We start from the raw sequence: 72089 nt of genomic DNA, 5'->3' as shown, positions 1-72089 counted from the left end.
CTTTCTTTTTCTTTTAATAGAATACTTCTTATTAGCGATGATCTTGATAACCGCTTTTTGTTTTTTGAGTTTAGAATGTTGAGAAGGGGTTAGGGGTATATTACCACGTAAGATGTTTAAAGCTATTTCACACAGGGTCTCGATCAAATCCGAGGGGGCCGCTGCCAGCACAGCTTTCCTATAGGCTCCCCTCAAATAACATTTGCAAAAGCGGCGGATTTCTTTTAATCCGAACAGACATTCTTATTTATTTCCTTTTCTTTAGCACATACACTGCCAGCCAATCGGGCGGGCACAAACCTGTTCTGAGGCGAAAGTCTTTTGGGGTTTGTGCTTTTAAGTCCGCAATCAAGTACCCGTAGGGTTTTTTAGTGGCGTCCTCAAATGCCTCCAAAAACAACTTGGTCTGGTTAGGGTACATTTGACGAGCCAAGACGGTGAACTGTAGTTTATCTCTGTTTTTTTTTTTAATAATTATATAATTGGCGTTTAAATTAATAGTGCGGCTTTTTTTACCTTTTGAACTAATTAAATTTTGAACTAAATAAATAATACTTAAATTACTATGATGAGTGTACTTTGTGAAGGCTTTTTCCACTTCACTGTTGTCACCGGCCTGCTCCATCATGTCATCAAGGATCACTAGATTAGTTTGACCGGGTGGGAACAAGTCATCGTCACACAACGAGGCGGAGAGACCTTGCACAAATTTCAGATTATTTTTTTTCGAAGCCAAATCATCGTAGAGCGGTTGCCAGCAAGAGTAACACCACACTATGTTGTCGAGAGCTTGGGACACGGTTGCTTCCACATCTTCTATGATGTTCTTTATAAGATAGCTCTTACCCGAATTGGAGGGACCGGCTATAATACAGGAGAAATGGTGTTGAAGTCTATTATCAAAACCACCACTAATATCCATAAGGCAGAGTGTTATAATCAGTCTTCAACACTCTTTTATTGTACACCACCCTGAACCGTTTGTTTAGTGATCTATTTTCCAATGTGTACCCCTTTTTATTGCGATAGATCTGATTTCCAGCAGTAATAATCTCACAAGGAGGCGTGTCTTTCTCGGTTACAAAACTTTGTACCAGGGTCGTCAGAGACTTGATGTTAATGAGCTTGTTGTTACAATGGTTCAGAGTGAAACCCTTAACTTTCATACATGTCTTACCCGCCGCCGTTCTGTATGCGTAAGTCTTAGGACCCCCTGAAACAAACTCCACTATGTGGTCCTGAGGATCTAGTTCGCTCGTTAACTCCCCAAGGTAGTCCCTGAGGGGAGGGACCCAATCCCCTGGTCTGGTGACAAAGATTACAGAGTCAGTATCATGATAGAGCGTGCGTTCCTGCAGCTGATCCATTAAGTTGTACAGTTCTAGCCGGGCGTAAGCCGTGGTAAAAACCGCTATGAAAACATTAACGTTACCCTGTTTGGTGGGGAAATCTTTAGGGGCCCTCCACTGGACCTGTGCCACGCGGTCATTTAAGAATTGAAAGTGTGATACAGCATGTTGTTTGGAAAACATAAATTCTATAAACTGTTCAGGGGTTTTAATCAAGGTTGTGTTTAGACGGTTATTTCTTTCCCCAAACTTACCCCACAGACTGTTTAAAATCAGTTTGGACATTTGTCTCTTGGTGGGGTTTACAGTTATGTTCCCCGGTTCAAGACGGATCCCTTCCTTTTCAAAATATTGCTGAACATAATGCTCTTTGTCCGCGGCGTCAACACACCAAGAGGGATAGCCCGATGCCTCCTGTTTCCCTTTCAGGTGGGTCATAATGTAATCAGCAAAAAGAGTATCAGATTTTTCAGAAAAATGCCAAACCTCATACACCTTACTGACTCTGTAACCTTTCTCCACCGCCTTGTCAAGCTCAATGCTACACCAGACACCTGTCAGCGCTCTCTCTTCATCACTGTGCAGACAAGAGGTAGTCTGATTTTCAGTTTCCACACACGTTGTACACAGAGGGAACATTAATTTTCCCGAACACCTGTAAGGCAACACGGGTAAGAATAGCTCGCGAGGAGGGTACATGGTGACCTTGATCAAACCAAAGTAATGACCTAGTTCGAGAAAATCACGATAAATTATGGTTGGATGACCCACCGGGTAAATTTAGGTCTTGTTGACATAAGGGTACAGACTGGTGAAATCATAGTAATCTACTCTCTCCCCCTCCTTTACCTCATACTGTAAACAGATGGCATTAGTATGACCCCCAAATAATGCATCCCAGGGCTCTAGACGTTCAGGAAAGTCCAAGGTTTCCATAAACCGTTGTACCCCCGCATACTGCTGCTTCAGGGCCGTCCACTCGTGTTCCCAAATCACCAGTATGTTCAAATCATAGGTGTTTTCTAAAGTTTCAATTCATTCCTGGAAATCATAGTACATATCACCGCAGAGTATTTGTGTTACTGGGTTAAAGGTGTTTGGGTCGAAGCACTGCGGACAGCCATGGTAAATACAGCCAGCAAACTCATAAGCGGTATGTATCCCGGACACGTCGCTAAAACCATCTAAGTAGTAAGGCCCCATTTTGACTTCCCCTTGATTTAAAGCATGTCTGATGAAGATGTTATCCCTGACACTCAGGTATTCCAGCCACTGTATGGAGACAGTCGAAAAGTTATTTTGTCTAGCACGATAGTTGTCAGAAGTGGTGACTGCTGTAGTGTTTTTCTGCAAGAAATTGGCCCGATACATTTTCATGCAGAGGGTTGAGACCTGAGGTGTTGATAACCTCAGCGTGGAAACGCACACAGGCTTCCTTAAGGATCACCACATAATTTTTACAATAACCGGCCATCTCTTCTCTGAAATCAAAAACACCTCCCTTAAACGTATTGAACAATTTTTAAGAATTCTGCCCTCTCATGAGACATCATAGTATCAACCCCGTAATAAGAGGCGGGCGGGTAGGACCCTCGATAATTTTGAGTGTCCTTGGTATTAAAAAAATGGCAGAACCAACCTTTCTTCTGAGCCTCAAAACCCAGAGCTTTAGGCAAAGCGCTCAATTTCATGGGGAGGAAATGTAACGAGTCTATGTAACGTTGGTTGAAAGCTTCGTCAGTGAAACACATGATCTTGCTACCCTGAGCTATTATTTTTGGGGTCACCCCATTTTCCACCAGATACTTCATCACAATGTAAGAATCATAACCCTTAGTATTGTGTGCAATAAATGTGTAATTGAGGTATTTTGGACCGCGATACCGTGTAAAGAAATCCCTGACACAACTCTCACCGCTGGCTGCCCACTCACGATCCAACATATCAATAGAGTGGATATAATTAGCAACGTGGACCCCGTTTTCTTGCCGACATTCAAAATCAAAATAGACATACTGGTTGTGCAGCGGGTCCTTTTTAACCGGCTGAATAAAGCACTGGTGCTCGGACCCCAGGGTTAAATCAGCATTACAGATCCCGGCTCCAGACATTTGTGTGGTTTAACCTCATGAAAACGGTACTGGAGGCAACACTGTGGGCAATATTTAGTTTGATCACAATAACTCAGTTTTTTAACCCCCTCAACATCTGCCCTCTGTACCTTATGCTCGGAAAAACAGAACGCAGAGAGACAAATCCTTAAGCAATCTTTACATCGGATGGTGGGTGCCAAACCCTTACGACATTGCGGATTGAAACAGACGTTACAGTAACCGTCACAGTGGTGCTTAAGCTTATCATTGAAGGCCTTATAACACCAAGGACAAACATACGAACAACCCAAAAAAGCCGTCAAACTCTTTATTCCAAAGTAATGACTATCACTTAGGAAGAGAAACAGAGTCTGTGTATGGGTTTCAGGATGTGTCTGAAATTTCACAAATACTTCCTTTACCTCACAACGGTACCACACTACAATTTTTAAAGACAACAACTCCTCAAACTTGGTAATGTCTGAAAAGGCCACCATCTGTTGAGAGTTTAAGCCAGCACTCTGATGAAGCATTAAAGCCTCTTGCAGAGCTTGGGGTTCAGGCATGTCGGGGTTGAGTAGTTTTATTAAACTGTACCCAAAACAGAGCTTATTGTCCCCACTGGAACTCACCACTAATTGCCTGAGCTTGGTCCTAATTATGTCGTTTTTCAAGCATTTCGACAGTCTTCTAAGCACCCCACCCTCAGGGTTACGAACTTTGCAACAACGCTTCGATTTTAGCCAGAAATTATCTCCACTCAGCATTACAGATAGGTTGCTAAACAAATCATCCCCTCTGAGTTCTAACTGTACAACATCTCGAGGTCTGACCCTTTCAGCAACCCGTTCAAGCATGTTTTGCAAGGCCTTGTGTATGTTGACAAATATTTCCGCGTAATTGTCACAATTTAAAAGTTCTGCAAAATTAAAACGCTGAATCATTTCAAAATTGTTATAGGCAGGTCTATCTGTAATCACGGGATCACTGGAACTCTTGGACACATCATCATTTTGAACAAAACCGTCTCCCCCCACATTCTCACAGAGCATGTCCTCCACAGCCTTATCAGTCTCAGAACCCTCCACATCCCGAACACCACCACCGCCGCCATCTACAAAACCCCCCTTTTGAGGAGTCTCATTTAAAGCCTGTAAAAGCCCTTCAAAGATATCCAACCGGTTAATGTCAAGATCCTCCTCTATAGAGATGGCGGCTTCTGCCGACATCCTGTGTTCTAATTGACTCAAATCATTTATAATAGGGGCAGAATTTGGTCGGGGTAGCTCCTCCAAAGCCTCCACCATTTCAAACAAATCGGGTGCTACCAGTGGGAGGTGGTTATTTAGATCATTGACCATCTGTAACAGGTCGGGGATCAATGGTAAGTCTGTTAATTCACGTTGGCTCGGAGGGTTTAATTCTATCGGGGGTAGTTGGGGGTTATTTAAATCATTTACAATTTGTAATAGTTCCAGGTTCATTGGAACATCAGAGGAGTTCACAACAGGGCCGGGGACGTTCTCTTGGGAAGGTCTTTTTGGGGGCCTAGCTTGTTCATAATCCTTTAGTTCGTGAGTTCTTTTACCAAGTCCAGACATTTTTTAATTTATTTTTTATTTTTCCAACAACCCACAATAGTAAGGCGTTTTGTGGCTATTAAAACATAAAAATGTGGTACAATTCGTTAGTAAGGGTATTAATAAGGGTGTTTTGGCTCTCTATCACCAGGTTTTGCCCCACTAACACAAGTCTTTGATTTTGTAACAAAGTATGTAACAACTCATTCCGACCTTCAGGAAGTAGCTCCAGAGGTGGGTGTCCTGGCTCGGCTTCAAAGGATGGTCGCTCTGGTAAATCTCGGTCGACGGAGGCTGGGAGCGAGCGTATACTCATGGCCGGAGACCAAGCAGGTCTTTGCAGTGATACCCCGACCAAGCGCGGGGTACTGTTCCGCGTTTCTGTAGCCAAGAAACGGGTCGGGGTGAACAATGTTGAAACCAGACCGGCTTTGGGGGGCGTGTCAGCCCCGACTAACAGCGACCCCTGAGGTTGTTGGTTGGCGGTATTTGTTCCGCCCGACAATGCGGTGGGCTGAATCTGGGGTGTTGAGTTACCCCCAGAAGGCTGTGGCCCTAGTAGATGTTGGGGGGTCTCCAAGACCACCGTGGGGTAACACTCTCCCACTTAGGCAGAGTAATTGTCCTCAAAAGCTCATCCACCGAATGACTATCCCAAGAGTCTTGGGAAGAGTAAAAAATGCATTACATTTATATCTTTAAACGGTGACAGAAATCAAACTTAAAACAACCTGAGTAGGACATTCAAAACCTTTTGCTTTTTTAGACCTTTGAAAATAGCCTTAGACATTCACTACACCACCTTATTATTTACAGACACTATATTTATTAGGACTTAATAAAATCTAAAACCTTATAATAAATGTAAAACAGAGAAGCCGATGTAAATACGTTGTTTCTTAAATGTTTCTTTAAAAACTGTAATATTATTAATAAAACACATTTATATACACACACACACACACAGCAACATTTCATTTTTAAACGAACCTTCCAAGTGTAAACTCTTCCTGATCCCGGGACTTCCTGTTTCACAAGCGTTCTCACGATCTATTTAAATATTAAATACAATGAACACAATCAATCCTTTTCCAACAACCACTTTAAAACAGAAGTATAATAGCGGTAGATATGCCATACAACTTACTAAACCCTTTCGGTCAGCTTAACTTCCTAACCAGATGGTATGGCAATCGGCCATTTCTAAACACATTTCCCAGAAACAAGCCCAGACCTGTCCGGACTTCTACAGGTCTTTCCCAGAACCCCCCGCCCTACACGAAACAAGCTCACATCCCTTAAATATTAACCCTCAAGCCTCAGCGGGCAAACAAATCCCTTTTAAAAACATTAAAGTTTGAAAGATCTTACTTACCTCCACAGAATAATTGTTTTTCGGCTGGTTTAGCTTTTTGCACCGCTGTGAAGGTAAGAGACATGTTTAACCTTTAGCCACGCCGCTTTATAAAAAGCTTTCACCTCTAATTTACAGGCTGCAGATATATACTCACAGCTATCAGATACCGAGGCTGACGGCCTTTCAGATTCTTGAAAGGTTACGGTTCTCGAAGGTAAAACGAAACAAGCCCTCGATGTGGAAGGCCTTTTTCGTTGTCTCGAACCACGTTTCTTAATACTGTTAGAAAGGATAAGTTTTTTAAATTGACAAAACTGAACTCAAACATCTTACAGAAACGTGATACAAACAACCGGGGGTTTAGTTCTTACCCGGCCAGCAGACAGCCCGTCTAGGGGCAACCACTTCTCTCGGTCGATCCTCGGAGACATTAACCCCAGGCCTTTCGATAGTTTCTGTGTAATTAAAGAGACCAGCATTAATATATATTAAAACATTTTCAAAACTCTAATGATCCACTTCAAAACCACACACCCACACACACACACACACACACACACACACACACACCTATACATAAGAACCCATGAGCGCAAACACAAAAAGCTTACCGACGTTGTTCCAGATGATCTCCTCGGCGTTGGGAATTAACTCCTGTTGACTGGCTGAAAAATAATTTTACAGAACTTAAAACAGATGCTATAGCCTTATTTACAATACATGTACACAACACGCTCTGAGTCAATTAAATTAATCTGAAGACTTACCTAAAAACTCGTTTAAATCGAAGTCGCTGATGTTGTTTCCGGCCATTGTTGATCTTTAGTCTTAAATCGAAAGGTTGGTATGAGTCTGTTGAGCTGAAGACCTGACCTTCATACTTATACAGCTGTCCATATGCCGGAGCTGTTTGTAAGGCATTGTTCTGGTCTGGACTTTGTGCCGCCCCGTTACAAATTAACATATTAAAACCAACCAATAAAATGGCACTGCATCAAATTTCAAATAGAATCCAAGATGGAGCTGATCTCTCTCCTCTCAACTCTAACTTTTATTAGAACCTTTTTGGCTCTCAAAAAAACATTTTTAAATCATCTAGACCTATAGTCAACAACCACCAAGAATATTTCAGGCCTTTATAAGCGCTAAAAAACAACCTGAACCAAGAAAATAACTATAAAGATACATCAGAGAGAAACTCGAACAGCTGTTCAGCGAGTTGGATGAGGGGAGCAGAAAAAACGCTAGCAAGCTGAAGGAATTTTTATTCCGTAAAGAAAGCAAAGCTGAGTACAAGGAGAAGGAATTTGATCTGTACGAGACCGACTCAGAGGCAGAAAGCAACTGAAAGAACCTGAAGAATGTTCTGGATTGTTTCTGTAACCGTATTTTCCACCAACAATCCGAGGCAAATCTGAGGGCCCTATTGTACAAACTGTTGGAGAAGAAAGTGGCCGACAATTGCCTTTTCTGTACAGATTTGACTGTTGATGATGCTCAACTTTCAAACCTGCAGCATTTAATGGATGATTCATTGAGGGGTATGAAAACTGGGCTGCTTTGATCGTGGTTGCAAAGAACAATGTTAGACCATTTCATCAACATTTATATAATCTTTTACAAGTCATGTTTAATGAGTGGTTGTTTATTTTTAAAATAGATCATATTATTGTTTTATACTTGTATGTAACCGATGTGTGTGTTTATAAAATAAAAGCCAGTGTAGTAGTGGATATAGAGCAAGTAACCAATCAGTTGATTTATTTTTGTTTGAATAGTAGAAAAAAATGCTGTATGTGTATATTTTTCTCAATTGCTTTTGAACTTTTGAAATGGGTGTGTACTCTGAAAATGAATAAAAGACCCTTTTAAAAAATACTTTGGTAATTGTTTTTGTGTGATCTTACAGAATGTCTCAGCAAGCTCCTAGGATGAAGGAATTGTACTACAAACCCCGCCAAAGTAGGGAGTTTGGGGGGTCGGAAGGGATTCCGGAGAGGGCTGTCAGAGCAGGGTATTAACACAGATAAGATTAGTGTGGCCGAGTGGTTGTTTGCGCAAGATGCTTACACCCTACATAAACCAGCTAGAATTAACTTTAAAAGAAATCGTGTCTATGTTTCAGACATAGATTCACAATGGCAGGTGGATCTAGTGGATATGTCAAATTTATCAAAACATAATAACGGGCACACATTCATGTTGACGTGTATAGATGTATTATCAAAATATGCGTGGGTGCGAGTGTTGAGGAATAAATCCGGCAGTGTTGTTACACAGGCCTTTGAAGATATACTCTTGCAGGGGCAATAAAAAACTACAGTCTGATAAAGGTAAAGAGTTTCTCAACAGAGAATTCCAGAATCTTTTGAAAAGACACAAAATACATAATTTCACCACAGGAAATGAGCTTAAGGCCTTGATTGTGGAGAGATTTAACATAACTATAAAGACAAAAATGTGGAGATACAATACTCGAATGTATCTCGATAGAGTTCAAGAGTTTGTGAACGCTTACAACCACAGTTATCATAGAAGTATTAAAATGGGACCTGTAGATGTAGATAAGAGTAATTCTTTCAAGGTCTTTATCACTAGAATCGCCGACATTTCAAACTACCTACAAGTGCCAAAGGCGGTCATGTAACCGATAGCTCTTTAACAGCTGCGATATGACAATCAAAGGCAAACGATAATGTAAAACTAAGAAGTTTTATTCATGAACATCAAATCCAACATTTACATAGCACAAATGTAGTATTTAAATTGAAATATGATCATAAAACATTAATATTATTGCTATAAATAACAAAGCAGTTTTTCCTAAATGCACACACTGCAGTCAAATCATGAATAACTATATAGCCTACAATAAGCAAAAAACTCAAAAATGGCATACAATAAGAGAATAAAATAAGTGTAAATGTAAATATTGAAATAATGCTCAAAAGCAATATTTTATAGTTCAAAAATAACTTGCATTTATCAAAACATAACTGTACACTAAAGTAAAACGTCGTGTAAACTTTGTTTTCAACATACACTGCTTGTATTCACTGTAGCTTTGTATTTCAATAAACTATTTACTATATATTTAGCCTGCATACCTGACAGCTCGTACAGTGACACAGGACAGTTTCTGCACTTTCTCTGCATGAGCTCGTACCTCACACTGCATTGTGACAGCCTCTCCAGGTGAACACCTTTACTGCACGAATATACACTCACCTAAAGGATTATTAGGAACACCTGTTCAATTTCTCATTAATGCAATTATCTAACCAACCAATCACATGGCAGTTGCTTCAATGCATTTAGGGGTGTGGTCCTGGTCAAGACAATCTCCTAAACTCCAAACTGAATGTCTGAATGGGAAAGAAAGGTGATTTAAGCAATTTTGAGCATGGCATGGTTGTTGGTGCCAGACAGGCCGGTCTGAGTATTTCACAATCTGCTCAGTTACTGGGATTTTCACACACAACCATTTCTAGGGTTTACAAAGAATGGTGTGAAAAGGGAAAAACATCCAGTATGCGGCAGTCCTGTGGGCGAAAATGCCTTGTTGATGCTAGAGGTCAGAGGAGAATGGGCCGACTGATTCAAGCTGATAGAAGAGCAACTTTGACTGAAATAACCACTCGTTACAACCGAGGTATGCAGCAAAGCATTTGTGAAGCCACAACACGTACAACCTTGAGGCGGATGGGCTACAACAGCAGAAGACCCCACCGGGTACCACTCATCTCCACTACAAATAGGAAAAAGAGGCTCCAATTTGCACAAGCTCACTAAAATTGGACAGTTGAAGACTGGAAAAATGTTGCCTGGTCTGATGAGTCTCGATTTCTGTTGAGACATTCAGATGGTAGAGTCAGAATTTGGCGTAAACAGAATGAGAACATGGATCCATCATGCCTTGTTACCACTGTGCAGGCTGCTGGTGGTGGTGTAATGGTGTGGGGGATGTTTTCTTGGCACACTTTAGGCCCCTTAGTGCCAATTGGGCATCGTTTAAATGCCACGGCCTACCTGAGCATTGTTTCTGACCATGTCCATCCCTTTATGACCACCATGTACCCATCCTCTGATGGCTACTTCCAGCAGGATAATGCACCATGTCACAAAGGTCGAATCATTTCAAATTGGTTTCTTGAACATGACAATGAGTTCACTGTACTAAACTGGCCCCCACAGTCACCAGATCTCAACCCAATAGAGCATCTTTGGGATGTGGTGGAACGGGAGCTTCGTGCCCTGGATGTGCATCCCACAAATCTCCATCAACTGCAAGATGCTATCCTATCAATATGGGCCAACATTTCTAAAGAATGCTTTCAGCACCTTGTTGAATCAATGCCACGTAGAATTAAGGCAGTTCTGAAGGCGAAAGGGGGTCAAACACAGTATTAGTATGGTGTTCCTAATAATCCTTTAGGTGAGTGTATATATATATATATATATATATATATATATATATATATATATATATATATATATATATATATATACATACATATACATACATTCATACATACACACACAAACACGTTACAATTCTACAAATGCAGATCGATATTCAAAAGCTTATTTATTTCAGTGCAGAAGCATTCACAGCTTCACATCTGTGAACAATTGATTCAGAGCGAGCTACATTTCAAAGTGTCCGGCTTCTATGATGTAAGTTGACAATTTATTTTATTCATAATTCAAGTCCATCTCTTGTTTAATCATTTGCATACAATCCACTCATATTGAGTCTTTACTTCATTTTCAATACAGTCCTGCTCAGACACTCAGCACTCACAGACATAGAAAGAAAAGAAAAACAAACTTATTTTCAAAACTCCACAAAATTAGAAGTAAATTATATAACTCATCATATTAAACAAAACATAAATAGATCTTAGTTTAAGCTTAAAAAATAAAGATCCGCATTTATTCATCAAAAATGATTAACGTAATTGGTCTACATATATATATATATATATATATATATATATATATGCAATATCAATCGTTACTTTAAGGAATTAGCAATATTTAACATGAAAAACGAAATAAAGGTCAGGAGTCATTACCTGTAAACACAAAGTTTCTCATAGCAAAATCACTTTCCTCTGCACAATTTATTTGGACTATTAAATACAAACTATCAGAATGAATAGCAAGATGTACACTTGCCATCATCTGTTTTAATGTATGCAAGCTAACACAACAAAACTAACACAAGAAGCAAAACAATGAGGGGGATATTAAATAGCAGTCATTTACCCACAAACTTTTAAATTCACGTTACATGTATTATAAGTATATGCATATTCAAATCACAATTCTCTTAAACATAGTCAGTTAAAATTAAAAGTTCCACTTACATTTCTCAGGTTGTAATCATATCAGATACAGTCCTTTGCCTTTCTTTCATTTCTTATGGAGGTGTTTATTGTGTGAAAACCTGCTTTAAAGACAATTGTTTGCTAGATATGCTAAATATTATACAGGTTCAGAGGGAAGACATACACATATACATATATATATATATATATATATATATATATATATATATGTGTGTGTGTGTGTGTGTGTTTAAAATTGAAATTGCCTTTTCAGTCAGAATACCAGAATGAAATGTAAATGGACTTGTCCAGTTGGAAGTACTCTAAATCTTGTCACACATCTGACTAAAACACTCTGCTCAGCACGTCTTTTCTGTTTTTCAGGCAATTGACATAACAGTATATCACAATGATATACTATGTACAAAATATTGAAAATAAAGTAACCACCAACATGACCTTAAAATTAATTAGATGGCTACAAAATTGAGAATTGTGCAATGCTTCAGAATACCTGGCAATGTAATAAGAAACATACAAATAGAATTCACAATTCAGAGATACATCAGTAAAATTGATTTATAAATGGTACTTATAGTTAGAGCTATACATATAATGCAGTCTTCTTATAGTATATGTAATTAAATAGCATTATAAGATGTTTAATAACAGCTAATACATGGCATGGCAGATTATGAAAATAGATTGATGTCGGCGTGAAAATGTCATGTTATAATACCTTTTATTAAGTATGTTATAGCAAAAAAGTTTAAATTAAAATGTTCAATATATTTATAATTTGTAATAATAATCATATAACAATCAATAACATACATAATAACGTGTTAATAGATTGTTTATAATGGACACTTAAAGTGTTACCAAAATGTTTTAAAATAATAACTACATCTAGATATCTGTATTACATTAATTAACAACAACGTTAATAAATGTCTCAATAAAGTGGAAGTTAAAAAAGAAACTATTAAAAATAATGTAATAATAATGGTCTAAGTACAATGTAAAATTACACGGATAATATTATAGTTGTTTGGCTCCTTTTTAAATCATAATGATAACAGAAATCACCCAAATGGCCCTGATCAAAATTTTACATACCCTTGAATGTTTGGCCTTGTTACAGACACACAAGGTGACACACACACAGGTTATAATGGAAATTAAAGGTTAATTTTCCACACCTGTGGCTTTTTAAATTGCAATTAGTGTCTGTGTATAAATAGTCAATGAGTTGTTAGCTCTCACGTGGATGCACTGAGCAGACTTGATACTGAGCCATGGGGAGTAGAAAATAACTGTCAAAAGACCTGCGTAACAAGGTAATGGAACTTTATAAAGATGGAAAAGGATATACAAATATATCCAAACCCTTGAAAATGCCAGTCAGTACTGTTCAATCACGTATTAAGAAGTGGAAAATTTGGGGATCTCTTGATACCAAGCCAAGGTCAGGTAGACCAAGAAAGATTTTAGCCACAACTGCCAGAAGAATTGTTCGGGATACAAAGAAAAACCCACAGGTAACCTCAGGAGAAATACAGGCTGCTCTGGAAAAAGACGGTGTGGTTGTTTCAAGGAGCACAATACGACGATACTTTAACAAAAATGAGCTGCATGATCGAGTTGCCAGAAAGAAGCCTTTACTGCGCCAATGCCACAAGAAAGCCCGGTTACAATATGCCCGACAACACCTTGACACGCCTCACAGCTTCTGGCACACTGTAATTTGTAGTGACGAGACCAAAAGCTACTTAAAGCAGCTGTTGAGACCAGAGGTAAACAGAAGTATTTACAAGTTGCCACAGAGAGAAACAGGAGCATACAGGTGAGAGGTAGCCATCTTGTTGTTTGACTAGTTTCAGAATAGTCTTAGCATTGCTCATTTTATTTTAAGTTTGCCTTAAATTAACGTTAGCATTGTCTGTAGTTTGCCTAAATTGAAGAAAATTCAGTTCAGCTTCTGAGTTGGTGAAAGTAAATAGGTTGTAGAAGGGAGTTTCTGTCTAGGACTAGCAGGAATTCTGTTAGAGCAGGACAGTGTAATCCACTGGTCATGGTCCACATTGGAACCAATGACATAGAAAAAGGTAGGACAGAGGTTCTGCAAGACAAATTTAAAGAGTTAGGAACAAAACTAAAGAGCAGAACCTCCACAGTAGTTTTCTCTGAAATACTTCCGGTACCACGTGCCAGGCCAGGGAGACAGGCAGAGATTAGAAAGTTTAACACGTGGTTGAAAACTTGGTGTAGGGAAGAGGGGTTTAAGTTTAAGGAGCATTTGTCTTTCTTCTGGGATAGATGGGACCTGTACAAACTGGACGGTCTACATCTAAACAGAAGGGGGGCTAATGCATTGGGAGAGCATATGTGCAGTGAAATTGAGAATCATTTAAACTAGGAACCAGGGGGGCAGAGAGCTCTGACAATGGGAGATGTTCCTCTAAGGAAAGAAAACCAAGGGAAACTGCTAGTAGGAAAGTCCTGAAATGTTTGTACCTCAATGCCAGAAGTATAAGGAACAAGATGTTAGACTTGGAAGCCACAGTGCTGGCATGTGACTACGATGTTGTAGGAGTGACAGAAACATGGCTTACAGAAAACAATGGGGATGAATACAAGTTGGAAGGATACACACAGTTTAGGAGGGAAAGGCAAAATCGAAGAGGGGGTGGGGTAGCATTATATGTGAAAAATGACATTGAGGCAGAAGAACTTGTATTAGATCCCAGTAATGGAACAGAATCTTTGTGGGTGAAACTTTTGAACAAGAGATCTGGAGGATTAGTGGTAGGAGTGTGTTACAGGCCACCAAACTCAGATATTCAGAAAGATGCTGCATTGTGCAGTGTAATCAGGACTGTATGTAGCAAGGATGTGGCTGTTATAATGGGGGATTTCAATTTCCCAAACTTAGACTGGGAAAGCCCAGTGGGGACTACAGAAGCAGAAATAGAAATGGTTGAGATGGTAAATGATTGCTTTCTAACTCAATTTGTCAGGGAACCAACCAGAGAGAGTGCATGTATTGACTTGATCTTTTCAAATGACCAAGATAGAGTCAGGGAGACACTAGTTAGAGAACCAATGGCAAATTGTGATCACAATATGGTTAGCTTTGAGGCATTCTTTCAAAAAACAAGGTCCAAGTCTAAAACAATGGTCTACAAGTCTAGAAAAGCAAACTTTGAAGGCATGAGACGGCACTTAGAAGAGGTAGACTGGAGCACATTGGATACACAGTCAGTTGAAAATGGATGGGTATATTTTAAGAATATACTACTTGAGGCTCAGGAGCAATTTGTACCAAAACTTAGCAAATTGAGGAACAAAAAACACTGGCCAAAATGGTTTAATAGAGGTATGCAAATAAATATCAAGAGAAAGAAAATGTTGTATAGCGAATACAAAAGGGATGGTGACGAAACAAAATACATAGAATATGTTGAGCTGCAAAGAAATCTTAAGAAAGGGATCAGGAAAGCAAAAAGGGAAATAGAAAGAAACATAGCTCTTGGAGCTAAAACCAATGCAAAGAGCTTTTTTCAATATTACAACAGCAAGCGGTCAATAAAGGAGGAAGTGAAACAGATAAAGGGCAAAAATGGAGGTATCTTGGAAAATGAACAAGATGTGGAAAATGTTCTAAATGAGTATTTCACAGAGGTTTTTACAAAAGAAAAAACAGATTACATGCCACAGGTTGACAATCAGTCCAGTCAAACCCTAAGAGAGATCAGGATAAATGAGGAGGAGGTACTAAAGGGACTAGCATAATTAAAAACAAACAAATCACCTGGGCCAGATGGGATATTTCCAACAGCACTTAAAGAAATGAGGGAAATTATTTATAGGCTGCTAACTCAATTATTCCAAATGACACTTAGAACAGGTGATGTGCCCACTGACTGGAAGACAGCAAATGTCATACCAATCCACAAGAAAGGGGACAAAACTGAGCCAGGAAATTACAGATCAATCAGTCTCACCTGCATCACCTGTGAAATGTTGGAAAAAATGATTAGACAGAAAATAGAGGAGTATCTTAATGAAAACCATATTCTTGGAGATAGTCAACATGGGTTTAGATGAGGCATTTTTTTAACATGCAACTGCAGCTGTAGATCACGTGAAAACATATGATATGATATACTTAGATTTCCAAAAAGCTTTTGATAAGGTTCCACACCAAAGACTGATCCTCAAATTGGAAGCTGTAGGCATTCAGGGTAATGTAAGTAGATGGATTATGAACTGGTTGATATCTAGGAAACAGAGGGTGTCGATTAGAGGAGTTGCTTCTAACTGGAGTGAGGTTGTTAGTGGAGTTCCACAGGGATCAGTACTAGGGCCTGTGCTTTTTCTAATTTATATTAATGATCTGGACTCTGGGATAGTTAGCAAACTTGTCAAATTTGCAGATGATACTAAAGTAGGTGGCTCAGCAGATACAATCTTGGCAGCACAGGCTCCACTTAGATAATATTCAGTTGTGGGCTGACACCTGGAATTTAAAACAAGGGAAGTAATGTTAAGACTGTACAATGCACTATTTAGACCTCATCTGGAATACTGTGTACAGTTCTGGGCACCACACTTCAAGAAGGATATTGCTGCTCTAGAGGCAGTTCAGAGGAGAGCAACCAGGCTTATTCCAGGTCTGAAGGGAATGTCCTACTGAGAGACTGAGGGAACTGAACCTTTTCACCCTGGAACAGAGGAGACTATGTGGGGGCTTGATCCAAGTCTTCAAAATCATGAAAGGCATCGACCACATCAAACCAGAGGAGCTTTTCCAGATCAGCAGGGACACACACACACAAATGGAAATTGGGCTTCAAGGCATTCAAATGGAAAACAGGAGACACTTCTTCACACAGAGAGTAGTCACAATCTGGAATAAACTACCCAGTGATGTGGTAGAAGCTGAAAGTTTGGGAACATTTAAAAATAGACTGGATAGGATCCTTGGATCACTTAGATATTAATGGACACCAAACGAGCACGATGGGTCGAATGGCCTCCTCTCGTTTGTAAACTTTCTTATGTTCTTATGTTCTAAAATAGAGCTTTATGGTCACAACCATAAGCGCTATGTTTGGAGAGGGGTCAACAAGGCCTATACTGAAAAGAATACCATCCCCACTGTGAACTCTTGGACTCTCCAGCACAACAATGACCCTAAGCACAAGGCCAAGTTGACCCTCCAGTGGTTACAGCAGAAAAAGGTGAAGTTTCTGGAGTGGCCATCACAGTCTCCTGACCATAATATCATCGAGCCACTTTGGGGAGATCTCAAACGTGCGGTTCATGCAAGACGACCAAAGACTTTGCATGACCTGGAGGCATTTTGCCAAGACGAATGGGCAGCTTTACAACCTGCAGGAATCTGGGGCCTCATAGACAACTATTACAAAAGACTGCACGCTGTCATTGATGCTAAAGAGGGCAATATACAGTATTAAGAACTAAGGGTATGCAGACTTTTGAACAGGGGTCATTTCATTTTTTTATTTGTTGTAATGTTTTGTTTTATGATTGTGCCATTTTGTTATAACCTACACAGTTGAATATGAATCACATAAGGAATAAAAGAACTGTGTTTTGCCTGCTCACTCATGTTTTCTTTAAAAATGGTACATATATTACCAATTCTCCAAGGGTATGCAAACTTTTGAGAATAACTGTATGTATGAAATGAAAAGTATAAATTACTCGGTTCAGCGTTTGAAGTGCTGGGTCTTTCGTCATCTAATGTTGGGAACACATCTGAAAGAAAATATGATAATATGGAAAAATAAATAAATAAATATACATACATTCATAACACGTATAACTAATATGTTCGATAAATTATTGTCGATACCTGTATTAACTGTTTCATTTGGGTAGAAATCGAGCACATTGGCTGGAGCACTCTATAACCCTACAGATACACAGGGCTTGTTAGCAACATCGCAGTGTACCTAAAATAATTGTATAAAATATAAAATATATAAATAAATAATACCTAGTGTAAAAGGAAAATCATTGAATCCTGTAAGCAGAATTTAAATGTTTAAATTCTCAAAAAAAACATTTCTTTAACATGCAATTAAACATAACACATTGTATTATAGCATTTCCGAACGAGTGTGTGAGTATCTAAACACTTTGCAATTATATTTCTTGATTACTTTAAATGTAATTACCACCAAAGTTTGCAAAGGTTTGTCTCCCATCTGCGTGGCCAGGCATCTTCACAAGTGATTTTCTTATGTGGACCCAATTCGAAACTGTATGTATGACCAATTGTAAATCAGTCTTCATGTACGACGCATTTCATGGAACCTTTCCGTTCAAGCCCTTCAAACTTCTTTGACAATCCGCGTGGTGTCACTCGAGGATAAGCCATTCAAGGTTTGTTAATGAAGATATCATTCCTATTAATTTTTATTTATTCTTAATATTTGAAAATGAATGTTAATTTTGCTCATCTACTGTCTTTTGTAGATCATGTACAGCACTTGTTATCCTATGTTTAATAAAGTTTTCTATAGACCTTTCCATTTTATTTTGCTATATATTCATAATATCCACATTAAATACATATATATAAAATGTTGTAATGTATATAGTGATACATGAGTAATTGTTTTTTGTTTCCGGTGAAACATAATGGAGGATACTTCCCCTGAACTCTCCTCTTAAAGTGACAGCGCCACCACACATGCACACTAACACCACAGCTGCAATATGTACACAGAAGTGCATCTCTATAGAAATTAGGCAAACATCTAATGTGTTTAAAATTGAATATATTAAATATTCAATATTTTCCTATGTATTTTTGCGTATTCTGGGAACGCATAGCAAAATCACTTTCCACTACACAAATTATTCTAACAATTAAATACAAACTATACAAACTATCAGAATGAATAGCAAGATGTACACAAATCCATCAGCTGTTTTAATTTAAACAAGCTAACACAACAAAACTAACACAAGAAGCAAATATATGAGGGGAATATTAAATAGACGTCATTGATGTCGACCATAGAGTCAGCACCCTTGGTTGGGCACAAACCCTAACCCAGAGGTGAGCACTGACCTTGACTCTAAGCTAAACCTCAGACCTATATGTTGTAGAAATAAGTAAAACATAGAAGTCACAGTCTGGAGTCAAGAACGGACAAGCAGTTTGTGAAAAAGTTCATTGGGGAACAAGATACAACACAAAGTGCGCTCTTACAATATCTCAGACTAAAAGAAGCAGGCTTTTAAAGTACAAAGAATAATATATTTATTTGGCATGCCGGCATGGGAGCCCCCATCCTCAGTTGAGTCTCAAAGGTTTACATGTCATAGGTTTTATACATTTTTGGGCTGGGCATATGACCGTTGGTTCCTCATCATCAAACAGATGTTTTCATGAGATCGGACTTTCAGTGCGAGCTCGCAAAGAGTGCGGCCTGTATATCCATGGGGTTTCTCCCATCAGGGAAGCAGACGTTTCCATTGTCTTCAGTACACGTCCGGCCTTAAGTGGAAAAACAGGAAACCCACAAACAGACACTGAGACAGAATCAACAAAACCTTATCTGTAGCATATTTTGCTTTCTTGACAATTAATACAGCTGACTGATGAATACAGTATTAATAATCATAATCATCATAATATTAATATAAAACTTCATACAGGTTTCTTCACAGCCCATGAAGACAGACTCACAGGCTTTACATACACCAAAACTAAGACCAAGCAGGAAACATCTCCATATTGGGTTGTATGCAAAAAAGCAAGACACACGGAAGCTGGAGGGACAGGCAAGTTCATAATTGAATGTATGAACCTGTAAACATTTAGCACCATTGCGGTCTAATTGAATAAGTGAGTGAGATATTTCATGCTTGTTGTGATTTTGAATTAATTGTAAAGATATTATGATGACATGAGAACACAAGCCCCCCTTCTCAGTCTAGATGTGCAAGAGGCGAATAGTCTTTGAGATGTCTATATATAGCACTGTAACTGAATCGTTTAGAAGCCAATCAAATAACAAGCTAAGGTGATCAATCCTTTCATCTCTAGATTTGTTCCACTGTAATCTTCAGTTCAGACAGAACACTTCATTGAGAAGAACGAATAGAGAAGACGAACTCTAACAGAGTACAATGAACATAATCTTCATTCTAATTACATTTTGCTCTAAAGCAGGTAAGGTTTATTGTTGTTCACAAATCTGTATGACAGTCCTCAATGAAACAACACTTTTCAATTACAGTAAAGCATTTAATAGCAAGAAACTACATTTCATTAGTATACATTTAATATCCGTTGGAAAAACTAAAAATCTGATAATCTTACTGTAAAATAAATTAGATGTTATGGATATATATATATATATATATATTCTTACAATATGTTATTTCTGTTGCTTTGTTTATTGATACTCATTAAGATGCAGTATTTGAGAGCAGGAAGTCGTGTTCACATGGAGCTGTATGTCGTCCTCCCTGCCCGACTCCCTGTGTTTTCCAGGTCTGCTTCTCTGTCAGCTGTTTGCTCAGTCCCCTTCCTCGGTGACAGTGGAGCTCGGAGGTTCAGTTACCCTGAGCTGCAACGTCTCCAAGAGTTACTCAAGTGATACCTTGGTCTGGATCAAGCAACCATCTGGAGGACCCTCAGCAACCACAGTATCATTTAAAAATCATGAGACTTCATTTTATCTTGGATTTAACAATAAGAAGCGCTTTGCAATAGATAGAAGAGGTGATTCTTTTAATCTCAAGATTTCCAACATTGATGCGTCAGACGTTGCCAGATACTACTGTGGAGGAATCAGGGACACATCAGTGAGATTCGGATCTGGAACTTCAATACGACTGAAAGGTAAGTCCAGCAATTCACTACTACTGGTTTTACATTGAGTTACTATTTGGGCGGCATCATTTCTAAAAGGCCGTCCACTCACAATATCATTAAGAAAGGTATTACAGCATTGTCCAAATATTCTGCCTATAAATGCATTGTTTGTGTTTGGCTGTGTGTCACTAGATGCAGCGCTGGAGGCAGATTGAGTTGCCTGCTGCAGTACAGATCTCTCACCCGTGTGTTTCTGTCAAAAAGACTAGGATCTCATTTCACAATTCTTAAATACATTTAAAAAAATAAATACTGAAAGTTGCAGTGCTTCTCAAGATGCAAAAACAAATGTATTGAGTAATGTAATGATGGTAACACTTTATAATGTGTCTACTAACTAGCATTAACTAATATGTTAGTTAACATGAACATGTTAGTAACTAATGCATCAACAAGGCATGAAAAGTATTTGTTAATGTGAACTAATTAATTAACTACTGCATGAATTAATGTTTTGGTTTATTTTTCTTCATGTCTTAATATTCAGATGCAGGAACTAATGCAACAAGTTAACTAGAATAAACTACTCATTTCAACATATTTAGATGTTTGTTCACCATATTTTCAATGAAAATATTAATGATCTTATGAAATAACATGAAATGCCCTAGTTAACATTGAGAAAAAGATTATTGATATTTTGACAAAACATGAGCATTGCTTATTGATGTTAACTAACGCATACGGAGCAGTAGGAATGCTTTGGTAAGTCATGAACAGTCTGCACTAAATCAGGCACATCCAAAATGGTTAACCAATGCACTAATTAGCTTACCATAGTGTGTGATGAAAACTAAATATATACAGTTAGGTCCATAAATATTTGGACAATGACACAATTGTCATCATTTTGGCTCTGTATGCCAACACTGATATAAAGTGTGCTCATGAAGCCGGCAACTATCAACAGGACTTGGGGATAAATCGCTCTTGTCAGGCCAGGTGAAAAATTGTTGGTTTAAATAATGACGCGTGTATGTTAAGGATAAGTATGGCAAGGCGTTGTGACATTTAATCCATAATTACTGATATCAAAAATACAATTGCTGATATCAGCAATTCATGGCACTCAGTTGTGACATTTAATCCTTAACCATATGATAATTGGTATGTATTTATGATATCAAAACTTCAATTTCTAATATCAAAAATAAAATTGTTGATATCTACAGTACAATTAATACCATACAATACATTTGTTGATATCAACAACTGGCATTTAATTATTGATATCAGCAATTGTATTTTTGATATCAAAAATGCATACTAATTAACACACATTTTCAGGTACGTTTATATAGGAATTGTTTTTGTATGAAATTAGGGAAATTATTTCAAAATAAAACATCAAATAATAGAACTATTACACATTAAACATAAACAGTCAAAATGTAAAGATTCAGATTACTTTATGTAACACAATCTTAACTGTACCCCTTACATTACTGATCCAGGCTGCAATGTGTTACTGTAAACCATACTGTCACTCTCTCAGGCTCAGGGTCCGTCAGCAGGAGAGTGGAGCAGCAGCCGGCGTCTGTCCCCGTCCAGCCAGGAGACAGTGTGACTCTGCAGTGTACAATACACACTGAGACCTGTGCAGGAGAGCACAGTGTTCATTGGTTCAGGCATGGCTCAGGAGAAGCCCTTCCAGGACTCATTTACACCCATGGGAACAGGAGTGATCCGTGTGAGAGCAGCTCTGAGCCTGGGCTTCCTGCACAGGGCTGTGTCTATGAGCTCCCCAAGAGGAACCTCCGCTCCTCTGATGCTGGGACTTACTACTGTGCTGTGGCCACATGTGGGCAGATCCTGTTTGGCAATGGGACACGGCTGGACATTGCAGGTAGGATGCATATTTGATATGTTTTATATAAACCATACCTTATCAATGTTATTCCTTAATTCCTTATTATTATTATTATTATTATTATTATTATTATTATTATTATTATTATTATATTTATTATATTTATTATAATTATAATTATACATGGAGCTGTTGATTGCCCATCGCAGGTGAACGCAGTGAGGCAGGAGGCAGTGTGGAGGGCCCGTGTGGCTGCGGGGGCCACAGTGTGCTCTCTCTCAGTGTCCTGGCTCTGGCTGCAGTGCTCTGTGTGTTTGGGACGCTCGTCACAGCGCTGCTGTGCAGGAGACGCAGAGCAGGGACGGACCCCCAGGGTGCTGGTAGGCTGCTTTACACTGCACTGCGTATGACTGTGCTCAGACTGTGCTCTATTACTGTTGTTCAATCTCTCTACTGTGTTTTCAGAAGCAGCTTCTGGATGTCCTCCTCACAGTGACCTCCACTGCAGCCCAGCCCATGACACAGACACAGAGTCACAGGTACACAGTCCCCTGCTCACAGACACAGAGTCACAGAGTCACAGGTACACAGTCCTCTGCACACAGACACAGAGTCACAGGTACACAGTCCTCTGCCCACAGACACAGAATCACAGGTACACAGTCCTCTGCACACAGACACAGAGTCACAGGTACACAGTCCTCTGCACACAGCCTCTCACACACGGGTCACACTGAACAGTAACTCACATGATTTCTCAGTGAAGGATCAGTGTTTCACACATATTACTGTTACATGACTGTTTTCCAGCAGAGAGGAGAAAGAGACGTGCTGGCGTACGAAGCCCTGGATTTTGATCAGAATAAAAGGAAACCTGGAAAAAAGAGGAGAGAAGGGAGAAGTGGCTCAGAGCTGGCCTCGCAGTATGCTGCTGTCAGGACCGAGAGGAGATGATGTTCCTGTGAAATGTGCTGTGATCGTCAGTTAATGCTCTTATCACACGTTAAAGACACCTTATCAAATCTAACAAATACCTTGCTTTTAAATCAAATTATATTAAATATTCATATATTAATTACACTGTTATTACTACATTGTACCCACATTGTAACCATTTAAACATATTATAACTCATGTATTAGCATCTGTTACGAGCTCCCCCCCCCCCCCCTTCTTGGTCTAGGATCTAGAAAGTGGTAGAAAGTGTGGGGGGAGAAAACGCAACATAACGCGCCTGCACAAGCGACTGGGAAAAGTGTGGTGAGGAGCGAGCAGTGGGGAGACAGATGGGGCCACAGACAATGGTGTAAAATAATAAATATTTATTGTTGACACAACAATTACTGAAGACCGGGGCATGACAAATACCCCGGATAAAACACAATAATTAACAATTACACAGATCCAATGGGAGGATGAACACACAGGTGCCAAACAAATAAATAAACAAGACCCCAACCTATTTAAGCCCTTATGGCAACACCCTCCTAGTATATCCCAAAAATACACATTGCGGTACCCTGCGATAGCCTGGTGTGTTTCAACAAAACCCAATCCTACGTGATGAATATGTAAGCCCTGGGGCGTCTTACCTACCTACCTCACCCTCCCCAGGCTTACTACAGGGATGGGTGACAGTGGGATAAACACAGATAAGATACAGTGCATCCGGAAAGTATTCACAGTGCTTCACCTTTTCCACAGTTTGTTATGTTACAGCCTTATTCCAAAATGGATTAAATTCATAATTTTCCTCAAAATTCTACAAACAATACCCCATAATGACAACGTGAAAGAAAATCTGTGAATACCACGACTGGGAGAACACTAGAGCCAACATACACTTCGAAATGTTGTAAGGCTAGCTATAAGGCAAGAGCCTCCTGTTTAATAGTGGAGTACCGTGACTGACAGCTACTAAATTTTCAAGACAAATAACAAATAACAGACAGGGTGATCAAGACCATCCACATTTTCCTGCAACAATACAGCACCAGAAAAATCTGGGGCATAGAGAACTGGAGAACAACAAAGCAGCACCTTTACAGCTTCAAAAGCATTCTGACATTCAGGTGACCAGCAATAAGAGACAGACGGGCTGAGTAAATTAGTCAGAGGGGCAACCACGGTAGAAAAGTTTCTGCAGAAACAGCGGTAATATCCAGCCATCCCTAAAAACCTGCGCAGCTCACGCCAGGTGGTGTGTGGAGGAAAAGCTGTAATAAAGGTGACCTTAGTGGTAAGAGGACGAACTTGACCCCGCCCAACCTGCTTACGTAGATAAGTGACCGTCGCTTTACCAAACTCACACTTGGCTAGATTCAAGGTTAAGGAAGCCTTAGCAAAACAATCAAAAACTGTGTTCAATAAATTAAATAAATTAAATAAATTAAATTAAATAGTAAATCATCTAAATAGGCTGTACAATTCGAAACCTCTGCTATTACAATGTTTACCAATGTAGTGGGAGCATTACACATTCCAAACGCCATGAGTACTGCAGGAAGTGGTCAGGGGTGACAAAGGCAGATATCTCTGAAGCACGGGTTGTTAGGGGAACTTGCCAATAGCCTTTTATCAAGTCCAGCTTACTGACTAATTTAGCACTTGGCGTTGCTAAACCATTTTCAAGTAAATAGGAAACTTCTTATTTCATGGCCGACCTTTTTGTCATGTTGACGCGATACGGGAGCTGCATCTCCAACGTCCACATCATGCTCCAGGACAGTCGTGCATGTAGGAACATCACTAAAAAGGCAAGGGAAATCATTTACCAAGGACACAATGTCAGCGGCTTGTTCACCATCTAAATGTTCAAGATTGATGGGAGAGACAACAGCATCTCCGTGTTGCATAAACGAGTGCACTGCTGGGGCACATTACGCAGCACTGAGCCATCTTCGTCAACATCATTTGCACTGTTGGAGCCAAAAATTAAAACAGCAGAGGCAACAGAAGAGACAGCAGGCCCTGCAATCCTATCTGTATAGTCCATAAGGGGAAGTATCTCTAGCATGGTATTGCTTTAACATATTGATGTGACAGACACGAGACCGTCGTTTCCTATCTGGAGTTTGCACAACATAGTCAGTTTCACTTAGTTTTGTTTCAATTAAGTAGGGACCAGAGAATCATGCAGACAGAGAGGAACCTAAGATGGGCAACAAAACTAAGACTTTGTTACCTGGCTGGAAGGAGCGTGGAATAGCCTTTACATCAAAGTGACGTTTCATTGTCTTTTTAGTTATAGAGAGAGCTGCTTTTGCTAGAGCGCATGCGTCATGCAGTCGCTCTCTGAACTGACTCACATACTCCAACACACTTCTGGAGCCGGACTCGGTCGCTAGACTCTGATCCTTCAGAACTTTTAAGGGGACTTGAACTGTGCGTCCAAAAACTAGTTCAGCAGGGTTGAACCCAATGGACTCTTGTACTGTCTCACGTACAGCAAACACTACTAATGGAACTCCCTCATCCCATTCTTTCTCAGTTTCCATGCAGTATTTTCGTAGCATGGACTTCAAAGTCTGGTGCCACCGTTCCAAAGCACCCTGGCTTTCGGGGTGGTAAGCACTGGAAATCTTATGTATCACAGACAAAGACTTTAACACACTCTCAAACAACTTTGAGATAAAATTGGTCTGGACTACTTCTGGAAAGCCAAAAGTAGAGAAGTATTTAATTAACTGACTGGAAGACAGCAAATGTCATACCAATCCACAAGAAAAGGGACAAAACTGAGCCAGGAAATTACAGACCAATCAGTCTCACCTGCATCACCTGTAAAATGTTGGAAAAAATGATTACACATAAAATAGAGGAGCATCTTAATGAAAACCATATTCTCGGAGATAGTCAACATGGGTTTAGACGAGGCAGATCATGTCTTACTAATTTATTGTATTTTTTTGAACATGCAACTGCAGCTGTAGATCATGTGAAAGCATATGATATGATATACTTAGATTTCCAAAAAGCTTTTGATAAGGTTCCACACCAAAAACTGATCCTCAAATTGGAAGCTGTAGGCATTCGGGGTAATGTAAGTAGATGGATTATGAACTGGTTGATGTATAGGAAACAGAGGGTGTTGATTAGAGGAGTTGCTTCTAACTGGAGTGAGGTTATTAGTGGAGTTCCACAGGGATCAGTTCTAGGGCCTGTGCTTTTTCTAATCTAAATTAATGATCTGGACTCTGGGATAGTTGGCAAACTTATCAAATTTGCAGATGATACCAAAATAGGTGGCTCAGCAGATACAATCTCGACAGCACAGTACAGATGCACTTCTGTGTACATATTGCAGCTGTGTTGTTAGTGTGCATGTGTGGTAGCACTGTCACTTTAAGAGGAGAGTTACAATCTCGGCAGCTCAGGTTATTCAAAGGGACTTAGATAATATTCAGTTTTGGGCCGACACCTGACAGATTAAATTAAATGTGAACAAGTGCAAGGTATTACATGCAGGTAACATAAATGTCCACTATAATTACACTAAGGGAGGAATAGAATTAGATGAAGTAACGTATGAGAAAGACCTAGGAGTCTATGTGGACTCTTCACTTTCTCCATCCAAACAATGTGGGGAAGCAATAAAAAAGGCAAACAGGATGCTAGGGTATATTGTCAAAAGTGTAGAATTGAGAACAAGGGCAGTAATGTTCAGACTGTACAATGCACTAGTTAGAGCTCATCTGGATACTGTGGACAGTTCTGGGCTCCACACTTCAAGAAAGATATCGCTGCTCTAGAGGCAGTTCAGAGGAGAGCAACCAGACTCATTCCAGGTCTGAAGGGAATGTCCTACTGAGAGACTGAGGAACTGAACCTTTTCACCCTGGAACAGAGGAGACTACGTGGGGACTTAATTAAAGTCTTCAAAATCACCCTGTGCTAGCCTGAGCTCCTTCATTCACACTGCCTGACAATGGGCTGACAAAAGCAGCAGGATGAGTTCTGAAGTGTTTAGGCCTATATTACACCGTGTAACATTTTTTTTTTTTTGTTCCTGTGTAGTAAGTGTTATTTCCTAAATGCTAATGCCTCAAAAGTACAGAAAATGGCTGTTATTCCCCACAGCTTTGCTTTTGTGACCAGGACAGTGATAATTTGAAATTTTACTATTTCCAATGAGAAAACGAGCAAATTTGTGTCTTTTCGTTCACAGTCAGTAAAAAACAACATATTAATCCAAATTAACATGTATTTATACTAAAGTAATACAAAAATTAGCACAAAAGATTTAGAAGTGAATAGTTTATCGAGATTTACGATTATACAGTAAATCTTGAAAAACTACTCACTTCTAAATCTTTTGTAGTCAAAAGATCAACACTTCCCTCTTACATGTAATTACATAATGTATTACCAGTCCAGTAAATGTACATACGTGGAATAAGAACACCTGTTTCCCCATACAGCAATAACAACTCTGCATGCCATCATGATAACACATTCCATGTAAAAAAACTAGAGACCAAACTAATTGTTTCCCTTTTGAAAAATATTATGTACATGAAACAGCTCACAAAAGCCTTGAAATATGTTGATCTCTGTCTGGCAAAGGAAGAATTGTACAAACTACTGCTCATGGGCATACAACTAACCAACATTATACATTTCCCATTATCTATGAACATAAAGATGGTGAATTTTAAGTCCTTACAAAGGTTACTGATTTGGATTTGAATACGTCTTACCTTACACTGTTACAGATCAGTAGCTTGCTGCAGTGAAGTTAAAACTCAAGAGAGTTCTTGCTTATTTAGATTTGTGCTCTTCTCTCAGTGCAACATTCTGAATTTATACTTTAGACATGGCAAAAATTCAACCTGTTTTGTAATGTGAGCAAATAATTTTATATACACCTGATATGCTGCCATATAAAACATTAAACACTAAAACATGTTGTGAAGATTAATCTAATGTCACATTTTGGAATTGTAATATTACTTAAGGTGACAATAAGAATACACAATCCATGCAAGTAAACACAAACACACATAAACAAGTGATATATGTGAATGCATTATGAATCAGAGTACTGTATTATAACAGTAACAGGGTGAGGTGACAAGGTCCCTGACAGGTGTGGGGGATCAGCAGTTCACATTCCTGTCTTGCAATGTATTATCTTCCAATGCAATTGGCAATGTAGAGGTTAATGATTATTATTCATGAGTATTGATTATTATATTGATGAGATGGGAAGGCTTAGTTTTTAATGCCAATGAAACCACTGCTGGTTATTGGAAATGACCATTCAGACACTGTTTGTAAAATGTCAAACCCCTTGAGGGTATGTCCCAGAGGGGGTATAAAAGCTTTGCACTAACTGAAAACTTTTGGGGAACAGTGTCATGCTAGCCTAAAAGCTTAAAGTTCTGTGTTGCGCCGTTCCTCCCTTGCACGTAATAAATTCTGATTAGAACGCCCGACTCCAAAACTTTCTTCCACCACAGTGCTTTCCTGAAGCACTTCCATGAGGCCTTCCATCACCCAGCGCAGGGGAGAGATGCCGGGGAACAGCTCCTCGCGCTGCACCAGGGCTCCTTGCCTGCCACGGATTACGCCCTGAGGTTCTGGCTGCACTGGCTGCTAATAGTGGATGGGGAGATCGGGCTCTGCTCACTGTGTTCCATCGGGAGCACCTGCAAGCCGAGCTCGCGTGCTGAGATGATGCCCTCTCCCTGGAGCAGCTCATCCAGCTGGCGGTCAGGCTGGACAATCTGATGAAGATGAGGGGAACCCGGTCCACTCCTGCTGTGTCTCGTCCGCCTGCCAGCCTCAGCCCTTCACCCAGCCTCGTGTGTGAGACGCAATCCATGCCGCTGGGCAGAACACGCCTGTCCTCCAATGAGAGACAGAGGAGAGTACAGCAGCGCCTCTGCCTCTATTGCGGACAGTTGGGGCACTTCTGGGTCGAGTGTCCGACTCGTCCTGGCTCCTCCGTCACTCCTCCAGCCGACCCCGTTGAGTGCTACCCTGTGCCTGCTTGTCCCCAAGCTCAGTGCCATGTTTGTGCTCGGATCCAGCTTGGTGAAAAACATGTCTTTGTTTATGCACTGCTGGACTCCGGATCTGTGTGGAATTTAATTAACAGGTCGACAGTCACAAAACACCACATCCCCCTCTCACCATTTGTGCTGCGGCCGGGCTGTCAACAACCAGCCCATTGGTTCCGGCCCGGTGTCCCAAAAGACGACCCCCATCACTATGTCCATCGGTCTGCTCCATTTGGAACAGCTCCCCTTCCTTGTGATTGACTCTTCAGGAGCGGACATCATCCTCGGTCTGCTGTGACTCGCTCACCACAACCCTGTCTTCTTCTGCACCGGGACATAATCTCCTCGGGGCAGAGCTGTTTCTCCCAGTGCCTGTCTTACGCCTGCCGGGCGACACACATAGAGAACGCCCTTCATTCCGCTCTGACACAGATATCCCCTGAATACACATACCTGGCAATGGTGTTCAGCAAAACCCAGGCTTCCCATATGCCACTGGACTGTGCCATTGACCTCCTTTCAGGCACCTCTCCTCCCAGAGGGCGCATTTACCCTCTCTCTCCCAGAGTCACAGGCCATGGAGGAGTACATCAGGGAGGCTCTGGACCTGGGAATCATCCGTCTGTCCACGTCACCAGCCGCCGCCAGCTTCTTTTTCGTCTCAAAGAAGGATGGGGGTCTTCGGCCCGGCATCGACTACAAGGGGCTCAATGCAGTGACGGTGAAGTACCTGAGAGGAGCCCACTACTTCACCAAACTTGACCTGTTCAGTGCATGCAACCTCATGCGGATTCGAGAGGGGGATGAATGGAAGACTGCGTTCATTACACACACCAGCCATTATGAGTATCTGGTCATGCCGTTCAGTCTCGCCAATGCCCCTTCTGTCTTTCCCCAGGCTTTCATGAATGAGGCTCTGTGATCTTTTCTCCATCACTTTGTCATTTTCTACATTGACGACATCCTAATCTACTCCTCCTCCCTCTCCTCCCTCTGTCTCCCAGGTGTGCCAGGTGCTCCTGTGTCTGGACTGTACGTAAAGGCAGAGAAGTTCGAGTTCCACCGCCAGCGTGTGGGCTTCCTGGGATACATCATCGATGCCAGCAGCGTGCACATGCACGTGGGGAAGGTGTGTGCTGTCACCACCTGGCAGCAGCCCCGCAATGTGAAGGAGCTGAAGTGCTTCCTGGGCTTTGCCAACTTTTATACATGGTTTATCCAGCCGTGTCGCCTCTCCTCCGCCTCTCTATTAAAGGGCTCCCCCTGGACATTCACCTGGACTGACACTGCCAGTGCCGCCTTCACCCGCTTCAAGACCCTGTTCACGACAGCCTCCATCCTCAGGCACCCGGACCCCTCTCTGCCATTCATCGTGGAGGTGGACGCCTCTGAGTCCGGAGGGGGGGCTGTGCTCTCCCAGCAACACGGACAGCCGTCCAAGCTTCACCCCTGTGTCTTCTTCTCCCGCAAGCTGTCACCAGTGGAGCACAATGACGACATTCGCAACTGTGAGCTCCTCGCTGTCAAGCTGGCTTTCGAGGAGTGGAGACACTGGCTGCAGGGTACCGCGCATCCCATCCTGGTTCTGACTGACTGGAATACATCCAGTGCCTCAACACCCACCAGGCGTGGTTCCACTTCACACTGACCTACCGCTGAAGCTCCCCTCCAAAAAACTCAGCCCCCAGTACATAGGTGCCTTCCGGATTCTGTGCCAAGTTAATCTGGTCACCTACTGCCTGCCCCCTCATGGTCACAATGACATGGTCACAGACCAGCACTCTTCTCCCAGTCCAAGCACTTCCACTCTTCCCCACTACATGTCTCCAGCACACTTCCTTACCAGTCACTTCTCGCAGCTCCCTTCATTCAATCAAATCAATCAACATTCCTGAATACCATGTGCACTTGTTCAATCACCCTCATCCCCCATTCGCCCTACACCTCCCAAACCTTCACTCCTCATTCCTGGATTATTCCCAAAGACCACTGCAACGCAGTCAACCTTCATTCCAGTCAGCCTTCATTGCTGTTTTCCCTGGACTTCTGCTGGGTGAGCTCACTCCATTCTGTTGACATTGATTTGTTTCTCCAGGATCATTTTCACAACACTTGGACATTGCTAATTTATTTTGTTACTTTGCATCTCAGTTCATTTCACCTTTGTTACTTTTCTTCAGCTCAACACTTTATTCTTTCTTTTTTCTCCTCTTATATTTCCAGTAATTTTCTACTGTTTAACAAATCCTTTTCTATATATCAATTGAAATCTCTTCGCTATCTTTATCCTATAGTTGTTTTTCTTGTCCTACCTTCTATCCTTTACTTGTTTCATGGCTTCTTTCCTATCTATTCCATTGCTGTTTCCATCATACTGAATCCCCACAATAAACTGTAATGTTTGAGAATTGTCACAATCGATGTCCCTGAGTTTGCTGTTCGTCACCCTTGCTGACGTAGTTTATCTGTTTGTAAAGTGGGCCAGTAATCACTCCATTTGGAGGACAGTGCGACTGCCTAACAGTCGTGCAGGGTGATCGTTACAACCTGATCGCCCGACCCTTGCCTGTGCCCATGACCATGTCTTTGCCTAACCTTTGATTGCCCTGCCCTGCTGATATCTGACACATGCCTGTCTTGACCATCCCACTAGCACCACAACTGGGTTCCCCTCTTCCCGTACCCGCGGTACATTACAGGCTTCTTTTGAAAATAGTCAACATGTTATTTTTGCTTATTTATCATCCTTCTTTAACCATGCACTTTGGCAAGACGGTGATCAACACATTTATAAGCAACATATAAGATCGATTAAAAATAACACATTTGTATATTTAAAAATAAATAATTAAACTATGTTCTTGGGTCAACTCTGGCAGTGATGTCCCTGTTCCAGTCGGGTATCAATTCAAGTGAGACGTTTTAAAAGTAAAACCGTCGAATAGTATTCACAATTTAAACAATTAAACAACACAAGTCTCTAACAATGCACTCTGACTATTATTATTATCCAGTATTAAAAGTCATACATAAACATGGCTTAAATTAAACAATGTGTGTGGGAATGGGGGGAGTATATGAATAGGCTAACACACTATACAATCACTCATTATCGTGTATATTGTATGATGTGGTAAATAATAATTAATAATAAAGTAGGAATTATTTCAAAGAGAGAACTCGAAACTGGATGTTTACAGAAAAAAACATGGAAAGACAGGAAAAAGACATCTTACCTGCACAGATCATCACTGGGTCTAATTGAAATATTCTCCAGGGGGCTTACATTTGAAGATCTGTGAAGATCCCTCCAGTCCAGGCAGAACTGGACCGGCAAGGGGTGATGATGTCACAGCACAATCGAATTGTATTGTTTTCTGATTGGATGTTCGACTTAGTGATCCAGGACCAATATTTGTTGTTGTGTTTTATTCTCCAGGATCACACTTCACTTGACAAAATGTTTCTCTCTTTTTTTCCCCTTTTCTTATGCTCTCATCAGAATCTATGTCCTGGTATTGGTCAAGGACAATGACTATGAATCACAGGCATAGGTTGTTGAAAGAATATTAATATCCACCCCCCCAAAACAAAAATGTATGTCCAGGTCAAATAAAAAAGTCCATAGGCGACTTGTCCCCCCTCCTCCCAACACTCTCACATAGATTAAACACTCACACACACACTGTCCTGATTAGTTGGATATAACTGAATTATTGGAGTGTGTGTGAGGATTTCATTTGTTTGTCTTTTGGTGTTGTCAGGCAGTTATTTAATCCACCCCAAAAATAATCTGTCCTTGATACTGCATTTGTTATTTGTTGTTACATGTACTGGACTGGATTTTTATGTTGTTATACTGTAACAAAGGATGAGTTTAAAGTCATCAGTAACATCACAAAGGTTTGCACCATTTTACATGAATATGTGAAGTCAGTAACACACACTACATGTAACTAAGATATACTACTTGATGTTAAGTGTATCTAAGCTTGTGCTGTAATTATCATTAAGAAAGGCATATCATTAAGAATTAAGAGGCCAAAACATTTTTTGTTAATATTTATCCTGAAAAGCACTAATGGAAATGTTAGAACATAAGAACATAAGAAAGTTTACAAACGAGAGGAGGCCATTTGACCCATCGTGCTCGTTAGGTGTCCATTAATATCTAAGTGATCCAAGGATCCTATCCAGTCTATTTTAAAATCTTCCCAAACTTTTAGCTTCTACCACATCGCTGGGTAGTTTATGCCAGATTGTGACTACTCTCTGTGTAAAGAAGTGTCTCCTGTTTTCCATGCCTTGAAGCCCAATTTCCATATGTGTCCCCGGGTGCGTGTGTCCCTGCTGATCTAGAAAATCTCCTCTGGTTTGATGTGGTCAATGCCTTTCATGATTTTGAAGACTTGGATCAAGTCCCCATGTAGTCTCCTCTGTTTCAGGGTGAAAAGGTTCAGTTCCCTCAGTTACTCAGTAGGACTTTCCCTTCAGACCTGGAATGAGTCTGGTTGCTCTCCTCTGAACTGCCTCTAGAGCAGCAATATCCTTCTTAAAGTGTGGTACCCAGAACTGCACACAGTATCCAGATGAGGTCTAACTAGCGCATTGTACACTCTGAACATTACTTCCTGCGTTTTAAATTCTACATTTTTGACAATATACTCTAGCATTCTGTTTGCCTTTTTTATTGCTTCCCCACATTGCTTGTGCAATGCAATGCTCATGCAATACTTAATCTAGATCTGTACCTCCCATAGTGTAACTATACTGGACATTTTTGTTACCTGCAGGTATTACCTTGCAATTGTCCACATTGAATTTCATCTGCCAGGTGTCGGCCCACAACTGAGTATTATCTGAGTCCCTTTGAATAGCCTGTGCTGCCAAGATTGTATCTGCTGAGCCACCTACACTAACCTAAAGGATTATTAGGAACACCTGTTCAATTTCTCATTATTGCAATTATCTAAACAACCAATCACATGGCAGTTGCTTCCATGCATTTAGGGGTGTGGTCCTGGTCAAGACAATCTCCTGAACTCCAAACTGAATGTCTGAATGGGAAAGAAAGGTGATTTAAGCCATTTTGTGCGTGGCATGGTTGTTGGTGCCAGACGGGCCGGTCTGAGTATTTCACAATCTGCTCAGTTACTGGGATTTTCATGCACAACCATTTCTAGGGTTTACAAAGAATGGTGTGAAAAGGGAAAAACATCCAGTATGCAAACAAACAAAAATCTAAAGTTAAATACTTTTATTTGGAATATGCATTGGTGGCGTGTTTGACTAACCTCTGGAAATGAAATAGATAAACTAACAAAAAAATTGAATAATTATATTATTGCGATAATTGCATTAACTCTGGAAACAAAAAAAAAACAAATTAGCCCGTGAAGATGAACTAATGTTCAGACCATCGGCATGTCCTGGGGGGAAATATGCCAAATCTGCAGTTTTTTGTACTTTTTCAACAGAACTCGTTGTTTTTTCATATCAATTTTGAGATATTAAAATGTAATATATTGCCACCGCCTGCGGTTATTGATATTGATATTGATATTGTGATATTGAACTCTGACATGCACGCATGTGTTCGGAAAGCGTTGTTTTGTTTGTTCTATGCAATATGCATTCTAAAGTGCATTGTATAGCGCAAACACAATCGAGCAAGAAGTAGAATGCACCCGTCATCATAAAACTCGATATACTTTAAAATCATCAGTTCCAATGCATTATTGTATTTACACTAAGCTCAGTATTACCTGGATATTGTCCGGGTGTTCTCTGCAATGCATCTTGTACAGACGGCTGTCTCAGAGCAGATTTTTTATCTTGCGTGTCTTTTTTTGCGGGATGCTTCAGCTTTAGATGCTTAAATAAACTACTCGTGTTTCCACTGTGCTGGGTTTTGCTTTTGCAGATATTAGAAACCACTTTACCAAATTCGTCTTGGCTTGGCTTAAAGTAGCTCCACACCACACTTCGCTTTCATGCTTCAATGATGATGACGATATACACAATTTATAATTTATCTGACAGAACAGACTTATAAATAAGTGTTCTGATATTTAGTTTTTTCGTCCACGGGACCATTGACTTTACGGCATAGCTGTTTTCTGTCAACAGAAATACTGGCGTGTTTTACATCGATAGAAAGCTGTATTCTGGAACGTTCAAATGGAATTGAAAGCAGAGTGACTGACTATCAAAACACAGGCTTACTCAACATATAAATGTAAGACTTTGTTTAGTTTTCTAATAAATGGCATTTCCGAGTTTAATTATTAAGGCAGATTGTCTCAAAATATTTTATTTACATGATAATATAAATATCCAAATCCAGAAGCCCAACTCAAGATAAAGTAATCAAAGTAATTGATATTTTTGCCAAAATATTGATTCCAAAAAATAGAAAGTGGTATTGAAAGTATTGATTACTTTGGTATTGATCCCCCCACCCTTACTTATAATCAAAAATAAGTTTATTTTCACTTTACACTACTGGCAGTGTCTGCTGTGAGGAAGTCTACCAAGACCCCCAAGGCCTGGTCACTCTATGCTTTACAGACAGTGCAGACAGAGACATAAGAACATAAGAGTGTACAATCGAGAGGAGGCCATTCGCCCTGTCGTGCTCCTTTGGTGTCCATTAATAACTAAGTGATCCAAGGATCCTATCCAGTCTGTTTTTGAATGTTCCCAAATTGTTCCTTCAGCCACATCACTGGGGAGTTTGTTCAGATTTGTGACGCCTCTCTGTGTGAAGAAGTGTCTTCTGTTCTCTGTCTTGAATGCCTTGAAGCCCAATTTCCATTTGTGTCCCCAGGTGTAACGCTGGGACTCAGGTATGAGAAACCCGGGTGCAGAGACATAAAAGTCCAGGGACAGGCCAGGGTCAAATACCGGCAAAGGCAATGTCAAGGAGAATCCGAAGGCGAGGTAGATAAGGCAGGCAAGGGTCAACGAAGAAGCGAACAGGCTGGAAGGGAAAATCCGGGAATTGTAGGTGGAGGTACAAAAGAAGGTCAAAGAACAGGCAATCAATAGGCAATAGGAAACACTGAGAATAGCAACTGGAAAGAAGACTAGACTTAGCAATGATATATGTGACCAAGGGGTTTAAATACAGGCAAGAGAATGAATGTAATAGGTGCTGGGCAGTGCTGAGTGAATGGGAGCTGAGGGAGGTGAGAGAGAGTGCACTGGGTTTTGAGGAATGTGGAATAACAGGTAACAGGTAAATGGGATTTAGAACTCTGGTGATGATGACCTCAGGTGGCGAGTCAGAAAAGTGCGGGGGGAAACAGTGTCCAAGTGTCCGTGCATCTTGTGAGATAATTGGAACAGAACTTCAGAAGATGTGGAAGCAGTCCTCAATGGTCCTCCTGTGCCAGAAGACTAACTCATCTGTCCTCCAGAGCCGCTCCTTTTCCACCCTGGTGGAATGACCTTTCCACTGAGGTCAGGACAGCACAGTCCCTGAAACCTTCCTGTGATGACTCAAGACACATCTGATCAGACTGTACCTGTAATACAGCAGCTTAGTCTGTTCAGCTGTTCACATTTTATATAACTATACTTCCTTATGTTCCTGCTTACTGAAGTCTGGCCATAAATAAATAATAATAAAAATATAATAATGAAGAATTTGATTAATTATTTAATCATATATTTACCCCAAAAAGATTGAAGGAATGAGAAACATATATTATAAGTTGTAATAAAGCAGTTGGGTTTATTGAAGAAGCAACAGAGAGACAACACGATCTAAGGAATTATACATTTGTATTTTTAACTTACACCCTTGTACGCATGTACACACGTCTTTGTGTTGTATCACTTATTTGATCACTTCCAGGCTACACTATATCTGCCTTTGAATTACAGCTGGAAATTCATTTTTTTAATCTCTGATGTGCCTTGGACATGCTGTGTGCACTGTCCTCTGTTATTTCCTGCATCTCTCTAAAAGTAGCTCACAATCTCTCTTTGTGTCCTCCAACAATAGACCAGACACCTCCACCCCTCCCCAAGGGCTGACAAGGCACCCCCCCACAAGGGTTGGTGAGGGACCCCCACTAGATGGAAGAACACAGAGAGCAACATCAATCGAGAACTTTCTGATCTTTTGGCTGCTTGTCTGATACATTATGCTGCCTGGAGGAGAGGCAACCATTAGGCCTAGATCTTAATCCATGGACCCCAGGAATGTATTTTTGACCTTTTCCTTTTCTTTCCTTCATGGCTAATGGTTTATTTGTTTATTTGTTTACTCAATCTGTACAGCGCTCAGCTCAGTCTGAAACTCTGCATGTGAGTCTGGTTTAATGTTCTTGTCTGCGTGTTCAGGAGGAGCTGCTGTCGTTGTTGTCTGGGACGCTGTGTCAGCACTCCCCGAGTATTCAGTCCCATTGTTGACACCTGACATCAGCGTACACAGCCTGTGTGTCCATCTCCCTCCTCTTCCTCCCGGGCTTCGCTCTGCTGCCAGTGAAGCTCAAGGCAGCGTAATTCAACACGTCTGCGTCCCGACTCTGAGAAAGACCAGTGGGGGGTAATTTATAACTAATAAAAAATACATTAAACTGCATGGATGTATTTTATTGAAATCCCTACTAAATACCAAAAGTAAAAAAACTGGATGCAACAGTGGAGTGCTGTCTACTTATTGTTTTTGATGAAGAGGTTTGATACAGGTGGTTTTAATGTTAATCTTTCTGCATATTTCTCTCATTAAACAAACAATTCCAGGTTCATTGTTATATTGTAAATGTAACTATTACATTTCTTTTCAAACATATTAAACTCAGAGAGGCTTCTGTTATGTTCTAATTCCAGCATCATTCTACATACCTGATGACTCAAAGGGTCTGAGTTTGGGCTCTCCTGAACGGCTCCTGAGTTTCCTAAGTTCAAGGTGAAACAGAAAAATTAGGAAACACACTGCAATGCTTTAGTTATGAATTAGTCATTCCTTTTCAGTAGGCTGTTGTAAAACGTAACCACTTCAATACCACGCTGCACGTACGTTAAATAAAAACCCTCACATGCGTAAGTCAAGTTTCTTATTCTATTCTACAAGCAGCTTCTCAGTCTGGGGTTTCAGGGAGGGGGATCATGTGACTTTTTTTTTAGAGCTTCCAGTGTACCTGTGTGCATCTAGAAGTCTTCCATTCACCTTTTACAAGTATATAAATAGTTTTAAATTATTATTGCTTTTTTATTGTTAGGTATACTTTTAGCAAAAGCTATACGGTGCTGTGAGGAAATACATTCAGAAAACAGAGCTTAATACAAGGCAGGGAAGCAACATCTGCGGCAGACAGATCCATCACAATGCTGCGCAAAACCCTGTAGCGCATCTGTAGTGCATCCCTCCAAGTTCATTGTATTGAACATGTCAATGAATGGCACAGAGGAAGCCGGTGATGGCACAGGTTTTGATAGTGATTGAGTTTTGGTTGATAATTACTGTTCATTGTGTATTATTTTCATTTGTGTTTCAGTGTATTATTTTTTATTTGCATTGTAGATTTTTGTTGCCATATTTATTGTTCTTTATTATTACCCATAGTGAATTTTGCCTTATAACCTGTCCATTAATTATTTGAAAGAGGGACACTTTTTAGCCAACTGTTTGACTTTGTGGCCATTCCACAGTATGCTATGACTCAGTTTATAATGAAATATTCATGTTTAAAAAACGATATATTAATCATCTATTAAACATTTATAAATCATAAATAGCACATAAGCACAGCCTTATTATAAAGTGTTACCGATTTTTGAAACTCCAGTCTCTGTTACAGCTTTCATATCTTTACCCAAGATGAGTTTTCTAGTCAGACAAACATTTTCAGAAAATGCCGAGCTCAGCTTTAATAGTCATCTCTCTCCAATGGTATATCCCTATATACAGTCTTGATAAACTGTTATGTGATAATCCATAGTCCTAAAATGAATTAATAGCTAGAATTAATAGCTAAAATACTGAAAATGAACACCCTAAATAAACTTCCTGACACCACCCATGCATACATCTGAGGATGTAGCTATATACATTTCTGTCTCATCAATCCTAATTTTTAGCAAAGATACATCAAGAACATTACATTATTTGTCATTTAGCAGACACTCTTATCCAGGGTGACTTACATTTATACCCATTTATACAGCAGCAATCTAAGTAAAGTACCTTGCTCAAGGGTACGACAGCACTGTCCCACTTGGGATTTAACCCCACAACCTTCTGACTATGAATCCAGAGCCCTAATCACTACTCCACAGTGCTGCCACTAACATGTCATTAGTGTGTGCTGCCATGTGCAGCCAGCTCACCTGCGCAGCGTGTGTTCCTGGTGCAGACGAGGACAGCGATCACCAGCACACACACAGCGTTTGACAACCCCAAGGCCAGGACAAGGGGGAAAAGACCACTGGGATCTGCAGCTTTAGATACATCACAAATTAGACTTATCTCATTCTTAAAGTCAAAATAACTTATTAAGGACATAGGATTGCCTATCTTTTGTACACTAGATTAGCATTCAGTATAATACACAATGATTAATGTGCATTTACCTGCAATGTCCAGCCGTGTCCCGTTGCCAAACAGGATCTGCCCACATGTGGCCACAGCACAGTAGTAAGTCCCAGCGTCAGAGGAGCAGAGGTTCCTCTTGGGGAGCTCATAGACACAGCCCTGTGCAGGAAGCCCAGGCTCAGAGCTGCTCTCACACGGATCACTCCTGTTCCCATGGGTGTAAATGAGTCCTGGAAGGGCTTCTCCTGAGCCATGCCTGAACCAATGAACACTGTGCTCTCCTGCACAGGTCTCAGTGTGTATTGTACACTGCAGAGTCACACTGTCTCCTGGCTGGACGGGGACAGACGCCGGCTGCTGCTCCACTCTCCTGATCACTGACTTGGAGCCTAGAAGAGAGGAGGTGTAATATCCTGTATTATACAGACACACACACAAGGATATTTCCTTAAAACTCAATATATTATCAACTGTCTTGTGGTATACTTTAATAAATGTTGTACTGTACTTGAGGTGTAATATAATAATTATAATAATGGTCATATGTCTGAAATCAAAATACTGTACATTTACATTTATAAATATATTATTTTGAGAACTAATTTATATCCATACTATATATAATTTTTTATAGCATAAGGAGAACAATTATGTATTAATTATTTACAACCTCTGCTATGCTGTTTTATATTTTGTGGTTCAGCCAAAATATTAAAAAAAAAAAATGGTTATTAACATGCTTTTACCAAGCACTCCAATCAAAATATAAACAATAATAACTAAATAAAGCTATATTATTATTATTATTATTAGTATTATTATTATTAGTAGTAGTAGTAGTAGTAGTAGTAGTAGTAGTAGTAATTTAATTGCTAAAGAAAATGCATGCAGTTACAGCAATGTGATATTGACATACTTAGAGTAACACATATTCCTAATGTAGTCAAATTCACAGACAGATAATTATTTACTTTGCTCAGTTTTTCCTAATGGCATTTTCCTGTTCAAAGCTGTGAAATAAATTCAACATAGAAAGACAAAGCTTCTGATAGACCTCAACAGAGACATACATTTGGAATCTTAAATCATAATTTACCCTTCAGCATCACAAAGGTGCCGTTCCCATAATGATACAGACTATACAGTTGTATTCCGCAGTAATATGTTGCGACGTCCAAGGATTTTGTGTGTGAAAAAGTAACTGTAAAGTTCCCGTTGTCCTTTTTCGCAATCACACGTGTATTGTTAAAGTCTCCGTATAACTCAATTTTGTCATAATATGTTGTGATGACGGTTCTAGGTGCCTGTCCAATGGTGTGTTTCAGCCACATCCAGGTCTTCACCATCTCTACCCCTGTGTAGCACTGCAGAGTGACGGGGTCTCCAAGCCGCGCTGACACCGAGAGCCGGGGCTGAGAGACGACCACCTCTGGGAACACATCTGTAAAACACACATATCACAATGTTACGAACAATACAATACATCGAGACAGTCTGAGACGTGTTATCGTTTCTGTTTCTCATGTTGTGTTTCAAATTTTATATTAATAGAAATAATTTTTGATCAATTCATATCATTTTGTAACTTTTGTGACTTTATATAAAAATATTTGTAACTTTGTAAAATCTAGCATACTATATGTCTATATATACACTATGTTGTAGCTTTTTATTGTGATTGGCCAAACATGTACACATTATTTCCATCATGACCAAGACATACAATTCAGACATGCACTTACAGTTTGTCCAGAGGATGGCCAGAGTCAGCCGCAGTGTGATCATCGCAGCGGCTCCTCTGGGCTGAGGGCAGCTCTCCTGAGCTCCAGCTCACAGTCAGACAGTGAAGGAGCTCACTGTGACACCAGGATATCTGGACCAACAGCACAAGGGACACAGCCTGCCTGTGCTGATTGGAGGAGGAGCAGAAAGAACTGTGACCTGTGTGTGCGTGACACACCAATCACCGCTGTTCCCATCACATTAAAGTGTCTTCAGCATAAACAATCACCTCTAGGAAATTATTGCACAACTGTTATGGTAATAAATTAGAAACATAGCTCAGTTGTGAACTGAGTTTTTGAGGAGGTGATGAAATATGGTTTAGTATTGACAATTGACAAGTTCTGTTACACATATACTGACTCTAGGGGCTTGGTTCTCAGAGTGCACAGTGTGCCTCTACAGTGAGCTGCTCTCAGGGAAGTACAGATGTGGTCTATGGACATGTGTCCCCCATGCTCTAGTCTCTGTATGTATCTGTTTTCAGTGGTGCACAGTGCACAGTTTCCTTGTGTTTTATATCTACTCAAGTCCTGTACAAGCCTGTATATCCATGGGATTTATTTTACAGGGGAAGTCCAGATGTCCATCAATGAAGGGGGGAGTGTAGGGTTGTCCTGTCAATTAGCCAAGTGCAGAAGTGTTGCTTGTGATAAGTTAGAATGGATGTTATTTTCAATTAATACAATCATAGTGCACAACAGTATGTTTGAGGAACTTAAAAGTGAACTTGTAAAAGGTAACAACTCTGTATTGTGTTCAATAACCTTTTTCTTGTAAAAATGATCCTGTCAATAACAGCAAGATTTGAACAGCTCTCCTAATCATCATATATAACTGTTTGAAATTCCCCAGAAAAATAACAAACCCAAGAAAGTCCTGTGATAGTTTTACTGTGCACCTCAGTCTGGGAGAGCTGTCTGTGGTCCTGGAATCCAGAGCGTCTCACCCCAGCACTGCTGTGAAGACGCAATCCCACACAACGTTGACATAAGGAAACTCTAACATACACAGTCATAAGAGTAATGTGGGACTCATGGCTTATGAGGGTGAGGTATGAAAATACACTCAATACACACAAGCCACATTTAAAAAGTGCTTTGGTTGCTGCAGATTATCTGAAAAACAGCCTTCATATGCACAGTACGAGCAGAAGAGGGCAACCCAGCACTGTCTTTTACACCCCAATCTACACCTCCAGTGTGAAGCGTGTTTCTGTGGGAGGAGCTCTGGGGCAGACTTCCTGGAAGCAATAACAATGGCCACACCCCTTTATTCTGAGTCTGAAGTGTCACAGGAGTGGGAGGAGCATATACAGATTGTGTCTGAGAGTTTAATGACAGAAAGGACTTCATTTGTTTGTATATGAAGTAATTGTGTGATCCTGTTTTAGGTGTGGGTACAGGATCTGCTGTGTATGGTAGGTTGAGCTCTTTCAGATGTCATGGGTGGCTTGTAGATACATTTTCTGATTATTGATATCTTATTTTTACTGTGTTGTTGATGTGCATGTGTGACTCAGCTGAACTCAGTTCACTGAGGGAAAGTGCTCTGTGGACACTGACAGTACTGAAGAGACAGACAGCCTTCACACACTGTCTCCTCTGAAGAGCATGAGACATCAGCTGCAAATGCCTGACAGACTGTTGAGGATTAACCAGCAGACTAAAGACAAATGATTGTGTTCATGTGACACAACTCGACTTTATATTGTGTTTATAGGTTCAGAACACGGAAGACAAACACATTCCTCTTTTTTTTAAATACACATATATTGTCTCAACCTGTGTAAATGTCACATGTAACAATGTATAAAGAAATGTGACAATAGTCAGTCAAGTTTTAAAGAACATTAACAAATTATGTGCAATTGATATGCTTATAGGTATTTGACCCCATTTGCGTCCTGAGGCTGGAGCTGGTCTGGCCGGCCTGTCTCACAGTCACTGCAGGGTTTAACCCCCTAGGGCGCTCAGTCCCATTGCTGAGCTCTGACATCAGCATACAGCACATGTGGGTCCGTCTCTCGCCTCCTTCTCCCAGGATGCACTGCTCTGTTGGCAGTGAACTTCAGGGCAGCGTAATTCACCAGCTCTGTGTCCTGATTCTGTGGAAAAAATAACAATACAAATTTTCTGACATCAGTTAATAACATTTATACATAATTAAACATAAATTATACACAATTTAGCATTAACAATGCAGTAGCACAGCTGCGGGGTTTAACTGGTGACTGGTGTGGGTATCTACTCCATCAGGAGAGGACTGTGGATCTCCTGAGAGGAAGAGGAAAAAATTAATACAGGATTCACACTTTTTTACTGTTCCATCTCAGTCATTCTTTTCCAGGAGGCCCTTAATCAATTTTCTGAGGAGTTATCACTGTAATTAAGGGCAAGATTAAATCAAAACTTTTACACACCTGCTAATTGAAAACTACAGAACGGATGAAAAAATATATAAAATAAAAACTGAAGCCGGCATTGATGAAAGCTGTATAGTTATTATTATTATTATTATTATTATTATTATTATTATTATTATTATTATTATTATTATTATTATTAGCAGAACTATTATGCATCTATGCATTATCTATTATCGGGTGGATCAATGGTGTGTTGTGGGAATAACAGGTCAGTGTAAATATTTTATTCAGTGTCCACTTCCCAGCTAACAGACAACGTTGCTACAATGTGAATTACGTTTCTACAACGTTGTGGCAACATTGTGTGTTAGCTGGGTTATGTGTAGTGGTGCAGATTAAAAGCAAACTGACGCACCGGCTACAAAACTCATAGTGGTTACATTTATCACTGGAAGAAACTAGCAGCTAAAAATAGTCGCAACTGTACATTGGAAATCAGCTGTTTCCGCCGCTATGTTGGAGTTTCTGTGTGAATGCAAGTCTCCTGTTGTGACGTCAGATTAATCAATAACATCAACAGACATCATTGTGAGTCCTTATGTACAGGTGCGCTGCCCATAAACACTTTCCTCTGTCATAGTGGAGCACAGATGTGTTTTGAGTAGTTTTAGCTCACTGAAAATAACTTATATGAACACATTACAAGTGACACAATCATCCGAATAAATATGTACAGTGTTACGCCGCCTGTTCCAATATATCTACCCAACTGGTCTAGCAGGTGTGACACAGTATCGGAGCTCTGAGTGCCAGAGCAGGGAGCTCCGTACGCTTTATTTTTTCAAAATTGCCATGGCACCATGACATGATCATTCATATATTATCGTGTTACACAGATATATTTTCACTTGTACCATTGCCTAAATTGCATTTCCATACATAAATACTCTTTACAATACACCTCGTAATATGTCCGTCTGTGTGTGTGTGTGTGTGTGTGTCAATGTAACATGTATAGTTATCACTTCCACTTCGTATAATTTGCCTGGGATAAGGGCAAAAACGTTGACCACCCCCTAGAAGATTATATGTTCATATAGTTATTATTTTTCTAAGACTATATTTGTTTACAATCCTAAATGCAATGTTACGTTGTGCATTTTTGTCTTTACTGATTATGTATTTATGAATTTATGTATTTAATCCACCCAATATGCAGTGCACAAACCTCATGCACTGGATGTGTTGTCTTGCAAGTTACGCAACAATATATGCCTGTAATAATATTCCATAAATACCATCCAGACGTCTCCATGCTTTACCTATTCCTGTGACTATTAATAATTGCAATTATTGTATGTTTACGCTACAGTCGCTTTGACAGCAGTGTCACTCGATGCAGTGTTCGTCACTTAAAAGTTGTGTTCAGTCCATATAGAGAGAGATGCATCAATTATTGAAAACCTGATATGTCCAAACTTCGATTACAAAATGCATACATTAGATACACATTAGATACACATTCAATCTGCGGTGCGGTACTGCACGGGCTTCTAGGGTACAGACACACTGTAAGAAAGGAGACTTACACGGATTTCTAGGCTGTATCTGGATGTGGGTGACAGTGAATGCTCAGCTCGTGAGCTGGCTGATATATTTTAATAACAATATGTAGCTAACCTAATATAAACGGATCCTGGCCGGCATTACATTTGCCCTTCTGTTGGATATATCTGTCTGGAATAAGCGGTTTCTCACTGGTGAGGGCATTTTCTCATTTTAAAATTGAAAGGAACACAGCCCACCTTTCTGTTACGTGTAAAATGTTAAACTAATACCAAATGTGTCATGCATGGAAACACTCCCCTTACATATGATATACTAGGCTGAATATACATACCGCAGTGAGTACGAGTGAGGTTTAATGTTTATTCGATAGTAGGCACTACTCCCACGAAAGATGAAGAAGGAAACCATTTTTAAGACATCAAAGAGTTTTCAGAACAACGAACAAAGCAACAGCAGCATAAACGAACGAGTGAATTAAACAAATAATGAAAAAATACATTAAAAAAACATAAATCGAAACACTGACACATTGCTGAACAAAATATAATATTAAATGGCATTCAATAACAGCATATTTTCTCTCTGTACACGAATAACATTTCATTTGTGTGGATGTTGGGCGCAACATGTAATTTGTTGCCCGCACTGTACATCTGTATTGTAGTTACTGGAGCAATGAGCAGTTATTTCCATTGAACACACAGAGCCGTGGAGGCTGTGAATAAACCCGGAGCTGCGCCTGCGCAAACCTCTGCCAGACGGGCTTTCTCTCCACTTTGCCTCAACCGCGAGAGACTTCAGACAATCCGCAGTGTCTAAAACTAGAGGAGCTGCGAGAGCATTTTCAGGGGGTTTTCTCGCAGATATTTTCTTGATTTAATACAGCGAAAATGTAACCACTCCCACTGTATTGTTGGGCGGGATTAACTACCCTGATAGTTTAGCAGCAGGATTTCCATTCACAGTCATGCCGCTAATGCTTCTGCGAGCGACTCACAGCACGAACATTTTTAATTTAATCCTGCTCTAAGTTATAATTATTTTGCTAAATTAGCTATTCATAATTAATGCATGTACATTTACCTGCAATGTCCAGCCGTGTCCCGTTGCCAAACAGGATCTGCCCACATGTGGCCACAGCACAGTAGTAAGTCCCAGCGTCAGAGGAGCGGAGGTTCCTCTTGGGGAGCTCATAGACACAGCCCTGTGCAGGAAGCCCAGGCTCAGAGCTGCTCTCACACGGATCACTCCTGTTCCCATGGGTGTAAATGAGTCCTGGAAGGGCTTCTCCTGAGCCATGCCTGAACCAATGAACACTGTGCTCTCCTGCACAGGTCTCAGTGTGTATTGTACACTGCAGAGTCACACTGTCTCCTGGCTGGACGGGGACAGACGCCGGCTGCTGCACAATGGTCCTGTTGGATTCTAAGATAAGAGTCTATAATCAGCCATAGATTATAAAGAATTTAGAATGTTACCAGCTGGTGTTATAATACATAAGTAGTATAAATATTTGAATGTATAAAAATATAATACATGTTTTCAAATACATATTAATGACATGTAATGCAATTCATATAAAATATAGATTTCAACAATGTGGTTTGACTAAATATTACTATTAACATGCTATAAAGTCTATAAATGCTGCACCATCATACATGCGAGTGACTCACTTCTCATAAAATGTAAAGGCTATGAAACCATTACAAATACAGTAGAGCACACACTCACAGATATACTCCAAAATTTGTATTTGTAAAGTAGAGACAGATCAACTAAAGATCTTCATCGCATATTGAGCTTAAATATAAGTGTACGAGTTCTCCTGTATTTGTACTTTAGATTTCTTTAGCAAACACCAATTTTGGATATGAGATTGTTTTCTTTTTATTAAAAACAAGAGCTAAAAATCTTTCAAATCATAATCATATTAATACTTTAAAATGGCACATTGAGACAATAGAATTGTATTGTAGAATTGTAGAATTCAATTTTGGCACTTTTGACAGGATTAGTGTCATAGAATCATTTATTACATATGCAATCATAATATCAATATAATTTTAAGATTTCATTCTTCAATGATTTCAATTTAAATGGCTAATACACATTTATAAAAAGCCATTCTGTGCAAATCAAAACACCATCGGCATCTCATTGCTATAGTACAGTGGTTCCCAAACCGATCCTGGGGGACCCCCTACCCTGCTGGTTTTTGTTCCATGCCGAGCTCTCAATTACTTAATTGAACCTTAATTGAAGTAACAATCTGCTTAGATTCTACTTTTTAAATTATGCAAGAAAATAGTTGTTTCTTCAATATGTTTTTTAATATAATTCTATACTTAACTTAAAATCCCTACTGTTTAAAATAATTAAAAGTCTCTGATTTAGGAAATTATTAGTTCAATTAAGGTTTCAATTAAGTAATTGGAACAAAAACCAGCAGGGTAGGGGGTCCCCCAGGACCGGTTTAGGAACCACTGCTATAGTATCACTAACTCGGTCTTTATATTTCTATCATAAACAGTCAATCTAGCAGTGCTGCACTTTCTGAAGAGCACATTTATAAACACAGCACTGTCACAGATAAAGGTAGACTCAGATTTACCCTTCAGCATCAGAACGGTTCCATTTCCAAACTGCACACTGTTTTGGTAAATCGTTACACAGTAATACGTGACTGCGTCTGACTGCTCGGCTCTGGAAATATTGAGGTGAAAGAGTCCTTTGTCCTTTTGTACTGTGAAGCGGGGGTTATTGCGGAACTCATCGTAAAATGTGAAGCCTTCTAGATAGCTATAAGAAGTTACAAGTCCTCGAGGTCTCTGTCCAACGGTTTGCTTGAACCAAGACAGGTAGTTAATTCTCTCAGTCAATATGAAGCACTTTGTACTTACACACTTTGCAGAATAGCAGGAGCATCACACAGAGTCTGATCATCTCTGTGGCTCCGCTGTCCTCCTCTGACGGCAGCTGGTCTTGTGACTGGTGAGAGCTATGGACAGGACTGAGGGTCCTGTCTTCACAATCACTTTGTCAAGCACAGGGATTGGCAGGCAGATCTCACGATGAGATGTGATTGGATGAGCAGAATCTTGACTTAATTGTGTTAAAATGTGTATTATGTAGTATTTATTTTTTAGCAGACACCCTTATTGAGGGCGAACACCCACAAGGTTGTTCAGATTAAACACCCACTGACACCCACAATGTGTAGAGCTGTATTGGAACTGTGTCAGACAGCAGCTTCAGATTCCTTTCCAGACACCTGTCAGTGTTTGTCTGAGAATGGGGCTCTCCTGCTTATTTCTGTGTTTTAAGTATTTTTTAAGTGTCTCTATCTTTCACAAATGTTTGTGACGATGCAGAATTTTACTTTTGGCTGGAGGCTCTGGGACACTGGGTGTTGAGGAAGGTGCACTCCAACTTGGGAGAGGAGACTGAAATAAAGGCAGCCATGTTGGTAGATCCTCTTCAGGATATAATTGGTTGTTGTCTAATGGGTTTAATGAGATAATTGGATGCACTTGGTGGGAATTAATTTAAAGCACATGAGGAACAAAGGAGAATCTAAGAGAAAAGTTTTGTGAAGAAAACGTTTTTTCCCCACCTCAGGGTAAACCGATGTAGCTGTCCCTGGTCAGTTTATTTCCTGTTGTAAATATCTGAGACAGGTTGGGTCAATTTCAATGAACTGTAAGCTGCACTAACTGGAGATGATCCCGTGGTTAGTGCGCAGCTCCGGACTAAACTAGTCTGCAGGTTTAATACCCATTGCAACGAATTCAGGAGCTGAAGTTCGTCCCCAGTTGTGCACTAAACAAGGTCTCCATTGCAACGAACCCCAAAACCACTGCTGCTGCCTCTAGAGGAAACTAAATATGGGACTAACTAACTAACTAAGCTTCTCCAGATACAGACTAACTATGGATAGTACCGTACTAAGGGAACAAAATGTGCAAAATCACGATGTATTGACTAGTTTTGTAAATGAACGACTCATAACCACACTTTTATTTTATTTTTTACATATAAAATACATTTACATTTTTGTTTTTGACATTGACAATATACTTGTAATGTATGAATAGCGGCAAATGCTCTGGTGTACATGGATAAAATTGACACCACAGCTTAAAGAAAAAAAAAAGAAAAAAAACTGGACAAATAGTCCGCTGCAAGATTTCATTAAAATGCTATGAAATATCTGAGAATACAGACAATTTGAAAGCTCTGTAGGAATTATTGCCCGGTTGGAATTTATATTATGTATAATATGAAGCTCTATATATGGGCTGTATGTAGCCTATAGCCGGCAGTAACAGTAGTATACATGACAATAAAGTAACAGTATATCAGCATACCGTGCTGGGCAGGGCTGTGTGGTCAGCGCCGAGAGCCCTGGCTCAGGACTGCGTGTGGGAGTTGCCGGGTCCGAACCTCCACCTGTGCTTTACATCCGATAGTTTCTATAAAGTAATTCGGACAAACATCATATTAAATATTTATTCTGGATAATAGGTTTGGGTCTTGTTTGGGGAAAAAATGCAATGGGAAATGCATTTTAGCTTTTGATATGTATTTTGTACCATAAATATATGTTCGTACACAATATTGTCTTGAGTTTTAATTGTAATATATTCACAAACAAACGGGGTAAGTGAGGGTCAATGTCTTGAACTGAATGCGTGCCGGTATCAGGAGCCGGGAGGCTGCGGAGCAGTGGAGTAGCGTGTGCGAATCAGAGAGAATACCAGACGAGCCGCAGAGTTCTGGATGAGCTGGAGTAGACGGGTAGTAGTTGCAGGCAGGCCGGCCAGGAGGGAGTTGCAGTAGTCCAGGCGGGAGAGGACCAGTGACTGGACGAGCAGCTGAGTCGAGTAGTCGGTGAGGAAGGGACGGATCCGGCGTATGTTGCTCAGGTGCGTGTCAGCGTGGTGATGTGCTGGGTGTAGGAGAGCGCAGGATCGAGGGTCACTCCTAGGTTCTTAACAGAAGAAGAGGGAGAGAGTGTAATAGATTCCAAGGGGATTGAGTTGGGGAGGTCAGCAGAAGGTGAGGAAGAGTGGGGGAAAAAGAGGAGATCAGATTTGGAGAGGTTGAGCTTGAGGTGGTGCGAGTGCATCCAGGCGGAGATAGCAGACAAGCAGGAAGAGATGCGAGAGGAGATGAGAGGGTCAGAAGAGGGAAAAGAAACGAAGATCTGGACATCATCTGCGTAGAAATTTAGCCTTGGAGTATGCCTGTGAGGAGAGGGTGGGGGGTGGATGAGGAGCCTCGCCAGGTCACTTGGTAGGTCCGGTCGTTGAGGTAGGAGGAAAACCAGGTGAGAGCAGTCCCAGAGATTCCAAGGTCAGCGAGGCAGGAGAGGAGGATGGAGTGATCGACTGTATTCTGGGTTTGTAAGTTACTTATGGACAGTTCATGGTTAGTAATGATGTATTTCAGGTCAGTGGCAATGCAGTTTTATATTTTCTTTTGTTTCCTATTATGATTATGCTCTCTATATTGTTGTCTGTTGTGCAATGTTCAGTATTATTCACGGCTTGCAGCTCCATTAGTGACTTGAAAAACCACTCGGGTAAGATCAGTCAGACAAAGTACTAAACCACTAGACTGGAGGCACAAGCCACAGCTGTACATAAGAACATAAGAGGAACATAAGACAGTGTCCAGTTGAGAGGAGGCCATTTGCCCCATTGTGCTCGTTTGGTGTCTATTAATAACTGAGTGATCAAGGATCCTATCCAGTCTGCTTTTGAATGATCCCAAATGGTCTCTTCAGCCACATCGCTGGGGAGTTTGTTCAGATTGTGACGCCTCTCTGTGTGAAGAAGTGTCTCCTGTTTTCTGTCTTGAATGCCTTGAAGCCCAATTTCCATTTGTGTCCCCGGGTCCCTGCGTCCCCGGGTCCGTGTGTTGAATATTTATTATGAGTACATTATGATTACTATTCTATTGAGATCTCTTGTGAAGCAATTACTTTCAATAAATAATACGGTATTATTCTGTAAATACTTGCTCTGCAGGGTGCTGTGTGTAGATAAACTCTGACAGGAAATGGCCCTGAATGAAAGGCCAACACAATAGTGCTCTATTCAAAGTGATTCACTTCTCTGTGAGGAAGGAAGCAGCAACTGCAGGTATAGATATTTGAGGCTGTTTAATATTCACTTGAACTCAGATCCTCAGATCCACCACCGGCCACATCTAACACTTTACAGAAGTAATTTCTCTTGTGCTTTAATGCTAATAATGCACACAAATGTAATATATGACAAGCACACTGCAAGCTCTTTCACTTCACAAAGTAAAACTGCAGTTCTGTTCATTCAGCTCTTATTTATTTTACAGCGAGGTTACATTATCCACAAAATATTAATAAACAGTATAAAGAAAGCAATTTCCATGTGGACATGGTGATGGTGTTGTAGGATTTGAGTGGATTAGATCCTCCGGGTCCCAGATCAGATCAGCGCTCAAGTCCTCTGCAGTAGATCACAGCCAGCAGAGCCACACAGAGCAGCAGCGCTGCCGTCCTCGCCACGGAGAGCCACGCCAGCACACTCAGCTGGGCGGCACAGGGCTCTAGAGATACATCATGATTAGGAATTATTTATATGTATGTTATATTGATATTTCTGTAGAGTTTGTACAACTCCTATATGAACAGTGTGTTTAAGCTGCAGTTATATTTTATTAATTGATTTAAACAGCTTACCTGCAATGTCCAGCCGTGTCCCGTTGCCAAACAGGATCTGCCCACATGTGGCCACAGCACAGTAGTAAGTCCCAGCGTCAGAGGAGCGGAGGTTCCTCTTGGGGAGCTCATAGACACAGCCCTGTGCAGGAAGCCCAGGCTCAGAGCTGCTCTCACACGGATCACTCCTGTTCCCATGGGTGTAAATGAGTCCTGGAAGGGCTTCTCCTGAGCCATGCCTGAACCAATGAACACTGTGCTCTCCTGCACAGGTCTCAGTGTGTATTGTACACTGCAGAGTCACACTGTCTCCTGGCTGGACGGGGACAGACGCCGGCTGCTGCACCACTCTCCTGCTGACGGACCCTGAGCCTGAGAGTTACAATATGTTTAAAAACAATACAAAAAATAACAATTACAATCATAAAGTTCATAATTTGAACAAATTGAATATTACAATGTTGCCACATCATATATGGCCCCTTTATTGACAAAAGTGACTGTGATAAAATTGCTAAATGTTTAATTACTAGAGTTCAAATATACATTACAAAAAACATCACTGATTAAAAAGTTTAAAACAAAAAGCATCCTATCATATTAAAAATGATCTAGCTATTATGTTACAGAAGCCTCATTAAAGTTTAAATATATGATTTTATTGATGTTGTTTTATATATATATATATATATATATATATATAATCTTTAAAGCATCATCCCCGGAGGGATATAAAAAAATACATAGGTAATAATAATAATAGAAAATAAAAAACAAAACTTTATAATTTAATTTTTTTAACCTTTTAGAGCATTACATGATTTTGTCTTACTGCTTTGTGTCGTGTATTTACCACAGTTATTAATTATTGATATACATATTTTACTCACAGGACATATTATATTAACATCAAGATTAGTTTTTTTCTTGTTAATTAACCCTAGGTTGGGAAGATTGACAATTTTTAGAGCTACTTTCCAATACTTAAAATCTTTATTATATAATGTAGTTTGGTTATAATTATTATTATATAACTCAATGCTGTTACACTAAAACTTTTATACTTATTATTTGTATTATTAGTATCCAGTAAAAAAATGCAGTGATCATGTTTACACTCACCTAAAGGATTATTAGGAACACCTGTTCAATTTCTCATTATTGCAATTATCTAAACAACCAATCACATGGCAGTTGCTTCCATGCATTTAGGGGTGTGGTCCTGGTCAAGACAATCTCCTGAACTCCAAACTGAATGTCTGAATGGGAAAGAAAGGTGATTTAAGCCATTTTGTGCGTGGCATGGTTGTTGGTGCCAGACGGGCCGGTCTGAGTATTTCACAATCTGCTCAGTTACTGGGATTTTCACGCACAACCATTTCTAAGGTTTACAAAGAATGGTGTGAAAAGGGAAAAACATCCAGTATGTGGCAGTCCTGTGGGCGAAAATGCCTTGTTGATGCTAGAGGTCAGAGGAGAATGGGCCGACTGATTCAAGCTGATAGAAGAGCAACTTTGACTGAAATAACCACTCGTTACAACCGAGGTATGCAGCAAAGCATTTGTGAAGCCACAACACATACAACCTTGAGGCGGATGGGCTACAACAGCAGAAGACCCCACCGGGTACCACTCATCTCCACTACAAATAGGAAAAAGAGGCTCCAATTTGCACAAGCTCACCAAAATTGGACAGTTGAAGACTGGAAAAATGTTGCCTGGTCTGATGAGTCTCGATTTCTGTTAGAATTTGGCGTAAACAGAATGAGAACATGGATCCATCATGCCTTGTTACCACTGTGCAGGCTGGTGGTGGTGATGGCTACTTCCAGCAGGATAATGCACCATGTCACAAAGGTCGAATCATTTCAAATTGGTTTCTTGAACATGACAATGAGTTCACTGTACTACACTGGCCCCCACAGTCACCAGATCTCAACCCAATAGAGCATCTTTGGGATGTGGTGGAACGGGAGCTTCGTGCCCTGGATGTGCATCCCACAAATCTCCATCAACTGCAAGATGCTATCCTATCAATATGGGCCAACATTTCTAAAGAATGCTTTCAGCATCTTGTTGAATAAATGCCACGTAGAATTAAGGCAGTTCTGAAGGCAAAAGGGGGTCAAACACAGTATTAGTATGGTGTTCCTAATAATCCTTTAGGTGAGTGTATATCTGTGTTAATTTTTTTTAATCAATATAACAGATCCTAATCCTGCATTATCACTCCATGAATCACTCTGTCTTCACACTTGTAGATTATTATTATGTAGATTATTAGGAAACCCAGCAACAGCAAAAAACAAAGAGATGGTTTGATGTTTGATCTTTAAAATGCACAGACTTTCAGCTGTCTGCATTTTTTCTTTGTGTTTTAAATGTATCATGTTAGAACAAGACACTGAGGCTTGTTAACAGTACTCGTGTTTAAATCCCTGTTGGGAGAGAATCTTGGATTACATCTGCAGTGGAAGAACAGTGGAATTAGAGGAGCATGTGTGTTCTTCCAGTGTTTTGAGATTAACCATTATTAATTGTGTTCCTTGTGACATTGCTGTGACAAAACACTTTCACTTGCTTTGTTGAGCCAACTCTGGCAGGTTGTGTACCCTGTTTGTTTGGAGTCAGCAAATGTACGTGTTTAGTTATAATTTCAAATTAAATTGCCATCCTTTTCTTGCAAATCATGGATGCATGTCTTAAAAGCAGAGACAATTATGAAACTCAATATCTATCTATTTCTCTCTCTCTCTCTCTCTCTCTCTCTCTATATATATATATATATATATATATATATACACACACACATTTCCCCATTGTGGTAATGCTGTGAGATTTTACTTTACCCTTCACCAGGAGACATGTTCCATTTCCAAAGTGCACAATGTTTGTGTACTGAGTTACACAGTAATATGTCGCTGTATCCAACGGCTCTGTCCTTGAAATAGTGAGGTGATATTGTGTGTCTTCTGTATGCACCTTGAAGCGGGGATTGTCTTTAAACTCGTCCAAAAACATGGCATCCGATAGACGAGCATAAGACACTGCAATGGGACGAGGTCTCTGTCCAATAGTCTGCTTGCGCTGCTGCGAACAGACTGGGCTGGACAACGTCTTCAGTCTGAACCGAGTCTGGAACAAAGAACTGGGATGTAAGTAAAGCAAAACTAAATTGAAAGAGGAGACAAAGTGGGAGATTTCATTATTCTGTTATTCAACACACAAAGTCGTGTACATTTAGGAAAAACAGATGTCAATATATGTATGTGACTGTAATGTAAAGTGCCATTAAATAAATATTAATGTTATTATTCAAGTTTTTTTATTCTCAAGAAGCTGGAAAGAGCTTGTTTCATTAAGTAATTGATTTGGATTGCATAACCGTGTCTATAAGACATAATAATCATGTAGATCAGTTGATTTGTACTTACATGCTCTGCATAGAAGCACCAGAGTCACACACAGTCTGATCATCTCGACGGCCCCCTGTCCTGATGGCAGCTGGTCTTGTGAATGTAGTTCAGTATGAACTGCAGTGGAGGAGCCGTGTCCGCGGTCCCTGTAGCAGAAGCACAGAGAGAGGCGGGCCAGACTGGCCGGCTGCTGTGATTGGTGAGCAGCGATTGACCTGTGTGTCAGAGAGAGGCTGCCAGCCTGCGTTCACTCACACTGTGTCACACAACACAAGCCAGGCAGGGCTTCGATGAGGTTTGAACAAGAGTCCTCTTATCCACTCTGCATATGGGTCAATATGTCCTCTTTGGTTATCATTCTTGTATGCATGTATGTATCTCTACGTATGTATGTGTGTATCTCTGTATCTATGCATGTATGCATGTATGTATATATGTATGTATGATAGCAGGAAGCACCAAGCCACGCTGCACCTCTTCTGGGAGGAGTCGGTAGCCACACACCCTGTCCTGATTTTGGTCAAGAACAGTTCTGTCTGTCACAGTGCTGTGAGCTGCGGATCGGAAACCACACGTCTCCTCAATAACTTCAAATATCATATACATACACTGACATATCATTTAAAATACACTGGATTTTCAAAGCATTTTATTATTTCTAGTATGCATTTAACATATTTAGGGGGATCACATTTTTTATATCTATGAAGAGGTAAACATTCACACAGTAAAACAAATATGTAAAATGTGAGGAAAATGCAAATAAAAATCACCAAAAACATTTTTTCTGTGTACATTTATTGTACATTTATTGTACATTTATACAACCAAAATGAACTCACTAGAACAAAATACGGTGAAACTGGAAATTAAAGACAATGTTCCCTCCATCTTACATCGAATAACTGAAATATTAAAGCAGGTCTGCCAAGCACTTGATTTGCAGGTCATTTCAATGGGGCTCAAAGTTTATGAGCTTGTGCCTCCGTGTTGCAATCCCTCTGTGACTGTAGTAAAATCCCCCTGTCAGGACTGGTCTTCTTGTCTAGTGGGTTTGTCGCTCATCGGGTCAGGCTGTGTGGAGCGGGTTTGTCGCTCTTCGGGTCAGGCTGTATGTAGCGGGTTTGTCGCTCTTTGGGTCAGGCTATATGGAGCGCGTTTGTCGCTCTTCGGGTCAGGCTGTGTGCGGCTCTCAGAGGTAAGTCTGAGAGACAGAGGTCCAAACCTGAGCGGGTCTCTGACCATGCACGCTACACAAACACCACAAAATATAACTCTGAGAAACGTAAAGATGACTTGAGACTTGACACAGGTCACTCCATGGCTTTTGAACACGTAAGATGAGGCGTGAAACTCCCTGGATCAGCCCTTAGTGCTCAGGTCCTCTGCAGTAGATCACAGCCAGCAGGGCCACACAGAGCGGCAGCGCTGCCGTCCTCGGCACGGAGAGCCACGCCAGCACACTCAGCTGGGCGGCACAGGGCTCTGCAGGTACACAGTCACTAAGAATTATTATAATTATTATATTGGTATTGCTGTAGTTTTGCTATATCAACAGTATGTATAAACTGCAGTTTAATTTATTTAACATTAGAATACAGGCTACATACAGCCACCACAGCCTCATTTTCATTAGAAAATAAAAAATAAATGTTAATGTTTTCAAAACTAATGCATATACATGAACATAAAAAGAATGTAAAAAGTTACATTTAGGAAATAAACTGTGTAAACTAGTGTATACATCTATATGCACATATCTTAGTAGAGTTATACAATTGTTAAACATAAATAACCAGCGGCACAGTCAGGCCCTGAGAGGACAGAGAATTTTAGACATTACAAATTGTTGTTTTATTACTTGTAAGGTCCAGCCATGTCCAATTGTAAACCAGGTACTTTGTTTATATTGGAATAATAGTTAGCACAATTAAATTGATTATTATTGTTAATGTACCATGATATTCCATATATTGGTAAAGATAATTTGTATAAATGATGATGGAGCAAAAAGTAGCCTTCATTTTCAGGGAATGCAAATCAGTTACCCTGTTTTCATGGATATGAGATGTGTGTAACAAGCTGCAGACTCATCTATATCCTTTACAGCCCTGTTTCATACAAACGGATGCTTGTGCTGAATGCCCAATGATAAAAAACACTACAGAGAAGAAGACATTACACTTACTTTACACATATTAACATATACTATTTTTAATAATAAAGTTAAACACAATGCTAGGGTATATTGTCAAAAGTGTAGAATTGAGAACAAGGGCAGTGATGTTCAGACTGTACAATGCACTAGTTAGAGCTCATCTGGATACTGTGGACAGTTCTGGGCTCCACACTTCAAGAAAGATATCGCTGCTCTAGAGGCAGTTCAGAGGAGAGCAACCAGACTTATTCCAGGTCTGAAGGGAAAGTCCTACTGAGAAACTGAGGACCTGAACCTTTTCACCCTGGAACAGAGGAGACTACTTGGGGACTTGATTCAAGACACAGATGGAAATTGGGCTTCAAGGCATTCAAGACAGAAAACAGGAGACACTTCTTCACACAGAGAGGCGTCACAATCTGAACAAACTCCCCAGCGATGTGGCTGAAGATACAATTTGGGAACATTTAAAAACAGACTGGATAGGATCCTTGGATCACTCAGTTATTAATGGACACCAAAACGAGCATGATGGGGCGAATGGCCTCCTCTCAACTGGACACTGTCTTATGTTCTTCTTATGTTCTTATACTAACAGTGTATTACAGATGGTTAAAATATGTTTAATTGTCATCTTAAGTAGTCAAAAGTTAAAACTCATCAAGGTTCACAAATTAGCTTTTTGAAAGCTTTTTCCAGTTTGTATTTTGGGATTGGTTAAACAATTTGAAGGATTGCCTTTAGTTTATGTTTATGTTTATGTTTGTGTGTGTTTTGTTTAGTTTCACACACAGCAATCTATTAACATGATAAACAGTGAAACAGTGTCTAAATATAGTTTCTCATATCAACATCCTTCCAGTTATACCACTTGTGACATTTGTAAATTAACTTAATATTCTTTAAATGTGCATTTTCTGAAGCATGAACTTATGATATACTGTTGTGAATGTTCTATTAGTTCTAAGAGGGTATAGGTTATAAAAAAACTGACCCTATCTGACCCTTTGACAATATTTTGTCATATACAAATTTGAATAATATTAAATGTGTTCAGCACACCAAAGCAGAATATACATTTACCTCATAGTAAGAACATAGTTTCTTGAAGAATATTGTTTTTCAATATATGGTTACACAGAATCATTTTGGTATTAACATTTCTAATCACAATATATATGTTTGGTGTCAAAATGCCTCTGATTTGTCTGCAGGTGGATTAAGGCATGAATCACATTAATTAACACAGTGATACAGTGACTGAAATGTACACCTGCTGCACTTTTTCAAACTAAAATCTAAACTAAAATCGCACCAGTCTTTCTATCACAAGCAGACATGTACATTATTAATAATTAATGATAAACTAATAGCATACAGTATTCTGTAAGATAAAGAAAAAGTACCTTCCGTAACTTGTGAAGCATTCGTAGAGTCAGATCCTAAAAAGCATTAAGACATAATTCAGTTGAGTGGAAAACCTCCTCTGTATAGTCAATGTCTCTCTCTCTCACTCACTCACGCACACACACATACACACACACATTCTCTGTCTCTATCTATATATCTATCTCTATATGTACTGTAGACTAGATTACCCGCACTAATGTCGGTACGGACGGCCACGGAAAATCCCATGCACCTAAACATATATATATATATATATATATATATATATTATTATTATTATTATTATTTTTATTTCTTGGCAGATGCCCTTATCCAGGGCAACTTACAACATATATATATATATACACTCACCTAAAGGATTATTAGGAACACCATACTAATACTGTGTTTGACCCCCTTTCGCCTTCAGAACTGCCTTAATTCTACGTGGCATTGATTCAACAAGGTGCTGAAAGCATTCTTTAGAAATGTTGGCCCATATTGATAGGATAGCATCTTGCAGTTAATGGAGATTTGTGGGATGCACATCCAGGGCACGAAGCTCCCGTTCCACCACATCCCAAAGATGCTCTATTGGGTTGAGATCTGGTGACTGTGGGGGCCAGTTTAGTACAGTGAACTCATTGTCATGTTCAAGAAACCAATTTGAAATGATTCGACCTTTGTGACATGGTGCATTATCCTGCTGGAAGTAGCCATCAGAGGATGGGTACATGGTGGTCATAAAGGGATGGACATGGTCAGAAACAATGCTCAGGTAGGCCGTGGCATTTAAACGATGCCCAATTGGCACTAAGGGGCCTAAAGTGTGCCAAGAAAACATCACCCACACCATTACACCACCACCACCAGCCTGCACAGTGGTAACAAGGCATGATGGATCCATGTTCTCATTCTGTTTACGCCAAATTCTGACAGAAATCGAGACTCATCAGACCAGGCAACATTTTTCCAGTCTTCAACTGTCCAATTTTGGTGAGCTTGTGCAAATTGGAGCCTCTTTTTCCTATTTGTAGTGGAGATGAGTGGTACCCGGTGGGGTCTTCTGCTGTTGTAGCCCATCCGCCTCAAGGTTGTACGTGTTGTGGCTTCACAAATGCTTTGCTGCATACCTCGGTTGTAACGAGTGGTTATTTCAGTCAAAGTTGCTCTTCTATCAGCTTGAATCAGTCGGCCCATTCTCCTCTGACCTCTAGCATCAACAATGCATTGCCATGTGATTGGTTGGTTAGATAATTGCATGGCAGTTGCTTCCATGCATTTAGGGGTGTGGTCCTGGTCAAGACAATCTCCTGAACTCCAAACTGAATGTCTGAATGGGAAAGAAAGGTGATTTAAGCAATTTTGAGTGTGGCATGGTTGTTGGTGCCAGACGGGCCGGTCTGAGTATTTCACAATCTGCTCAGTTACTGGGATTTTCACGCACAACCATTTCTAGGGTTTACAAAGAATGGTGTGAAAAGGGAAAAACATCCAGTATGCGGCAGTCCTGTGGGCGAAAATGCCTTGTTGATGCTAGAGGTCAGAGGAGAATGGGCTGACTGATTCAAGCTGATAGAAGAGCAACTTTGACTGAAATAACCACTCGTTACAACCGAGGTATGCAGCAAAGCATTTGTGAAGCCACAACACGTACAACCTTGAGGCGGATGGGCTACAACAGCAGAAGACCCCACCGGGTACCACTCATCTCCACTACAAATAGGAAAAAGAGGCTACAATTTGCACAAGCTCACCAAAACTGGACAGTTGAAGACTGGAAAAATGTTGCCTGGTCTGATGAGTCTCGATTTCTGTTGAGACATTCAGATGGTAGAGTCAGAATTTGGCATAAACAGAATGAGAACATGGATCCATCATGCCTTGTTACCACTGTGCAGGCTGGTGGTGGTGGTGTAATGTTGTGGGGGATGTTTTCTTGGCACACTTTAGGCCCCTTAGTGCCAATTGGGCATCGTTTAAATGCCACGGCCTACCTGAGCATTGTTTCTGACCATGTCCATCCCTTTATGACCACCATGTTCCCATCCCCTGATGGCTACTTCCAGCAGGATAATGCACCATGTCACAAAGGTCGAATCATTTCAAATTGGTTTCTTGAACATGACAATGAGTTCACTGTACTAAACTGGCCCCCACAGTCACCAGCTCTCAACCCTATAGAGCATCTTTGGGATGTGGTGGAACGGGAGCTTCGTGCCCTGGATGTGCATCCCACAAATCTCCATCAACTGCAAGATGCTATCCTATCAATATGGGCCAACATTTCTAAAGAATGCTTTCAGCACCTTGTTGAATCAATGCCATGTAGAATTAAGGCAGTTCTGAAGGCGAAAGGGGGTCAAACACAGTATTAGTATGGTGTTCCTAATAATGCTTTAGGTGAGTGTATATATATATATATATATATATATATATTTATTCTCTTCCCACCTTAGATTTCAAATACATTAAATTATAATTCAATACACTAAAGCTTTGGGGGTTATTCTGGATTAAATGTCCATGTTGACATAATTGACATATATGGAAATTAAAAGCTAAATTTAAAATAAAATACTGTACATTGTATCTTCATTTAATGTCTATTTATCAAACTATTTAACAAAATCATTAAAATAAACATTTTTATAATTGTGTATTTCTAGTTTTTTCCAACCCATGCCGTAATATTTGTGAATTATAGATATACTGTACAATATTGTTAATAAAACTCCTATAATAAATATCAGTGCTCTTTACCATTGAGGAGCAGGTGGGTGCCATTGCCGAAGCTCATGTAGCTGAGGTAGTAGGCGGCACAGTAGTACGTAGCCGCGTCTGACCACTCAGCACTGGAGAACCTCAGCTCAAAACTCCCTGATTTCTTCTTCACCTCGATTTTTCTGTTATTTTTTAATTCCCCATATGTTGTTGATCCATCAATATTAGAGGAAGCACTGGCAATGCAAACTGGGGGCTGATCTTTGCTCTTCTTGAGCCAAAGCCACTGAGCCGATTTGTCTGCAGGGATGAGGCACTGCAGGGTGACGGGGTCTCCGAGCCACACGCTCACCGACAGACGGGGCTGAGAGACCACTGCTGCCCCGGGGACATCTGGAGACACAGCACAATAACAACTACAGTACATCTGCACACACAGTGTAACTGCCTCTCAGCTTTAGTTAAGTTTGTGACTATTTTTTTGGTTCCTACCTAAAATTAATAGGATATCGTAGAGGCGGAACTAATTAGCGCCATCCTTGTGTTCCGCACGTAATTAAAGGGGGCACAACATCTAAAGTGTAGAGCTAAAACATAGCATCGCAAGAGCTCTCCGAGCTAAGTAAATATTAAGAATATAAAGATATCTAAATGTATATTATCCGAGTAAAGAAGACAAGGAAGAAGGCTTTTGAGATTTAGCCCCTCCTAAGTAGGAAGCAGCCTACGAGGTATGTTTCTTTTGTATCCAGTTGTCTGTGATATATTTCATGTGCATAGCTTGTGTTAACTAGTGTGTAACTATAACGGCACAAACTGTATTCAAGACATACATACATGCATTGTATTTATAATTTCCTTTTATTTTTTTTCTCTCTTTCAACCCAGTTCTCACGGGTTGACATGATATGTTGTTGAAATAAAACCCCGTTTTTTAACCAAGACCTCGTGCTTCGTGTTGACTACTGGAGGGAGCTACAGTGAGAACTCGACTGCTCCGCATGAGTAGGCGAGGAAGACGGCATAGGAGAGCGCGAGTCGTGGTTGGGCTGAGACATCTCCATCGCAGCGCGCGCCTTCACAGACGGCATCGGAGAGCGCGAGTCGTGGTCGGGCTGAGACATCTGCACATGACAGCGCGAGAAGAGGCAGTGCCCACGGAAGAATCAGGTTTCATAACGCAAATTAAGCTGTAATTCAGAGACATTAAGCGTTCTGGGCAAGAGAATGAGACATTTCTTTGCATTTCCCATTAGTTAATGTTTTGTTTACTTACCTTTTCTCAAATTGAAGTGGATTGATATTGCTACTGTGTTGGTATTGTGTCTACTGATGAGTAGGATGTGAATATTAAGAACTATTAGTACCGAGAGTAAGGCAGAATTGGTCATATTTAGACTTAAAAGTGAATGGTTATTACTTAATGTGGTATATGTACAAGTTTAACTAAGAGTTAATATTTTTGGTTTGTTTAATTTCATTTGTGGTAATTTAAGATTTAAATAAGGCCATATATAACTATAACAAGTTATCAGGCAAGAAGACCATAGCTCCATAGATCACAAAGTGAGTGTTACTAGTCTTTGAGTACAGTTAGTACAGTTTTTATTTTGGAAAAAGCAAGTTAATTTAGCTGCAGAGAGTAATTTTTCTCCAAAGTAGTGTCAGTAGCTGCAAGTAATTAAAGGCTGACTATTCACATATCAGAGATTAAAAACAACTACTCAATTGAGCTTAAGCTAAGTTAAACATAACTTAGATTATTGTGAACAAGGTAATTTACTCAACTAAAAAACAAGTTTAGATTTAAACCAAACTAAAGCAAAATGTCAGAGTTTGAGCTTTTCTTTGAGAGTGACAAAGAGGGTGCAGGTGAAGACGCGCAGCAGCACTGCGCAGACATGCAACCACAAGCTGCTGAAGGCACAGGAGATAACCACACTTCCTCACAAGAGCCACATAGAAGCCAAAGGGTCCGCAGGTTTACGGAAAAGGGCCAAGAACTGCACGATCAGCAAGTAAGAAGATTTGCACACCGTTTCAGTGTGAGCTACGAGAAGTGGAAAGCTATCGCTAAGGATGCCAAACAAGCGCTGAGTGGACAATGCTCAAACAACCTGCTGCGTGACCACATTACTAAGATAAGCAATGCCTCAGATAATCTGAACGTTGTTTATGAAGATTTAAGGCACATTGACATTCCCGACCAAGACACACGTCGCAGAGCAGACACCTGCGAAGCAGTAACAAGAACAATCATCCAGACTGCAAAGGCTCTTCTAGACACAAGAGGGGGTGAAGAACAAAGAGTGAAATCAATAGAGTCTGTAATTGAAGCTGCAGCCTCAGACAAAGTAAGCGTCAACTCTCACCGCACCAAGTCGTCTGCTCATTCTCAAACTAACTCAAGAATAACATCCCGTTCAAGCCAGTCTTCTGCAAGACGAGATGCTGCTGCTGAAGTTGCTGCCAATGAAGCCACTTTAAAAGTACTGCTAGAGCAAGAACGTCATATCAAAGAACTTGAAAGACTCGAAACTGAAGCAGCCAATTTACGAGCTAATCAAGAGGCTGAAAATGCAGAAAGACAAAGGGTGCTGGAAGCCAAGCGCAGAGAACTAGAAAGATTGGAGACAATCAAGAAGCTAGAGGCTGCTAAGGCGAGACAGCAAGTATATGAACAAAGTGAATGCTCAGATGAAGAAATATTTGGGCTGCTCCATCAATGTGTCCCTCCGAAGGAGAATGAGGAAGTCAAGCATGAAAGTAGCCTATTGCAGCATTGCTCCCCACCTCACTCTCTGACACAACCAAAACAAGAAGACAATACTGCAGCTCTTGTTAGAGCATTCGCAGAGTCCATCAGTGCGAGTCGTCTTCCCGTACCTGAACCAACAACGTTCAACGGCGACCCACTCAGATTTAATGACTGGAAAGTCTCCTTTCAGACACTTATTGACAGGAAAAACATACCAGCTGAAGAGAAAATATACTATCTGCGAAAGTATGTGGGTGGACCAGCCAAAAAGGCCATTGAAGGCTACTTCTTGCTAGGCACAGAGTCAGCTTATTGTGCAGCGTGGACCATCCTAGAAGAGAGATACGGCAATCCATTCCTTATCGCCAAGGCCTTCAGAGATAAGCTTGATACGTGGCCCAAAATAAACTCTAAGGGGAGTGTGGAACTTCAAGAACTCGCTGACTTCCTTCGCAGCTGTGAGGCGGCCATGTCTCAGATCAGAGGTCTTGAAGTACTCAACGACTGCAACGAAAATCAGAAAATACTCTCTAAACTTCCAGACTGGCTGACCTCAAGATGGAATAGGAAGGTGATAGAAGTGGAAGAACAAAGTCACACGTTCCCAAGCTTTAGCCAGTTCGTCAAGTTTCTCACACGTGAAGCCAAAAAAAAAAGACATCCAGCTTGCCTCCATGATAATCGCACCAAAGAAGAAAGGATGTCAACACGGCTTAGTGGAGCAGGGAACAGTGGCAAGTCAAGGGAAAGGAAAATAGAGCGGCCACAAGATAGGGCAGCAAGATCATCACGTGAGTCAACATCCAACAGAGTTTTACAGAATGTTAAAGACACTCATACATCCACAGTCATTCCAGTGTGGTTGTCAGTCACAAGTGAGCCAGATCGTGAAGTTCTTGTGTATGCACTCCTCGATACACAGAGCGACACGACATTCATCCTGGAAGAAACGGCAAAGACTCTTCACACAAAGAAGGAACCAGTTCAGCTAAAGCTCTCCACAATGGCTTCAAGAAACACAGTTGTGTCCTGTCGGAAACTGACTGGACTACAAGTGAGAGGATTCTACTCAGACAAGATAATTCCTCTGCCAGTGACCTACTCAAGAGAATTCATCCCTGCAAACAGAGATCATATTCCCACACCAGAGACTGCAAAGGCATGGCCTCATCTGGAACACGTCGCAGACGAGATTGCTCCTCAACAAAGCTGCGACGTGGGCCTGCTAATCGGCTACAACTGTCCTCAAGCTCTTGTCCCAAGGCAAGTGGTGCCTGGTAAAGAAAATCAGCCCTTTGCTCAGAGAACAGACCTGGGCTGGAGCGTAGTTGGCTATGGCAACCCATGTCTTGACTATGGAGATGAAATTGGAATAAGTCACCAGGTCATCGTGAGGCAAGTGATGCCTGGTCTTCAGTCCTCTTCAAACCTCACAAGCGAAGTTCACTATGTCTGTAGAACTCAAGTCAAAGAGGTAGTCTCACCTGCAGATGTCATCAAGGTGCTGGAATCGGACTTTGTCGAAAGGTCTTTGGAGGACAGTCACATCTCTCAAGAGGATCTCCGATTCCTGTCAAAGATGGAAAGAGGCATCAGGCTCAAGGACAATGGTCATTATGAGATGCCACTGCCATTCAAGAATGAAAGACCCAACTTACCAGATAACATGGTGTGCGCCATCCACCGTCTCAGATGCCTAGAACGGAAGCTGAAAAGAAACAAACAGTACTACAAAGACTACAAGACCTTCATGGATGAGATCATAACACGTGGAGATGCAGAAAGGGTCCCAGAAGAAGACCTCAATAAAGCTCCAGCATGGTACATCCCACACCATGGGGTGTATCATCCCCAAAAGCCTGGGAAGATACGTGTTGTCTTCGATTGTTCGGCGAGATTTCAAGAGACATCCTTAAACGACCATCTCCTGACCGGTCCAGAGCTGACAAACACCTTGGTGGGAGTTCTGTGTCGTTTCCGGAAAGGTCCAGTGGCAATCATGTGTGACATTGAACGCATGTTCCACCAGTTCCACGTTAAAGCAGAAGACCAAGATTACCTAAGATTCCTGTGGTGGGAGAATGGAAATCTTGAAGCCAAACCATCCATCTACCGGATGAAGGTCCACTTGTTTGGCGCTGCTTCATCACCTGGCTGCGCTAACTATGGACTCAAGCACCTCGCAGCCGAAGGACACGGACACTTCAGTGAAGCCACCATCAAGTTCATTCAGAAGAACTTTTACGTTGATGACGGCTTGTCAAGCTTAGCGTCTGAAAGCCAAGCTATTCAGTTAGTGAAGGAGGCAAGAGAGCTCTGCAACAAAGGCAAACTCAGGCTGCACAAGTTCATTTCCAACAGCAAGAAAGTCCTAGCCTCAATCCCCAAAGAAGAATGTGCAAAAGCCGCCCAAGACCTGGACATGGCCCTGGGAGAGCTACACGTGGAAAGAGCACTTGGCATACAGTGGTGCGTGGCTTCTGACGAGTTCCAGTTCAGAGTGATTGTGAAAGAAAATCCACTTACCCGAAGAGGAGTTTTATCCACTGTCGCTTCAGTATACGATCCACTCGGATTTGTGGCACCGTTCATCCTGGTGGGAAAACAGATTCTGCAGCAGATGTGTCATAACAAGCTCAGTTGGGATGACATCTTACCTGATGATCTTCGACCCCTGTGGGAGTTTTGGCTCCAAGACCTGCAAAACCTGGCTGGTGTAAAGATTCAGAGATGCTACATTCCATTAAACTTTAAGGTTCAGAGCTACGAGCTCCATCATTTCTCTGATGCCAGCGTGTCAGGTTATGGCGAGTGTTCGTACCTCAGAGCAGTCAGTGCATCAGGTGAAGTCCACTGCTCTTTGGTAATGGGGAAGTCAAGAGTAGCCCCTGCTAAGGTTACCACCATACCAAGACTTGAGCTGTCAGCAGCAGTCGTAGCCGTCCGCACCAGTGACATGCTCAAAAGGGAACTGGAGATAGATTGCCTACAAGAATTCTTCTGGACCGATTCAAAGGTTGTCCTCGGATACATCAGTAACGAGGCCAGGAGATTTCATGTGTTCGTGGCAAACCGTGTGGAACGCATCAAGCAAAGTACGGAGTCTGCGCAATGGAGGTATGTGGCTTCCGAAGAGAATCCAGCAGATCATGCCTCAAGAGGTCTTGCAGCAAAACAACTTGTAGCTTCCAACTGGTTCACGGGTCCAAGCTTTCTTTGGCAGAAAGAGCTGACCAGCGAAGTAGTCAAGGTGGGAGAGATTGCAAGTAGTGATCCAGAGATCAAGAAGGCCCAGGCTCATGACACCCTGGCAAAGGAAATAAGGTCACTGTTAGATTGTCTACGAAAGTTCTCTGACTGGTCAAGAATGGTGAAAGCTATAGCCAGACTAAAGCGGCGTGCAAGGGAAGCGAAAGGCCTCAGGCCAAGGTCCTGGGAAAGCACCAGTTTAGAGGAAAGGAGAGATGCAGAGCTCAGCATAATCAAGATGGTCCAACAAGCAACCCTCTCTCAAGAAATACAGGGCATCCAGTGTCATAAGAACTCACAAATCAAAGACAAGGCCAACAAGTTACACAAGTTGGGTCCATTCCTGGATGACCAAGGTATCCTCAGAGTCGGAGGCCGCTTAACTCATGCTGCTCTTCATCCACATGTGAAGCATCCAGCTGTTCTCCCTAGAGACAGTCACGTGTCGGCATTACTCGTCAAGCACTATCACGAGAGAGTGCACCATCAGGGACGGGGAATGACCATAAATGAGATCCGATCCAATGGTATATGGATCCTGGGATGCAGCAGGGCAGTGTCATCCCATATTTACAAATGCACAACGTGCAGGAAGTTCAGAAGATGCACAGAACAACAAAGGATGGCAAATCTCCCGGAAGATCGAATGGAAACAACCCCTCCATTTACTTACTGCGGGATGGACTGCTTCGGGCCATTCCACATCAAGGAAGGAAGAAAAGAGTTAAAGCGTTATGGACTCTTACTTACCTGCATGTGTTCCAGAGCAGTGCATATTGAAATGCTCGACGACTTGACCACAGATGCCTTCATTAACGCTCTGCGTTCATGCATCGCTATTCGTGGAATAGTACGGCAAATAAGGTGTGATCAAGGGACAAACTTTGTTGGTGCCAGGCGTGAGTTCATTCAAGCATTAAAGGAGATGGATCAAGAGGAACTCAAAGAACTGAGATGTGAGTTCATCATGAACACCCCAGCTTCAAGTCATATGGGTGGCGTCTGGGAAAGACAAATTCGGAAGTGTCTTGACGTCCATTCTAGAACAGTCAGCCAGACAACTTGACTGCTCCTCACTACGAACGTTCCTATATGAAGTTATGGCGGTTGTAAATAGCAGACCTCTGACCACTGATCATCTGAACGATCCATCCTGTCCAGAGCCCTTGACACCAAATCACATCCTGACCATGAAATCCACGATCATCTCTCCACCTCCTGGAAAGTTCGTCAGGGAAGATCTGTACCTCCGTAAAAGATGGCGCAGAGTTCAACTCTTAGCCAACAACTTTTGGACACGGTGGAAAAAGGAATACCTCCTCAATCTCCAACAGAGACAGAAGTGGACCAAAGACCGCAGAAACGCTAAGGTCAATGATATTGTCATTTTGCAAGATGATGCTACACCACGAAACCAGTGGAAGTTAGCAAAGGTTATTGAAGTGTACCCAGGAAAGGACGGAAGAGTGAGAAGGCTCAAGTTGCTTATCGGCGATTCAACTCTGGATGGAAGAGGAAAGCGCATCTCTAAACCTGTTCATTTGGAGAGGCCCATCCATAAGACAGTTACATTGTTGGAAGCAGACTGAAGACTCCAGCATCCTCCAGTCACTCTTTCAACTAGTTCTTAAGTTAAGATAATAAGTAAATAGTTAGTACTTTGAAATTAATATTATGTGCAGTTTATATGCAGTATGTGTGTCTCCAAGCTGTTCTGAGAAATCACTTGTGATTTGGTGGGAGTGTAACTGCCTCTCAGCTTTAGTTAAGTTTGTGACTATTTTTTTGGTTCCTACCTAAAATTAATAGGATATCGTAGAGGCGGAACTAATTAGCGCCATCCTTGTGTTCCGCACGTAATTAAAGGGGGCACAACATCTAAAGTGTAGAGCTAAAACATAGCATCGCAAGAGCTCTCCGAGCTAAGTAAATATTAAGAATATAAAGATATCTAAATGTATATTATCCGAGTAAAGAAGACAAGGAAGAAGGCTTTTGAGATTTAGCCCCTCCTAAGTAGGAAGCAGCCTACGAGGTATGTTTCTTTTGTATCCAGTTGTCTGTGATATATTTCATGTGCATAGCTTGTGTTAACTAGTGTGTAACTATAACGGCACAAACTGTATTCAAGACATACATACATGCATTGTATTTATAATTTCCTTTTATTTTTTTTCTCTCTTTCAACCCAGTTCTCACGGGTTGACATGATATGTTGTTGAAATAAAACCCCGTTTTTTAACCAAGACCTCGTGCTTCGTGTTGACTACTGGAGGGAGCTACACACAGCACAGCAACAACTACAATACATCTTCAGACACAGACAGCCCAAAAACAACTACAATACATCTGCAGACAGCACAACAACAACTACAATACATCTGCAGACACACACACAAAACAACTACAATACATCTGGAGACAGCACAACAGCAACTACAATACATCTGCAGACACAGACACACAAGAGCAGGACCTGAGCACACATTTAGTCTGTATATTTTAATAAATAAATCTTAACAGGTAGAAAATACAAATACAAAGTAACAAAACCAAAATCAACCAATAGGTGTTTAGAAAGTACGTTTCTTCATCAGATTTGATAAAACATTCACATACAACATTTTAATGTTTAAATAAAATGTCATGGGCTTTTAAGACAATATTTTTATTGAAAGTGAATTTTTGATTCAATTCAATTTCCTGCATTTAATAGTTCATTGGTAGCACTGTGGAGTAGTGGTTAGGGCTCTGGACTCAAATCCTAGGTGGGGCAGTGCTGTTGTACCCTTGAGTAGGTACTTCACTTAGATTGCTCTAGTAAAATGCCCAGCTGTATAATTGGGTACAAATGTATGTCACCTTGGATAAGAGCGTCTGCTAAGTGACAATAATATAATGTAAAATATGTTTTTTTTGTTTTGTATGTTTTACACTTATACAGCTAAATCACATATTCACAGAATTACATCTTGGTTGAATTTAGTGGTTTAAAAGTATTCATTACACTTCTAATCTGTGTTCTGTATCTCTATAATAATGATTAACAATAAGCACTGTACTCACACAGTGTGCAGAGCAGCAGAGCAGGTACACAGAGTGCGGTCATGGTGGCGTCTCTGTGCTGAAGGTGTCCTCTGTCCCCAGCAGGAATGGAGGACATCACTCAGACTCCAGCTCTTATAGCTTAATGGGTGGGCGGCACACAGTATCATGTGACCGGGCAGCTGCAGTCAGCGAGGGTCTCTGTGCTGTCAGAGAGAAATACAGCTGAATCAAAGAGTTTCTTAAACAATCATTCAACGCCAATACAGCAGGTTTAAAAGTATGATCAAGATCGAGGCTACAGAAAGACTGGTGCGCTGTGCTCTAATCAACTGAGCTGCCAAGTAACACTTTACTGTTGTGTGCTCTTTGCTTTCATACATTTTCATATGATTGGATGTATAATCTGGGTATATATTACCAATCCTAAAGCTTTGTAGCTGCTGACAATGTTGACATGACTATTATTATAAACCAGAAAAGCACATTAACAAAGTAACTTTGATAGGAAGGAAGTGAGCTGCCCCCTTGTCCAAATCCATCAGAAAAACATTTACTGAAAGGTTATAGTCATTTTGCATCCAACATGTTGCCTATGAATGCGACCCTGAGTGAACTATTGCCCTCTTTCCTCTGAATTAGAGTTCACTGCTCCTTATTCCTTAAAATGTGCTCAAACATCTGAGGTCCAGAGAAAAGAGGCCCATCTTCTGATGCTGATTGCATAATGGATCTGCCTGAGAACACGAGGGCCTGAGAGGGGGTTTCTGGGCTGATGTGCGTTGTGTAGAGGCACGAAGATGCTCCAGGCGAGCACGGGATCTAGACTTTCTGATAGGCAGCTGGGGTGACGTTGGTCAAGAGCAGTGCTCTTCAGTAATATTTCAGTATTTGTATTTGGATATTTGTATTTGTGTAATGCAATGT

At 40.7% G+C, this 72089-nt stretch overlaps 1 protein-coding gene across 1 annotated transcript; it reads right to left on the bottom strand.

Moving 5' to 3' along the window:
- Positions 1–37191: 37191 nt before the first annotated feature.
- Positions 37192–49182, bottom strand: LOC136751677 (uncharacterized). Its single transcript, XM_066707470.1, has 11 exons — positions 49100–49182; positions 48302–48519; positions 46801–47142; positions 45892–45921; positions 43777–43895; positions 41741–41816; positions 41095–41439; positions 40037–40387; positions 39794–39904; positions 38309–38361; positions 37192–37989 (listed from the first exon to the last, which is right to left on the bottom strand). The coding sequence occupies exons 1-11, from the start codon at positions 49180–49182 to the stop codon at positions 37858–37860; spliced, it is 1860 nt and encodes a 619-aa protein (XP_066563567.1). The 3' UTR covers positions 37192–37857.
- Between the last annotated feature and the right edge of the window lie 22907 nt (positions 49183–72089).

Source organism: Amia ocellicauda, chromosome 6 (genome assembly GCF_036373705.1).
Source record: "Amia ocellicauda isolate fAmiCal2 chromosome 6, fAmiCal2.hap1, whole genome shotgun sequence".
In the NCBI taxonomy this organism is placed as follows: domain Eukaryota; kingdom Metazoa; phylum Chordata; class Actinopteri; order Amiiformes; family Amiidae; genus Amia; species Amia ocellicauda.
The sequence above is the reverse complement of the archived record's forward strand: the minus strand, read 5'-3'. Positions and strand labels throughout refer to the sequence as shown.

What these genes read in the sequence shown, in the direction of transcription:
- LOC136751677 (XM_066707470.1), bottom strand. Translation starts at nt 49,182, where the DNA reads ATGGCTGCCTTTATTTCAGTCTCCTCTCCCAAGTTGGAGTGCACCTTC. An exon ending in CCCAGAGCCTCCAGCCAAAA is followed by an intron (nt 48,520 to 49,099) that starts GTAAAATTCTGC and finishes AACTTCTTATAG; the next exon opens with CTATCTAGAAGGCTTCACAT. An exon ending in CAGGAACACACGCTGCGCAG is followed by an intron (nt 38,362 to 39,793) that starts GTGAGCTGGCTG and finishes CCTTGAACTTAG; the next exon opens with GAAACTCAGGAGCCGTTCAG.